This window comes from Arachis hypogaea, chromosome 16 (assembly GCF_003086295.3).
Source record: "Arachis hypogaea cultivar Tifrunner chromosome 16, arahy.Tifrunner.gnm2.J5K5, whole genome shotgun sequence".
In the NCBI taxonomy this organism is placed as follows: Eukaryota; Viridiplantae; Streptophyta; class Magnoliopsida; order Fabales; family Fabaceae; genus Arachis; species Arachis hypogaea.
The window spans coordinates 135,870,230-135,942,318 of record NC_092051.1 but is presented as its reverse complement, the minus strand read 5'-3'; the positions used below and the strand labels follow the sequence as shown (position 1 = coordinate 135,942,318).

The 72,089-nt window shown below is 33.4% G+C and overlaps 2 protein-coding genes and 1 long non-coding RNA gene across 4 annotated transcripts; 2 read left to right on the top strand and 1 right to left on the bottom strand.

Annotated features, from left to right (window-relative positions):
• The first annotated feature begins 16,490 nt into the window (after positions 1-16,490).
• LOC112755154 (uncharacterized) lies at positions 16,491-23,319 on the top strand. 2 transcript variants are annotated; one of them, XR_011874576.1, is made up of 6 exons: positions 16,491-16,653; positions 16,754-17,040; positions 18,674-18,821; positions 18,991-19,441; positions 19,519-19,686; positions 22,692-23,319. It is a non-coding gene; the product is annotated as an uncharacterized lncRNA (long non-coding RNA). The 2 variants fall into 2 exon arrangements; XR_003178929.3 differs by lacking the exon at positions 18,991-19,441.
• Positions 23,320-29,714: 6,395 nt separating this feature from the next.
• Positions 29,715-31,061, top strand: LOC112755153 (non-specific lipid-transfer protein 1). The gene is made up of 2 exons (XM_025803069.2): positions 29,715-30,147; positions 30,758-31,061. Exons 1-2 carry the CDS (start codon positions 29,774-29,776, stop codon positions 30,765-30,767), a joined length of 384 nt encoding a protein of 127 aa, XP_025658854.1. The 5' UTR covers positions 29,715-29,773; the 3' UTR covers positions 30,768-31,061.
• A 170-nt stretch (positions 31,062-31,231) lies between these two features.
• LOC112755152 (uncharacterized) lies at positions 31,232-34,800 on the bottom strand. The gene is made up of 6 exons (XM_025803068.3): positions 34,558-34,800; positions 33,865-34,473; positions 33,294-33,440; positions 32,794-32,922; positions 31,872-32,471; positions 31,232-31,745 (listed from the first exon to the last, which is right to left on the bottom strand). The coding sequence occupies exons 1-6, from the start codon at positions 34,618-34,620 to the stop codon at positions 31,527-31,529; spliced, it is 1,767 nt and encodes a 588-aa protein (XP_025658853.1). The 5' UTR covers positions 34,621-34,800; the 3' UTR covers positions 31,232-31,526.
• Between the last annotated feature and the right edge of the window lie 37,289 nt (positions 34,801-72,089).

The window sequence follows — 72,089 nt, the reverse complement described above, 5'->3', positions numbered from 1 at the left end:
CCCCAACTGGCTCTCCATGTGCGCGTAGCACAAGGTGGTATGCCACTTCCTGCAGGGTGATAGTGGCCTCACCCTATGGCAGATGGACATATGGGTCTCCAGACGTCATCGCTCCACGAATGCCGTGATCAGGGAGTTGTCGAATATGAAATCTCTGAGAGGTAGCATGTCGCCGAATCCAGCCTCCCTCAGATATGGGACGATGGCGTCGGGTGGTGGAAGCGTGTGACTCACTCGCCAGGGTAGAAGTAAGCGAGGCCTCTGACAAAAAAAATATTTAACAATTATTAAAAAGTAAAAATTTGTATAGGTCCATCAACATATCAAATTGGCTTAACTATTGTATACAGTTGCTTAACAGAATTTTACACGTATGTACTAACTGAGATTATGTCAACACGACATTCTCTGTTAATATATACTTACTTAACTGATACACATTTTTCCAATAAACATACGTGAAATTAAAACATTCAGTAAAGTAATTAATAATCTATTTATCAAATTTTAACTTAATAATCTAATTATCAAACTTGGATAGTTAATAACTAAATTAAAAAAAATTAAGAAACGTGTGACCAATAAACTAACTTCAGTGGTAGGAAAACATCTATCCCAACATTTAAACTCTAAATTAATAATTATGTAATATTTATGTAGTTAACAACTTAATTACCAAAAATTGATAACCACATTCCTAGAATTATTAATTACTATCAGTCACCTGTTCCTAACGATACAATTATGTTCTAGTTCTTGGCAACTACCTTAACTATGGCTATACATATATAGGATTACATAAACGTCAAGATAATAAAACTAACCGCAAAATCAGCTATTCCAGTGTAGTGCCATGTTGCGTTCAGCCTGTTTATGTCCCGATCACGTGTATCTACACGCGCCATATGTGTCTTACCCAATAATAGTTTTAAAAAGAGATAGAAGAGAGGAGAAAGTCGAGGAAAAATTCGAAATGAGACACAGATCAAAGCTGTAAACGACATCTATATATAGACGTAACTCAGTCTTAACTCGCTTACATTGTAAACGAGATAAGTTTGCACATGTCTCGTTTACACTGTAAATGAGATATACACGTATCACGCGCACAAATCTTATCTCGTTTACACTAGAGAACATATTTTTGTAATAATTTTTATAATTATTTATTTTCGTAAATATCACAAATAAATCCAAATATGTATGTTGTCTAATTTTATTTTACCGTAACTAACTATCTTTGTTTAATCAAATTAATTTTAACACACTAATGTATATTATCTCTGTTTAATAAAATTAACTAACTCGCTAATATATATTATCCACATACAATAAATTATTATATCAATACAAACAAATATCTAACAAACTAATAGTCCCTTTTACTGAAAAATAAAATAAAATTAAAACTTAATTACTTATACATAATTAAATTAAATAAAATGATTAATAATGTAAAAAAATAGAAGGATTAACCACCAAAAACGCTCTCGAATTATTCAAACGCTGACAGAAATGCACCCGAATTTTATTATAGACAAAAATACCTTTAAATAATTTAAAAATATAACAACAATACCCAACAGTAAATATATATTTTCAAAAAATGCCTTAGAGATTGAATTTTGATAATTTTGATGTGATTTTTTACAAGAATAATTAAAAAAATGAGATATTATTATTCTTAAAATTTGATAATTTTTTTATGAGGATATATTTTTTTGTGATTTTTTAAAAGTATTATTAGTTGTTAACAAAAAAATTACAAAAAAAATATATACACAACGAAAAATCACCAAATTTTAAGGATACTATAATCTCATTTTCATAATTATGCTTGCAAAAAATTGTATCAAAATTCAATCTCTAATATATTTTTTGAGAAATACATATTTAATGTTAGATAATCTTGCAAAAAAACTAACGTTAAATATGTATTTCTCAAAATATACATTAGAGATTGAATTTTGATGCAATTTTTTTGCAAGAATAATTAAAAAAATAAGATATTATTATTCTTAAAAGTTTGTGATTTTTTGTTAAATATATATTATTTTGTAATTTTTTAAAAGTATTATTGGTTGTTAACAAAAATAATTATAAAAAATATATACTTAACAAAAGATTATCAATTTTTATGTATAATAATATATTATTTTTATAATCATGCTTGCAAAAAATTGCATCAAAATTTAATCTCTAAGATATTTTTTGAAAATATATATTTACTGTTGGGTATTGTTGTTGTGTTTTTTAATTATTTGAAGGCATTTTTATCGATAGTAAAATTTGAGTGTATTTTTATCAGCATTTAAATAATTCGAAGACGTTTTTGGTGGTTAACCCAAAATAGAATGATTAACATCTTTAATTTTAGATCTTCCAGGCAGTTAGATGATAATGATAGAGCCTTACACTTGCTCTTCGTTCTTTTCTTCGGAAGAAAGAGTTGAGATGAGGGATTTGTAAGAGTGATGGGTTGAGTGTGAGAGAAGGGAGAGAGAGAAGACACAACCACAAGCCACAAGGGCGCTAAGTGTGCATGGTATTGAAATCCAACCATTTGATTTTTGTACCTCACACGGACCGTCCGATTTGTTGAGTCCTAAAATATTCAATTAGTTGCAAGTTGTACACCACATCTTAGTACAATAAGTCCTCTAATAAAACTGAAATACACCAACTTTACACCAATATTAAAATTAAAAGTGACATCTATCCATATATTTAATAATTTCAAAACAATTAGACAGTATACAGTTAAACCTAAAACGGTTCAACATCCAAAGTGATTAAAAGTGCTTCTCCATTCTCTTAATGAGTTGTCAAATCCTCTATTTTTATAAACTTTCTATACTTGGTCTACACGCTCTAACTAGGAGGCACCGTGCTTGCCAAGAATTAATTTCCTCCTTATCTCAAGCACCAATTCAACTAACACTTGTGTACTATATAAATATAAGCACAAACTCTTGCTTTTCCTCATCTCTTCTTTTCCTTGTTTTTCTTAGCCCACAACTCCCATTGAACCATGAAGAGAGAGGGTCGTCAGCACGGTATGGTAAGGACTTATATTATCCTACCATCACCACTAAACCCAAGACCCAAGACCCGGCCCGTTACCCAGTTGGATTCCCCGCCCACTGCTGGGCTTTTCACCAAGGTGTCCTCTAAGCCCACCAACCACTCAAAGTTTACCGGCAAGTGCGGGACTCCACGGTGCACCGGCTGCCACCTCCACCCTGCTTGCAAGTCCAAAGACAAGACTAAGGGCACCCACAAGGACAAAAATTGGCGGGTCACGAACGAACCCGACTTGAATTTTCGCGGGTTGTCCGCAACCCGGATGTTGGACCATCTTTCTAGTTACGGGGATGACTACGTGGAAGATGAGATTCACTATGATGTGAATGATCCGTGCACTTCAGAAGTTGATGGTGATCGGGTGAACAAGGATGATGGTATTTGCGTTTCGGAAATTGTGTTTGACTTTAAGGTGGATCATGTTGAAGAAAAATATGAAGATTGGTATTTGGTGGAATCTTGCGCATAATTGATGATGATCATATTCTTCTTGTATTTGATGCTAAAACAATTGCTTGAAAGAAAAATGTCTATTCAACAATTTCGGTGGCTGCAATAATGTGGAAAGATCCAAATTATTGAACCACGGTTTGTACTTTGTATTTGTGTTTATCAACTTAACAATAATGGATAAGAGATATATATATATAACAAAGTTTGGTGGGTTCTCTTTTTAGTTTTTATTTTGGTTTAATGAATAACAATCTGTGAAACACTTCATAAAAGATTTTTCTTCACCTAGATAAAATAAAAAATATATTTTCAGATTTTTTAAATTATATATATGTCTTCTATTATAATTTATAACAGGATAGTAAATTTTATTCTTTGTTCATGAATTATGCTATTTTACTACAATTTACAAAAAAATCGCACAACTTAATTCTCAAATTCATACAATTTGTAAATAAAACAATTTCAACTAACAAAACAAACAAACACGATCTCTTGTAAACGTTTAGAAACTTGTAATTACGTGAACAGAGAAAGAACATACAAAATAGTAATTTGCAAACTCAAAGATTTTACGCGAATACAAAATCATAAATTCATAATATGCAAAATTAGGAATCGAAAAATAGATGTAACATATAATTTATAAAAAATTAAAGTTAAAAAAATAAATGTCTGCTTTTTTTTTTGTCCTATAGTCATAGACATTTAAATTTTTAAAAATTGAAGAATACTTTTAAATTTCTAACATTCTTAAAAGTTCAACATATGAATCTTTCCGTCCATCCGGATATGTCAAAAGTAACGGAGATGTGTGACTCCTATTCTGTTTAGTCTCCCAAACTCAAAATTGGCTTTAATAACCACTTTCAAGTTTGAAGACAGGACCGAATGGTTATAGCAAAGGTTGCTATTCCCACCAACGTTTTGAACACATCTAAATTTTTAATGAAATTTTGATTGAAAGGCAAAACACCACAAAGGTTGTTGTTAGCAAGATTCAAGTGCCTTAAGCTCTTCATCTGGAAAATAAACTTTGGAATAGTACCATTGAATTGGTTAGTTTGAGCTCAGAGTCAAGTGAACCAAAGAAAGAGTTTGAAGTTAGAGTCAATATTTTCGTAGAAGGCAAGTATTTAAGAGGGAATAGTCCATTTGAGCTGGTTTCTAGAAAAATCTATATGGGTAAGGTTGGTATGAAGATGTCAGAAAGAGAACCAATGAGATTTGCGTTTGAAATGATCAAAGTTTTGAGCTTGCCGATGTGGGCAAGAATAACGTAAAGTCCAGAAGCTCTAATTTGGACATTGATTCTGAAGCTGAAAGAACCAAATACCAGACTTTGGGGAGGCTATTGATGCATGTGAAGGTGCAGAGAGAGAAAGCGAGTTCAGGTGGGAAGTAAATGGAGGTTACGGGGCAATTGAGGAGGTTAAGAGTGATTGGAGTGCGGTGAAGGAGAGTGCAATGGAAGGGTAGAGAAGGATTTTGACTTAATTCTAATTTTACTCACCAATTGAGAATATTTTAATTTTTAACATTTCGACTCTACTAGTAAATTACTAAATAGATGTAGCTGGCAAACAAGTCGAAACCTGTCAAGCAGGTTCGCATAATTCGCTAAAAACGACGAATCAGACTAAAAAATATAAAACTATCATAATTAAAAAGCTCACCTAATTTGTGGATTTTGGCAGGGCGGGGCGGGACGGATTTTTCCGGCAGGCTCGTCATTTTTATTTTATAAATGAAGATGATAATTGAAAATGTTCTAACTTTTAAGTTATAATTTAGATTATGTTCTATGTTTCATTGATTAGAGACTTGAAGATGTTTAATTATATGTTTTGAATGATATTTGTTTTATTTTTTACAATGTTAATTTTATTATTTTGTTTAAAAAAATTTGATTGATGATTATTTTGTTTAAAAAAATTTAGAATTATAAAGACTTTAAGATTTGTAAATTTAAAAGTTATAATTTTTTTATGTCTTTAGAAAGAGTTAGTACTCAAAGTGGTCCCTAAACTTAGTTGAGTCTCAATGTCATCCCTAAATTTAAAATTGCTCCAAAATTGTCCCTAAACTTAACAACGGTCATCCCTGAGATATTTTTCAATGACGGAATGATGACGTGATTGGACGGAGACTACACTGAAAGTCACACTGGACTAGTAAAACGTCGTCATTTTATTTTTCATGCCCAAGGGGTTTTAACATGTTTTGAGAGTAGAAACCCCTCAAAATACCCTAAACAGCGTCGTTTCTGTTCTATTTGGGAACAAAAAATGTAACGGCGACGTTTTACCAGTCTAGCGTGGCTTTCAGCATGGTTTCTATTTAGCCACGTCATCATTTCGTTATCAGAAAGTATCTCAAGGACTACTGTTGTTAAGTTCAGAGATAAATTTGAGGCAATTTTAAGTTCAGGAACGACATTGAGACTTGACTACAAGTTCAGGAACCATTTTAAAAATTAACTCCTTTAAAAATTATAAATTTATTAAATTGTTTGTGAAATTATATATATTGTTTAATATTTAATGATTTATTAATAAAAAAATAAAAAATTAATTAAAAAAAGAAAATGGGCAGATGCGGGCTTTTTGCGAGACGAATTAATCCGTTTGCCACCCCTAAATGTAATATTATATATAACATGATAATTTTCACTAAAATAGAAATGATTTTTATGTAAAAAAATTGTGTTAAGTTATTAATTGATAACTTTGACTTTGTGGCTAAAAATTTTTTCACCAAATAAGAGATTTATGATTTAACACTCACTTACAACATATTTTTATAGAGGTAATAACCAAATCAGTACTTGAAAGATTCAAACGCTGACATTTTTATATCTGATTATTGTTATTGACAAAATGGTACTTGAATGTTTTAAAAATTTGTCAAGCATGTCCTCGTGCTTGCCGAACCATGGCTCTGGCGAGTTAGATGCTTACATGTTCACCGGTTTTTGCTGACAAGAAAAGTTTATTTTAAGTTGGAATTTGTAATTAAAAATATTATTCCAAACCCTAATCCCTCTCCCTCCCTCATCGTAGCCCCCTTTCCCTTTTCCTTTCCATTTCCCTCCCATCGCAGCCCCCTTCCCTCTCCCTCTCTCTCATATCATCTCATCTCATTTATGCAATAAAAAAGAACAACAATCTAATATCTCAAAATTCCATCCTTTCAAAGCAAACTACAAACCAAAATTTTTTATTCTCTCTCTCAGATCAGAGAAGAACAGAACGAGAATCTGAGAAGAAGAAGAAGAAGAAGAAGAAGGAATAATGGATCTAGCACTAGAGGAGCTACAATTCCTGAACATCCCATAAATCTGTTACCTTTTCTTCTTCTTCACCTTCTCTCTCCTCTCCACCGCCGTCTTTACCGTCGCGTCCCTCTACACCAACAAAGCTGTCTCCTTTTCCTCCACCATCTCTGCAATCCCCAAAATCTTCAAGCGTTTGTTCATCACTTACCTCTGGGTCACGCTTGTGGGTGTGTTGGTCATTGTGAATTTGGTGGGATTGTTGGTGCAGAACATTTTTTACTGTTTACAAGAGTTACCATCACCAAGGGATTGATAAGAGTGCTGTACATGATCATCTTGGTAAGAAATTTGAGGGGTTTGTAGGTGGATTTTTCTTTTTTTTTCTTTTTTTAATGTAATTGATGGAATAGTGTAATACATTTAGAAAGAAACACAAATAATATCGGTAGATTGTAATTTAAATTGTGATATTGTGTTCTGTTGTACATGCTTCTATCTGTGCCTTTATATGATCTACGATGGGAGGGAGAGGGAAAGGGGCAGCGATGGAAAAAGAAAGGGAAAGGGAAGGGGGCTGCGATGGGGAGAGAAAGGGAAGGGGGGAGTGTGTTGGGGGCTGCCATGGGGATGGAGGGGGAGGGGAGGGGGGCTGCGTTGGGTAGGGGAGGGCTGCGATGGGAAGGGAGATGGAGGGAGAGTCTGTGTTGGGGAAGGAGGGCTTAGGGTTTGGGGGTGATTTGCCATGTCACCAAAATACAGTGGCCATGTCAGCATTGTATTTGCCGGAAATTTGCTCCGGTGAGTTCGAGGATACGCTTGTCAAATTTTTAAAACATTTAGGTACCATTTTGTCAATAACAATAGTCAGATACCAAAATGTCAGCGTTTAAATCTTTCGGGCACTGATTTAGTCATTACCTCTTTATATATATATATAAGGTGTGAATTGGTCGAATAGAATTAGGACTCAACTTGTACTTTACTTGGCCTACACAAACCTTTCTCCGTACTTAATTCTACTTATTGCGAATCGAATTAACAACGTTATCCGAGCGGGTGGAATTGATTTGCCACCCATACTGCATGCTACTCTGCTAATTTAACATCAAACTTGATGTGGTCGTTTGAGTTTGAAACACTAATTTATCCCTTTTTTTATCATTCCGTTCGTGCATGCATTCGTAACCGAGTCATGTTTGCAAAAATAAAAGTCACGTCACACATTTTTATTATATTTGATAGATTCTTATAAACAAAAAAATATTGAACTTTTGAATACGTTAAAAATTTTAAAATATTTTTTAATTTTTAAAAATTTAAGAGTAAATTTAGTTTGTATATTTTTTTTATTTTTATTTTTAGTACTTTTTGTTTTTATTTTTTATTTTTATATAAAATTAAAAGATTAAAAAACATTAAAAAAAATACAAACTAAATGGACTCTAAATATTCAAGAGACAAAAGGTCATAAATTTATTTCTCTTTTTCTCAATTAATAAGGGTGTGTTTGGGGTTTATGTTGGAGAAGGGAGAAGTTTGTTTTGAGTGTCTTGAATGTTTCATTTTTGTTTGGTAACTTTTTTGAACTTTAAACGGAGAAGTGCTTTCTACCGACTCCATCCCCCATTTTCTTCTATAAAAAGGATACAAGAAACTATATAACTTTCACAGTAGTTCTTTGTGTTCTTCATTCCAAATTTTTTTTATCAAAATTTTTCAGATTTGTTTCAATTACTGCCAAGGTAAATGTTTTAATTTTTTTATTATTTTTAATACTCTCTTTCATATTTTAATTTTTATGTTTTTTATTGTATTTTTTTTATTTATATGATAAATATTTTTTATATTATCTTTTTAGTGTTTTGATATTATATTTTTAGAGTTTATTCTACTTCCTAGTTCATATGAATTTTTTTTATCATTTACTATACTATTTTTTTATATATATATTTTTTATGAAGTCTTTTTTATTTTTATTTGATTTTGTTCATATAATTTTTTATTTATTTTTATTGTATTTTTTATTCATATGATAAATGTTATTGATATAAATTCTTATTTTGATTAATTTTATGATATTTTTATTATTTTTTGTTTATATAAATTTTGTTCTATCTTTTATTATACTATATTTATGTTATGTATAAAAATTTTTATTGTTTTATTTAGTTTTTTTATTCATATGAATTTTATTTACTTTCTATTGTAATTTTTTGTTCATATGATATATGTGGTTGATTTTATAAAATTTGTATTGTTTCTTATTTGTATGCTTATTTTTTTTCTATTCTTTACTGTACTTTATTTTTATTTTGCATAAAATTTTTTATTTTTTATTTAGCTTTGTAAAATTTATAGTTGTAATTATTATATACTATGTTTGTTATCAAAATTTTGTATAATATGAATTATGATCCCATAAAAAAAGTCAAAATAAATAAAAAAAATCATTATAAGTAACAAAAGAATTATAAATAATGAAAATTTATAGTCCAAAATGATACTAAATTAAAGAATATTAATAATACTAAAAAAATTATAGAACATTTTTTTTGTTTGACATTATCATATTTAAAAAATTATAATGTATTTTTAATTTAATATTTATTAGTATTTTTATGTGTTAAAATATATTTTGTCCATTTTTATATGTTATTTTAATTTAGTAAATAAATATTAATTTTATTATAAAATTAATTAATAAAATCTATTTAAATATCTAAAGTAAAATAATAGGATAATATAAAAAATTATTTAAATTGATGTCTCTTTTAGTAATTTTTTATCTAAAAATAATTTTGAGTAGTATAATTCAAACAACATATATTTTACTATAATTTATTTTGATATAAAGATTGCCAAACATAAATCACGTTAACACAAACTTACTATTCATCAAAATCAAATTTACAAAATCAATTTTGTGCAAACTGTAATCCAAACACACACTAAATCACAAAATCATAATTAACATATGGAGTAAATAGTCAAATTGATCTCTAAATGATTACCTGATCTCCAAATTGATCCCCGAAAGATTAAATTAATCATAATTATCCTCAAAAGATTTAAAAATGGTCATGTTAGTCCTTCCGTCTTTCCTCCATTCATTCCGTCAGTAACGTTAAATCTTGCTTATGTGGCCGTTAGTGTGGCATATCAGCATGATAGGTTGGTGCAAAATGGCTGATGACAAGATATATTTAGAGATTTATGTCAAATTAGTCCTAGAGAAAATAAACCCTAATCCCTTCTTCTTGTCGTTAAATACCATTGTTGTTGCAGCAACAAATTGATTCTGCAGAGGCCAAAATTGTTGTTGTACTGCATCATGGGTAGCGTAAGTGGGGGTCACAGTCGGCCACTATCGCAATCACATGGAAGCAATGGTTCGAGCTCTTCACTGCGATTACGGAGGAAGAACATGGACCAAGTGTGCTTTTGTGGGTTGAAGACAATGATCAAGAAATTTGGGACAATAGAGAATCCAGATAGATTGTTCAATACTTGTCCAAGATATCGGGTGAGTTATGAATATAGTCTTCTTCAACCTCTTAGTTATGTATTTGGGATTTCGAGATTTTTGTAACCTAATATTTTGCAGAAGGGTAGCCACTGCAATTACTTTAGGTGGGTTAAGGATGATGAGTATGAAGAATTAGATGGTGCAAAGGGAGATGTTAAAACTGATGCAGAAATAGAGAGTGATGTTGTTGTCTTGAAGCATAACCTATCATGGAAAATGATGAGTTTAGAAGCTAAAGTTAGAGCACTTAGGATGCAACTGTATTTTAGATTAATAGTTGTGATTGTGGTGGTTATGATTATGTTTATGTTCTTTAGTGTCAAGTGAAGCAAGTATTGTCAAATTGTGGATGTTGTGAACCTCCTTAGTTTTCTCTTATTGTAAACTCACAAACTTCTGGGTAAACCTTTTGATATGCCATGTTCATCCTAATTTAGTAACACAAAAGCTTCTACATGCACTATTTTTCTTGATCATAACATAATTTCAGCAAATCACAAGAAACAGAATTAAAATGTAGTGAAATAGGATTAGCATAACATAACCAATGGTCTACCAATTATCATTGTTTCAAATTCAAATAACAACAGTGTTTTAAGATGATAATAACATAAACGTAGTGTAGATAGTCAAAAGGGTAAGATCAAAAAGCCTAACATCAGTTTGCACTAAGGCTATTCTTACCTAAAGGGCTATACAAAAAACAGGGCTATCTAATATACCACAACTATCACATTGTTTACAAATGGCAAGTTTTGGCCCTGACAAAATAGCAAATACTAACTGTCCTATATATCATGTCTTCAAGTCTTCAAGTCATTCTTTGTCTTTTTTTCTAGGAAGTTTGAACCCCGGAGTTGGAACAAATATCATGAAGCTAGCAAGCTTCTTAGCTGTTGCAGAACTACTACCCTTGATGGTTTCAACAGATACAGCAACTGGTCCCGGAGCAACAGGCTTTGGAGAGGTATTTTTCTTTGCCCTGGCCTTGATGACATGGATTTTTGGAGGCTTTTCTCTAACTTTAGCCTGCAGCAAACAATATTCATCATTGAATTAAACAAAACATATTCATAATCAACTACAAAGAGTGATATTCAACAGCTGCAAGTGACTAATATTTAATTTGAAACTTAATACAAGATAACCTAAGAATCATGGGTTGAGGTATGTGATTGTTGTGTCAGTCAGTAGAAGCTGAGCATCTTGATTAACAGGAATTTCAGTCTGTTCATTTGGAGCAGCTGGTGGGACTGCAGAGAGTGTCTGAATAGGCTGAGTGTCAGCTACATCGTCTGCTTCCGGATCAGGAGCACCTTCTGGTAGTGGTGGCACAACTGCAAGCTACAATTGCATTAGCCTTGCCTTCTCTTGAGCATCGTCTTGCTTTTTCTTACTGCAAGTTCTCTTATTGTGGCCCACCTCTTCACAATACATACACCTAATTGGATTATACTTTCTTTTCATCTTTGTCCTTGTGCCAGTGGGTCCTTTAGCCTTATTTTTTCTTCTTTTAGTTATTGGTCTTCCTGGTTTAGGTTTTATTAGTGGTGGAACAAGTGCAGGAGAACCAGTTTTCTCCCATAGTTATTGTCCCTTGACGAAATTCACATTTTATTGATAGGTTCTTCTGTACGTCTCCATTGTCAACCATTCATGGCAATATTCCTCAGGCCTCTTATCATTTTTTTTCTTGAATGGCCGAGATTGCATGCATACAAGGCATTCCTATCAAAATACAAGAAGCTAAGTATCAAATAAGGCATCTATCTACAAATTGTAATGAGTTAGGAGTTGAACCTGTCAATTGCCAAAATCTGCAGGAGCAAGTACAGTCACCCAAGTCTACCACCATATTATTTGGCCATCCTTGAACTTCATACAAGACCTCTTTGTCATCACCGGACCAGTGAGGAGCTCAGTTTCTGGATAACTTGATCAGAGACTCAAGCCTACTTTGTTGAACCGGAGTAAGAAATCCTTGATAATTCATGAGTTTTAGTCTGTTGTCAGTCATGCTTTTCATAACTATTCTTCGCACCTCCTCTTCCAGGCTCAGAATAGGATTTTCTCTATCATGCTTGGTCTTTGCATTGAAGGATTCACAAGCGTTGTGGCATATATTGTCTACCTTTGGCCCTTCACTAAAATGGGCTTTCGTCCAGGCTTTCTTCGGCCACTTAACTAGATAATCCCAAGCTTGTTGATTAATCCTCTTGACTTTATTCATATTCCTTTTGAACTCAACTGGAGTTCTTGATCTTGCACACTCCCAGACAAAGTCTTTCAGCTCGATGTTGTCTGTAAAATCTGATTAATTAATGAATAATTAACTCATAAATTAAAATTTATTATAGAAAATTAGAATATAAAATTTTAAGGTTTAATGTAATAAAGAAAATTAAAATGAAAATTTTGACACTAATTTTAAAGAATTTGGCCCAAAATTAGACCAAACAGGCCGAACCGGACGAATCGGGCCTGTAATGGGCCCAAGACCCAACCCACTCACCAACAATTAAGTAAGCTTCAGCCATTCCTTCCCCAAGAACATAAGAACACGCTGAAATTGCATGAAGAGAAGGTAAGAACGTTCAAACCCTCACTCATAATTCAATCCTCCATAACTTTTGATTCGAAGCTCCGATCGCTGCACTGTTTGCGGCTACGCGACCAGCGCGTCGAGCTCTACAAATCCCAGTCATTAATTAGGTATGGAATCCACTTCTCATTTTCAGTTTCCTTCTTCCCAATTTCGAAACTCAATGGAAAAGCATGTTGAATTCTGTATGATTTTGGTGTTTAGGTTCAAATTAGCTTGTGTTTTGTTGGGTTTGACTCACTTGAGCTGTGGGTAAGGTAAGCACCCTAACCCTCTTGTGAAATTGTTGAGATTTTGAGTTTAGAGATTAATTATAGTGATATATATAGATTGAATGTGGTGGGTAAGAAAATCAATTGGAGGTCAAAACTTGTGATATTGAAGCTTAATTGAGGAACCTGAAGCTTGGGGTCAATTTTGAGGGCTATGGTTGATAGCTTGTGTTGCAGGGAACACTTGAGGTGTTCCGTGTTTATCGGAGAATTGGCCAAGGTATGGTTTCGATTTCTCGTATCTAAAATATAATATGTTGTGAAAACTTAGGCTAGTGACCCTAAGATAGGGAATGCATTGTGATGTTGTGTTGGTTGAGAATGATTATTATGTATGTGGTTAGTGATTTATGGAGGTTGAAATGGAAGCTCGTATGTGTAATGTGTGTAATTTGATATAAGTATGATAGTTTGATGATGATTGATAAGTTGGTAATAGGAATATGTGTATATGATGATATGTTGATGGTTGTTGCTATGATTGTGAAGTTTATTCATGGAGTTATTGTGAAAGTAAGGTGAGGTGGGTAATGAAAGAGTGTGGTTTTGTGTTAATGTTTTATGGTATGTTGTAGTGCTGATTGTATATGTAGAATGTTGAGATTTGAGTTATTTTTAATGAAAATGGAGGTTGATGGTTTTTGTGTAAAATTAATTTTTGGCTGAACTTCGTCGAGCCATAACTGGGCCTCCGGATCCCCCAAATTATTTCGAACTTGTTTCAAATGAAAATTGGGTCCGTGAAATTTACGCCATTTGAAGAACGGATGAAAAATGTTTTAAAATGAAAAAGTTATATGCGTCGAAAGTTTGGAGTGCAAAGCTGAAATTTCTGCAGCATTCAACATTTTTGCTGTTATGCATAACTTGCGTACGCGACCACTGCACGAGGCGCGACCAACCTATTCGGGTTGGGCATCTCGCGTACGCGAGCAGGGTGCTTACGTACGCGAGCATGAAAAATTTCACGCCCACGCGTACACGTGATCCCTGTTTTCAATAAATGGGATTTTTGTATTTTAAACATGATTTTAAACCTCTAAAACCTTATTTTCACTCTATTAACCCTAGATCTTAATAGTAGGCCTAGTAATGAGATGAAACTAGGGAAGAGGAGGTATCTTGGGAGTGAAGTAAGGTTGGAAAGTGATGATTTATATATATAAAATGTGAATTAATGAAGTATATGTGATGCCATAGCAATGATGAATGGTTGTGAAATGATTATGCATGACTGTAAATGAATGTGATAATTGAGACTTCGTTTATGATGAGAATATATCAATTTCTCTCTGTTGTAAGGTGTGTCGGGCACTATATCCCATGAGTGTGACGGGCACTATATCCTAAAAGCGTGGCATGTCGGGCGCTATATCCCAAGAGTGTGGGAGCACCTTATCCTGGGAAGTGTGTCGGGCACTATATCCCGTGAGTGTGACGGGCATTATATCCCGAGAGCGTGGCGGGCGCTATATCCCAAGAGTGTGGGAGCACTTTGTCCTAGGAAATGCGACGGGTACTATATCCCATGAGTGTGACGGGCACTATATCCCGAGAGTGTGACGGGCACTATATCCCAAGTGTGTAGAGGCATAGAGAGATGATATCTGGGTTAGCTATCGGGTGTGTCGGGTTCTGACAAAGTAACCGACACGTGAGCTCATGACCAGTAGAAAAGGCATGCATCATACGCATCTGTTTGTCTTGTTTGAGTTTGCATTATTTGGGATTGCCTTTGTGAAATTACTATACTTACTTGCTATATGATCTTCTTGATGTACCTGCCTTCTGCTTGTGTTTGCTTTGTCTGTTTTGTTTGTCTATGAGGTTCCATCGGAATTTCGGAGGATTGGAAGAATGTTGATGATTTTAAGGGTTAAGTTAGAATTGAAATAAGTTAGAACTCTTTAGATACCTTGCCTTATTTTTATGACCTTAAATGTTGGTTTTAAATTTAAATCTATTGTCAGAAGTTCTAGGATTGCCTTCGGCTTTCCTAGGACATTTATGTATTTGATGTATTAGCTTCCTCTTAGAGGTTATTTTGGAGAAACAGGCTCTATAACTTTGTATTTTTGGTTCTTTTGGGTTTTCTATATATGTATATGTATAGATATACTTATGTGCTCGGGCCGGTTTATCTTCACGAGCCGAGTCCTGAGTTTTGTTATTTGTATTTTGAAACTCTTAAGATATAATCTTGTTAACTTGCTCTATCTTATTTCGTTACTTTATCGCTTCGTGGATATTGCGCTTTTCGTTTTACCAAATTTTGTCTTACCATTTTTCTTCGAAGGCTCCTAGAATAAAATATCCTTGCTATGTTATATAAATATATTTTCTTTTAGAGGTCGTAGTACCTCGCCACCTCTGTTTTACATCCTAGGTGTAAAGTTCTGTGTGGTAGGGTGTTATACTGTCCCACTGTTTGGAGAAATTCCTCCATAGATGCCAGACACAAAATCTATGTGGAATCGATGGTAGTAGTTCTTTCACAGCAGGGATTAACCCCTACACCAACAATGAATCCCGAAAAGATATTTGGTCATTTAAGTCATTGAAAGAATCATCATTAAATCAATTTAGTCCTAACAAGATACATCATTAAATCAAAATGGTACTAAAATTAAATTGTGACTCAAATTAGTCCTCACCTTCTGCATGTCTGAGATAAAACACAAGTTCTTTGCTTCATAGTCTCCCAAATTTGAGAGGAGCAGCTCCAGAAATCATTTCCAATTGTCTTTATTCTCCACATCCACTATAGCATAAAACAAATATCCTAATTCATCTGTTTTGAACTTTCCACCATGGTGAAATACAAAGGTCATAGGGGGACCTTTCATCTACAACCAAAACATCAACACACTGAACTATTGGAAATTTTTTTCAAAATCAAGCAAAGCAGAGTCTTCATCAACTACAAAAATGAAAATAAAACACACACATATAGCTATATAGAGCACAAACATTGTTCTCAAATATTGAAAAACAGAGTCATTCATGGGTCACCGTGCAAGCCCTAAGCCTAAACATATTTTTCAAACCCTAACATTACAAATAGTAACAATAGATTTCCAACAATCATAGAAACACATTAATGAAGAGATAAGACCACAATTATTCTCAGAAAATAACGAAAAAAAGGTGACCTACCTCTTACGCAAGTCGATGGTGTGCCCTCTTCGCTTGACCAATGTTATCGGAAAACTGTCACTTTCAACTCCAATACAATGTCGTCCTCGATCTACGCTGGCCGTTCAATGCTTCGTCTTTGTGGAGGTAAGAACCAAAGACGAGAATGTGATTAGAGAGATATTTTGTTTTCAAAAGAATGATGGAATAGAGTACAATGAAATAAGGTTGGAAAATAAAGTATTGTAAGGAGTGACCCAAAAAATAACCCATTGAAGCTTTTGCTGAAATCTCACACTAACAGGTAAGCAAATTGTAACATCGTTAGTCAAATATTAGATGGAAGGATTGACTTTTTTTAAATCTTTTGGGAACAATTACGATTAATTTAATCCTCCCTCCAGACCATCTCTGCATATATCCTTCGTCAGTCCACCGGCAACGAACTCTTCAGCCCTCCTCAATCAAGGTTTGGATCTTGTCATTTTGTTTATGTGAGAGAATAAAAGGTAATTTTTTACTATTAATTTTATAAATAAAACTAAAAAATATATATGAGAAAAAACGTTAAAAAATAAAGATTACACCTTACTCTTTTAATTGAAAAAAAAAAAAATGAGAGATCCATTTTCCTCAACACCGTTCGTCAGCTTGGAATTGGTGCTGCCGTCGCCGTTGCGTCACTTCAAAGGTAATTCGGCGTCTCTTCCGCTCTTGTATTTCTGATTGTCTATGTCCAAGTAATCTTACTATTGCTGTTATTGTCTGTCATAATTGTTTTGTTGCTCATATAACAGTTCTCAATTGTCAATTGTGAATTTGTGATAGACGTTGGTGGTGGAGGTTTGGGTTGAGATGGTGGTAGTAATATGGGGGTAAAATTGGCATTGTGTAGTGTCATGTTTTGTGCTACACCACCAAACAAGATAAAAATTATGTGTATGCTTATGGCTATGTCTCTAGTCTGAAGGACAGTGAGTACTGATGTTCATAAACAATTTCAGCTGTTTATTTTTGCAAGTTTCCTTCTACTACTTTTGTGCAAATACCTTGGAGAAATTCCCTAGCTTGTTGTGACTCAGCTTCTTGCTGGTAAAAAAAAGATGAATTTAATAACACAATTAAAATGATTATAACAAAGTGATTGAGAACAATGAGAGGGGTAATATAGGGTGTGTTTATATATAATAGAAGGATGGGATGGTACCTAATTCTGTGATGCAAAGCAAATCCAAAACCTAGGAATCAAATCCCTTTAAACTGAAATGCAATTGTTTAGAGTGAAAACCCCGTACACAGTGATTTTTTATATTTGATTTGTTCTGGGGGATTGATGGATCTAATACCTTTTCAGCCCTATGCTATCTCTCTATTTAAGATTTAACCTCTTCAGTTGCACTTGTCTTGTGCTGTGTTCTTATATAGTTTGAATCCAATGTTTATTATGCCAAAAAGCAAGTTACAGTCTATAAAGAAAAGGAATTTAGGTCTTCAGTTTTGCAAAATTATTGTCACTATCATTATTTGGTATTAGTGTTGTCCTCTTTTTCGGGTTTCAACAAAAGCACATGTTAAGACTAGTGTGACACTGGGTTGGCAACATACGAGGACACTTTTCAAAGGGAATTATAATTTGGATATGTGGCCATGTTTGTAACAGAATGATGATCTTGCACTGGACTTGTGATCACTATTGGTTTAGGGGCTCTTGAAGGAGTAGTTTACATGGTGCTGTTAATGAAGTCCATAGATATATTTGGACAACCATGAATGAAATTTAGCCTTGGATGGAGAAGGAGTTATTTTGATTGGATATGATGTTATTTTGTTTAAACTTGAAGTATTTCAATATTTATATTAATATTTGTGGAGATAACCAGATACCTCCTAGAAAGAGTGCAACTAAAATTCAACTTATGGCTCCTATTCTGTTGTGTTTGCTTGTCATCAATTAGTTTGATATGCTTTGCATAATTTTGAAAATTATTGACATACTCTAGCAGTCTAGCTTTAGGAATCTTTTTTTCCCTTGAGAGAAAGTGATTCTAGTGCTGCATTGAGAAGTCTTGAATTATGGTTTAATTTGGTTTTGATTTGGTTCTTTCGAAAAATCTAAACTATGCACGGCATAGCCATTTAGAATTTATCTACTGGTACTCTAGTTGTTTACTTCCCCTAAGTCAGGCTCTGAAGTCTCAGCTGCTATAAATAGGTCGTTTTCTTTTCGATTCATGCTTATGATACCTTTTTGTTATCTTTAACTTATTTTATGTCCTGGTCTGAACTATTAACTGGTCTTTACTTTAACCATCATATGATTGCAGGGATTGGTCTCTACAAGAAAGAACTATGCCTCACAAAACTCAACCTATGACAGCACTTTTGGTGTTCACGGGACTGAATGCAGTTTTGTGTTCAACCATTACTCCAGTTTAAGATTTTGTTTGCTTTCTACCCTATTGGGAAAGAAGGGTAAGGATTTTCTTTGTTTTTCTCAATCTTGAAAACCGGTTCTCTGATCTATGTTCTTTCACAGGAGTTTGCTAATTTCGTCAAAGCATTTTGTTATTTTCCTTATGTTTTTTTGAGTAGATCTCAAATTTATTGGTTGACTAAACTTGCTTATCTACTACTTGATCAGGGGGAAAAAATGAAACTTAGTTATCTAGAGAGTGAGACAATCAAATTTTAGTATGTGTTATAGACTAGCTGAATGCCCTCTCAAATGATGCATAGAAGAAATAATATTAGAGTAATCAATTTGAGATATGCACGTATCATGTGTCATTGTCCATTGCATCCGTGAAGCTCCTCTCAATAATAGGGCAAGAAGTGCATTATGTTGTCAAACTCGGGAGTGACATGGCTTGACGTACCAGAATCTGGATACCAGGCTGAATCTACCACAGTTTCAAGAGCTGGTACCTCGGCAAAAGGATGTGCTATTGATTAGTCTGTATCCCTTTGCTCCTTAGCAGCTCTAAGATAATTGGGATAATGTTTTGTTGTTGTATCGAAGTTATGTAACCTATGTTTGATAAGCATTCTTGGACTGGCTTTTTGGTAACTGTCAAAACCTCAAGCAATTCAATGTGGGATATTAGTTTTTGCTGCAATAGTTTTGTTGATTGAGAATTTTTTTTTTTAACTAAATACTTTGTGTTTGCAGAGGGAAAGGCGTCACCAAGAGCATGAAGCTGCTATGCTTATGGCTAACAATTCAAAATAACCATTGCATTGTAGGGTCTTCTTGGACTACCTTTTTGGAGTAAGATTACCTCTACCTGGAAGCCTCATTTGGGAGTCTCGACACCATCATGTTCAAGGTTTTATTGAGGTCGGTCAGTGCTTTTATCTTTAGATCATTTTTAATTTCTTTTGTTTGCCATCTTTGAATAATGAAAAGGGAGATAGTTTTCATCTCCTTATGTTAACATGAATACTGAAATAAAATAGAAATAAAAATCTTGAAGTTATTTGTGAAATATTACTTAAGCAGTTCGAAAAAGAAACAAAAAAAAAAGTAGGATTAAATTGATTATAATTGTGAAATATGGAGTTTTTTTTTTATATATAATTTTTTTCACATAAATAGTGAATTAGGTATTGCTGCATTGGTGAAGGGTATTTACATTTGAAACTCTTTACTAAAAAAGTTATGTATTTTTTTCGGATGATAGGCATTCCAAAATAAATGAATTTGATTAATGTCGATGGATGAAAACCAAGCTCTTCAATCATATTTAATATTTCAATAAGTATTCCTGACATTCACAGAGAGATTTGTCTAAAGCTACATTTAGAATGGTGGAGTCTATAATGCCTACAGCTACGATAGCTGTAGTGATGATTATACAATTTTAGCAACACTTAAAAAGTGTTTCTAAGGTTAACGTCACACATTTTTATTTTGGTAATATTTTTTGTTTTTATTTTTTAAATTAAAAAGCATTGTTAAATAGTAGAAGAGTGTGCTTTAAGCATTACTTTAAATAGTAAATTAAACACTTTGTCAAACATGATCACCAATTATTTTTCCTCTCATCCCTTTACCAACCGTTTGTACTATTTTTTAATTGCAAGCTATGGTGATTTGAATTAAACGGAGGTCAATTAATGTCCTGTTGTAAATTAAAAGTTATGAGCAACTATAAAAGCTAGAGAAAGTACATTTAAGTTGTTTGAAATAAAGGCACGCAGTTAAGGCAAGACACATAACAATGAACTACAGTGGTCGTATTAAAAAAAAAGAGTATATACCCATTTTGGTCCTCAAAGAATTTTAAATTGGACACTTTAGTCCCCAACTAAAATTAATTAGTCAATTGGTCCCTAACAATTAACTCCGTCAGTCATTTAGGTCCTTAGCTCCGTCAACTCTAACGGAAGGCAAAATGGTCCCTAAAAACTCTAACATGGGACAAAATGATCCCTGACAACTCTAACAAGGGACAAAATAATCACTGACCCCTTTATTCGAAAACGACACTGTTCTTTCCCAATTTTCATCATATCTCGCATAATCCTAACATTCATACTCTCATTCTTCACCTTCACAGTCTTCTTTTCCATCTTTTTCTTCCTCCTCTTTAGCTCAAAGATTAAGCCATGGTGTAATTGTCACACATGTCGCACCTACCTCAATATGTCATGGATCACAAACTTCCTAAATCTTTGTGACTAGTACATCCACCTCCTCTGTACTTCATCCACCAAAAGCATCCACTTCCATGTCTTTGATAACATCACCTCCAACACCGACAACGTCCACAACATCTTCAAGACCAAGTTCCACAACTATTCCAAGGGCACACCTTTCTCCACTCTCCGGCAAGCAACATAGATTGTTGGACATTAGGATATCATGAGAAGATTCTCCTTCGACATCATATGCAAATTCTCATTTGAAATAGACACCGAGTGCTTCATTCCTTCTCTTTCGGAGTCTTAACAAATGACTTGCTGTCTGGATTCATGGGATCCATCGAAGACGACATCTAGTTGAGAGACATAGGCATTAGTTTCCTAGGTATAAATTGGTTGAGAACAAGTTGAGGATTTTTTTTCTTTTTTTTAGATAATTACATCTCCACCCAATTCCAAACAAAGTGGGCGTAGTTTCAAAAAAATAGCAACAAAAACAGAGCAATAACTACAAAGAAAACATAAAAACTAGCATAAAAAGCAAACAGTGAGCAAAAGAATATAATGATTTTAGCTCCTCCAAAGACACTTCAAGATGAACCCGATCTTATACAACATCAAATCATGATCATTCTCCTTTCAATTTTTACTCTGCAGAATTATTGGCCTTTTTCATAGATCAGTAAATCATGCATCAAAAATCAACTTCATATGTCTTCTTATTTTTCTTAGACTTGATATTTACACTCATAAGTACATCAATTACTCCTATATTGTCGATCTTGACACCATCGATTTGTGCATTCTACAACTTCCTCCTTTAACTTCTCTAATACCAACACTCCATTATTAAAGACAATGTTATTTCTATATCTCCATGTGCACCATATTACAGAAAAAAATAACACCATCCACATTTTCTTCATATCTTTTTTTATCTTTCTATCCATTCACACCTCAAAGTATTCTTTGGTGGTTCCTGGCCAAACCCAAATCACACTCCAATCCACCAAGATTGATCCCCACAACTTCCATATACGATCACATGAAAAAGCAAGTGATGTACCGTCTCCAATCTATCCTTATATAAGACACAAAAGGATTCCGCTTCTGGTACAATCTTAAACTTACATAATCTATCTCTACTATTCAATCTTTCTAAAATTACAAATCACATCAGCAACTCAACCCGTGGAGGATTTTTTTTTCTTGTGAACATTAAATTTATAGAGTGTGCATTATATAGTTTGATGTTACAGTGTTAGACTGTTAGTGTTATGCGAGATATGATGGAAATTGGGAGAGAACAGTGTCGTTTCCGAACCGAGGAGATCAGGGACCATTTTGTCCCCTGTTAGAGTTGTTAGGGACTATTTTGTCCTCCGTTAGAATTAACGGAATAAAGGACCTAAATGACTGACGGAGTTAATTGTTAGGGACCAATCGACTAATTAATTTTAGTTGGGGACTAAAGTGTCCAGTTTAAAATTCTTTGAGGACCAAAATGGGTATATACTCAAAAAAAAATCTTACTCATTGGAAAGGAAAACTCAAGCTATATAATTTTCATGTTGTGCATATTGTCCACCTCTCAAGGATTCTCTGAGAAATGTTATGGCAAAATTGGTGCTAAGAATGTTTCTGATATTATCAAATCCTGACCTTTTCGCACTAATTGAATCGTAACTCGAACTACAGAGTTCTTATTCAAGTGGTTCCACTGTCATCTGAAAGTTGAGACACATAGGTACAAAACCAAGAAAAATGGTGCAAAATAGAATGCAGCTTGCATATGCAAAAGGTTGTCCATGTGACAAACCTTCTCCCGTACAAAACAAGCTGCACATGGAGATTTAATGAAGCACTTGAGCTCGGGTTATGGTCCCTCTTTTGGCCTCCTTGGTCGGAAACAAGCAGTAAAAGTTGGGAAACGAGGGGACGATAGGCACACTTACATAGTTCATATTTTAGGTTTTAGCTTTGAGTTTTAGAGAGAAAATCTCTCATTTCACTCTAGGTTTTCTCTCTTAGGGTTTAGTCTTTTCCTTATTTCATCTTTAGTTTCCTTTTTTTTTTGTCATTCTTTAGTTTCCTTATATTACCCACTCACAACACTTGGATTTCTTGTTTTTCATAGCTATTATTCTAATTTTCTAGTTTTGATTTCCACATTTCAAAGCTCTTTATTTAGAATCTGTATTTTATGGAGTTTTGTACCTTGATGGATATGTAAGGCTAAACATATTGTGCTATCTCAATGTTTCCAAGGAGTTCATGAAGATGCCTTGAAACCCATTTCATTTTAATGCATGGTTGTATTTTTCTACTTCCTTCAATATTTTATATTTAAATGTTTATGTTTGACTGATATGAATATGTGATTAGAATAGATTTATCATGTGTTATTATTCATGATTATAGAAAATTCTTGATGAATGGTGAAGGGTGGTAATTCTTGATTGAGAATTATTAATACAATTATCTTATATGTTGGATTAGTTGTCAGTTCCTAGAGATTAAGATTTTGATTTTAGGTTGGCAATTACTAATTCTAGACTTGACTAAAAATCAAGAGTTTATAATTTGAGAGAGTTGATTTATGCTTGTCATGTGTTTAATGAACTGCAAAGTTAAGGATAGGCTATCCAACCCTTAGGATCCCTTGTGTTAGTAGTTCTAGATCTTGAATTTCTTTTGTTTTGACTTTCATTGTTTCTCAATCTTGTTTAAAATTGTCTCTTACTTTCTTGCACAAAACCAAAACCCCCTCCAAACCTAATCAACTACAATATATGTGAATAATGTGAGAGACTATCCAAGTTGCACCCTACAACTACTTCAACTATGGAATGGTTCAATTTGGTTTATAAATTACAATTTGGTGGTTAGTGTGACCTAACTCTCACCCACTCCCTATGACAACCACCATAAAGCAAGCAAAGAATATGAAAATTCCAATTATTGATGAACCTTTTGGTTCATTAAAGATTCGTGAACATGAGTTTGAGATAATTCTAGACGAGATTACCAAGAAAACTAAGGGTGCGTTTTGTTTGCTTTTTATTTTCTGTTTTTATTTTTAGTATTTTTTGTTTTCTAGATTTTATAAAGAAAAAAGTAAAAACATGAGGTGAAAATAAAAAATAAGATTTTATTATTTTTATTGTTTTTATTTTTTTCTTCACAAAATCTAAAAAATAAAAAATACTGAAAATAAAAACAGAAAATAAAAACGCACCTTAAGTTTTTGAGTTTTGACCATTGAATATCAAATTGGAAAAAGGGGGTTAACACTCAATGACGAGTCAAAGACTAAAGATTTCAGCATCAATAATGACTGGGAAGTGAAGGATGACATAGCCTGCTTTATAAAAAAGCTACAAAATATTGGTATAAGTAAAAAGAAAGATGTAACTTCAGAAGAGACAGAAAGTCAAAGCCAAAATATGAAGCTGTTACATACTTAAACTGTAGGGATACTTATTAACCTGTTACGTACTCAAGCTGTTAGATATCTCCAATTTCATCAAACTCGTTTAAAAAAGGATACTCATCTATAATGAAGAAACAACTTAGAACTTGGATATAGCCTGACCACGTTTGGAAACTTTCTTTCTTTTGAGATACTTTAGCTATGGTGATAATTTCTCATTGTTAAGACATATCCAACCATTCTTTTGCTACGGATGAAGATTTTTTTAAGTGAGGAAGTTGATAAAATAGTAAGTGAAAAGTTAATCATTTTTAAATTAAGACTAGTGAGAGTATAAGATACACATTTTATGAAAATTATAAAATTAATAATAATTAATTATTTACTTTATTACTTTATCTATTTTTACACTTTAGAAGATCTAAATTCTTTTGCTACAATTCTAGCCCTTAAAAAATCTCGAAGAAAGGGTCATGTACGTAAATGTTGGTTATCCGGGTAAAATGACTCACTCATATAAATGTGGTTCTTGTTCAGTAAAACATTAATGTTACTTGAATGAATTGTCACTCTATTTTCCTACTGCACAGAATTAGAGGGTAGTTCCTGCAAGATTTTAGCCATTACATAAGTGGGCATTTAACATGCCCAACCACAACCCATTATGGCACTGAATTCACCTCAACAACCTCGTCAGTATCCAGTACATGTAGTCAGAAGTTTTAAAAATTTTCTATGCCTCAAATTTTCTATGTTGAAAGTTGAAACAATTAGTTACTAGTTTTAAAATCTTTATATGCCTAAAAGTAACATTTGAATATGCAGCACTTGGTTAAAGGAGGATAAGGTTTTTTTTGCTCAACCACACTCCAAATTGGATGCAAGATAATTATTAGGAACAGATAGATTCCAAATGCAAAAGTGTAAAATAATAAATAAAAGAGTAAAGCTAGGGAATCAATACTATATATAGCAACCAATTTCAGTTAATATTATAGCAGGTTGTCAAACAAGTCTAATATAAAATCTACTAAATATGAGTTTTTTGTTGAGTTTGGATTTCGAATGTTTCTTTTACGGCAATTTACGTTATTAAATTGTTTCATCCTCAATATTACGCAAATGTATTGTTTCCAAATCCAATACGCAGATACATTGATTCACAATTCTATATAAATCGCTACTGGCAGTAGCGGTTTACAAGTGTGCATAAACCGTTACAACCAGCCGCGGTTTACGTGTGTGCGTGTGTGAGGATAAACCGCTGCTGGCAGCAGCGGTTTACGTGTGTGCGTGTGTGAGTGTAAACCGCTATAGGCTATAGCGGTTTACATGTAGTGTGTCTATTTCAAATAAAAAATGGACAATTAGATGATAAAATCCAAAGTGAATGGAGGTCATATATATAGTTCAGTTAGAGAATAAATTACACCAAAAATAAGAACAAAAAATACTGTTTTAATATATTATGTGTATAATACACCTGTACATCTCCCTATTTTTATGTACTCACGTATCTTTTTATTTTGTATATGTTTGATTAAAAATATTATCTATATACTAAAATAAATTACTAAAATTAATTATTATATATTTATATATATATATAAATATATATTATTTAATTTATTTTTAATATATATTTTATATTTATATTTTAACTTATTTTTATAATCGTGGATTTTAATATAGGCTTATGTATTATGGTCAATTTTATGTACTCGCTGCAATATCTTTTTAATTAGACTTTTCTTGTTAAATATCATAATTTTTTGTTTGTCTGTTTTTTTTTTTTCTTTAAAGACAAACATGACTTCTATGTTTTAACTCTTGTTCACTGGAAATAACTAAGTGTAGTTTTTACGTTCTGTTCAATTATTAAATTGAAAAATAATTTAAAAAAATATTATTTTTTTGCTAATTTTGTCATTCGATTTTATTTGTAATAAAAAAATCAAGAATAATTATCAGTTTTTATAAGTTTTGATTTTTTTAATCAATTTTTTATTTATTTTGTTTGTTCATAGTAATATGTTTTTTTAGAATTTTTTTTTATATTCTCTAATGCATGTTGTTATATTTTTGTAACGGAATTTTTAGTACTCATTATTCATATAAAATTTTTAATTATTTCTATTAATACATGTTCTTTTGTATGGAACTTAGTTTTGTATGGAACTTAGTTAATTTTTATTTAATTTTGTATAATTTGACTATATAGGCAGCACACTACACGTAAACCGCTATAGCCTACAGCGGTTTATCCTCACACACGCATACATATAAACCACGACTGGTTGTAGCGGTTTATACACACCTGTAAACCGCTACTGTCAGTAGCGATTTATATAGAATTGTGAATCAATGTATTTACGTAATATTAAGGATGAAACAATTTAATAACGTAAATTGCCCTTTCTTTTACTTGAATTTTGAATATACTTATTTTAAAGAGTTTCAGTTTTTTTCTTTTATGTTAGTGTTAGCTACAATGTTAATTGTGCCAAATTGGTTTCTAAAACTTTCTCTAAATAAAAACATAGTTACAAGTGGTAATTTGATTTATTACACATATCTTTAAAAAAAAAAGAGACGCCAACAAGAACAACAACAAAATCTTATTTTATTAGGTGGAAAAAAGAAAAAAGAAAAACAACTACATAATTTAAAATAGGGGTGCCCATGGGGCCGGGTGAAGCCGGGTTCGCCGTGACCCGAACCCGACCCTAAATAATGACCGGGTCTATTTATGAGACTCTTACCCGACCCTAGACCCGATGAAATCGTGTTATTTTTGGGCCACACTTAAGCCGGGTCTAGACCGGGTGAATCCCGGGTCTTGATCAACTTTATCACGACATCACCAAAAATTAGATTCTACATCTTTTGAACCTCTAAATTTTGAAAAATAATTATTCCATAACAATGCAACATTCGGATAATAATAATTTAGAATCTAATAATAATAATTTAAAGTTTCATAATAATAATTATATCAATTACACATTAAACATTCAAAGTTCAAAAGACAATTAAAACAAAGTTAACAACCAACACAAGATTAACATAATAATAATAATAATAATAATTTATAGTGTCATACCAACCGATAACAATAAAATAATAAGTAGCAAACAACTACACGGGTCCAACGGGCCGGGGTCGGGTGACCCGAGGCTTGGCCCGAACCCGATTTAATAAATAACCGGGGCCATCTATTGAAACTTCGGGTCTAACCGAACCATAACGAAGCCGGGCCAAATTAGTCCCGAAGTCATCGGGTCCGGTCCGGGTCTTCGGGCCGGAGCGGGTCTTGTGCACCCCTAATTTAAAAAAGGTAAATGTTACCTTACTCTCTCTATAATAACATGTAAGCTAAGTTATCTTTTCTGATATGTCATATTCTAATGGGTGTTTATTTATTTTAAATTTTTAGTAAAATTTGTTGGATGACTAATTTATCTAATAAAATAAAAAATAAGAAATTGATTTCGGATCATTAAAACTTGTTGGAAATTCAAAAAAATATTTGAAAAATAATGTTATATATTACTCTTTATTTTTCACACAAAATCTTTGATTTCTAACAAAAATTAAATAAAAATTCAGACTTTCATAAAAAATAATTACAAACTAGCTACATTAATTTTTAAAAAACAAGATATAAAGTGTTTCAATTTTCTCTTTTTTTTTATATAATTCGAAACCAAATTGTATAGAATAAAATTTCAAATTTAAAGATCTACTTGACATGATAAACTTTTCAAATTAAAAATTTTCATGGTATTACTAATTTGTGTTTCTGTTTTTAATTTGTTACATCAATATTTTAGTTTAGAATTTAGTTAATATAAGAAAATTTTTAAATTAATATTTTAATAAATATATAGCAAATGTATTAAAATAAATATCAAATTAGTATGTAACACATCAAAAAACGTAACTTAGATGTTACTTTAAAGAGGGTATGGTAGCATTCACTTTTTAAAAAATATAATGAAAAAACCAAGTGAATAATATTTATTCCACCCAAATCAAATTTCTAATAAAAATACATCAAAATAATTACTTTCTCCTCAAAATTCAAATCCTAAATATATATACCTAATATATCTAAAAAATTATAATATTTTTTTATCAGTGTATATATGCGGTCCTCAAAAAGATTTGACCAATTTACCAGCATACTGTTCAATTCATAGATATACTGAGGAGAGAACCATTATACACATTGAAGGATATTATTTTCTTGAGAAACACTTACATACACACATACATAATGTTTTGTTTTTTTTTTTTTATCAAAGATAGAAGACTCAAACCTGCAACCTCTTAATTGAGTATGAGGAGACTATGTCATTTGAGCTATTACTCATTGGCAAAATTTGGAAAGATAGGAGACTCGAACCCGCAACCTCTTAATTGAGTATGGGGAGTTTATGGCATTTGAGCTATTACTCATTGGCCACACATACATAATGTTAAATCTACATAGAATACAGAGAGACATTGATTGTTATAAAAAAAATGAAAAAAAGAAATGAAAAACAAGAGAAAGAATTCATCTGATTTCTTCTCTTTCAATCTGTATCCCAAAATGTTACCTTCCAACAGTGAGCATAACTTTTTTTTTTTTTTTACCAAAGATAGGAGACTCGAACCTGCAACTTTTCAATTGAGTATGAGAAGACTATGCCATTTGAACTATAACTCATTGGCAACAATGAGCACAACTTAAATAAGTTTAACTATTCAAGAAAATATGATACTTCAAATCATTTTTTATATATATAAGTACTTATCGTCTACAAAGTACCAATACATAACAAAACAAATTAGGGAAAATACAGATATCTTAATTTTAAATTATTGTCGCACATAAAGACACGATATATATATTAGAGAAAAATACACAAAGTTACCATTACAGTATATTACACAGTATTTACACAATATGTTTTCATTTCTAAGAAAACCGGCCTCCATTTTCTCTCCAATTTCTAACGTAGAATGCGAAACTACGATACAATATTACACAAAATGATAATTATTCTTCTCATTTTTAATCAAAATGATAAATAATAAATTTTTTATTTAAATAAAAAAGTCTTATTTTACCATGTGTAAAATTATGTCTTAAAAATACTTGAAATTTAATGATGATGAAAGAAAAAAAATACTTGAAAGTCACTTGTAGCTTTCAAGCAACTGTAGGTCTTACATACCAGTTGGTCCATATAGTACCCTTTCTCCCGTTATAAATATGATCACAATGCAATGGAATGCCAACCCATACACAAAACTATAGTACACATCATTAGATATTTCACTAGAGAGAATATCAACCATGGCTAGCAACAATCTTGTGGTGAGATTGGTATGCTGTGCGGTCGTCTGCGCCGCGGCACTGAGTGTAACAACCACCGTTCCAAAGGCGGAAGCAGCCGTGTCATGCGGCCAACTCACAAACGAGCTCATGCCATGCTTGTCATACATATTGTATGGGGGGAACACGGTGCCTCAAGGGTGCTGCAATGGGGTTAGGACCGTCTTTAACACCGCTCGGACCACCCCGGACCGGCAAGCCGTATGCAACTGCATTAAAAGCTCCATTGTTGGAGTCCCTTACACTAACTTTAACATTGTCAATGCTGCTGCCGTTCCAAAGAAATGTGGTGTCAACATTTCTTACCAGATCAGTCCCAATATTGATTGCAGCAGGTTCACATACATATGTCTATAAACTTTTTTTCCCCTAAGAAAAGTGCTATGTGACATATGTAGAAAATCCAAGAAAAAAAAAAATCAGTCACTCGTATAAAATACATATTAAAAATAAGTTAAACAATATATGTTTTTATACACAAATACAAATACATTATGGTAGCTGATTTTTTGGTGTGGACATGACATTTTTAATACATAATATATTCTTTATGCTTGCCTTACATCACCATTAGGTGTAGATATTGTGTTCCCATTATTTGCTTTTATGCTCTATATATGTACAAATGCATATATCTCAAACAAGTTCCTAAATTTAGAAAGCTTATATATACTGGAATTCCCATTAGGTGGTATAGCAGCAGATGGTGATAGATCCACACCTGCTTTATTCTTTGTTTGTCTCTTCGTACTACTTAAGTTTGTTTTTCACTTTGTTGATTGTTTGGAGCAAGCTTATAAAAAACACAATATATTGAAAACAATAGTTTATTATTATTATTATTTATGCCGTGAACTGTCTGTTCCTAATTAATTAGGTACTCTCTGTTAACACCTATTTGGCTATTTTTGTATTATAATATATTTCTCTCTTTTGGTTTCGCAGAGTGCAGTAAGTTTGAAGATAAGTGGAGCAGTAGCTGAAGAGGGATGTTATTACTTAGTAGTAATGTGTCCAAATAATGTCACATGACTTATTATCAATTTAATGACTAGAAAAGTTGCTTCCTTCAAAGCTTTCTACAACTAATGTTCTTGTATGTGTGTCTGCTAGCTTATATCATCGTCTTCTTGTTGTAGCGCAATAATGCGTAGTTCTATTACTTACTAGGAAGGTACTATGAAACAAGAAATGTGTATTAAGCAGCTGTGGTTTGTATGATAAGTTGATAACGATATGTTTCTTTTCATCTTGGTAGTAGTATAGTACATTTCATTTTTTTTCTTTTCCTAAAACACAAGGCACCCAGTTATATGAAAAATTACTAATTTTGAATATGAATAAATAATGGTCAGCAGCAATATACATTTTAAATAATATAATTTAACTAAAATACATTGTCGGGTCATTCTTAAAGAATAGGGGAAAATAATATATGATTTGAATTTCAATGGCTATTTTGAAAAGTACATGAGCAATCTGCTACGTAGTATACAAAAAACAAGAACATAAATAGTCCTAGTTACAATTCATGGTTGCATCTAAAAAGAAACCTACTAACACTACATGTAAATTAGATACCGTTTATTTACATTGCTAACTAATAATATATACACCGAGCTTCTCAATATTCTACGCTATGCAAAATTACTGTTATATACCTTCAAACCTTAATGGAACAAGATTTAGTTGTAGTGGTCACGATAGCTCAGATTCAATTTGTTTCATAATCCAAAAGATGCCTTTCGACTTCATCAGCAAAGGTACTATAGAGCCTTAACCCTCTGTTCTCTTCTCTCAATCTATCCAGCTCTTTCTTCAACTCAGCGATCTCTTCTTCAAATTGTTTATTTTTCTCCATTACTTGGCCTACTTTCATCTTCAATTCAACATTTTTCTCTTCTAGCATGACATTTCTCTTTCTTAATTCATCCTGGTATTCAAATAATTATATGATATCTGAGTGTGGATACATACGTATAAGAAAAATTTTATAAAAATGTATGGGACAACAAATTTTTGACGGAATCTGAAAACAAAAAGAAGAATTAAAACTCACCTCAGAAAGGCTCAACTTCTGTTCTCTGGTTACTTCATCAACAATGCCTGTACTTGTAGGGGTGTCATCAACTATGAGGTTTTCAGGATTCATCTCTTTCTGTCCATGAACTTTACCAGAACAGCTCAAATTTGGAGGTGTGTCCTCTACTATCAGATTTTCCATTTCTTCATATTTTCCATTGTAAGTGTTCGACTTTGGTGTGTCATCAACTATGAGGTTTTCAGGATTCATCTCTTTCTGTCCATGAACTTTACCAGAACAGCTCAAATTTGGAGGTGTGTCCAGTACTATCAGATTTTCCATTTCTTCATATCTTCCATTGTAAGTGTTCAACTTTGGTGGGGTATCCTCCACTACCTGGTTTTCAAGATTGATCTCCTGCTCTTGATAATCTGTGTTACAAGTTCCCAAGTTTGGAGGGGTGTCTAGCACTATAAGTTTTTCAAGATTGATCTTCTGCTCTGTGTATTCTCTGTTACTTGTGCTTGACTTTTTGGGATTGTCCTTCACTTCCAGGTTTTCAGGATAATACTCATCCTCCTCTCTATGTACCTTGCTAGAGATACTAAGCTGTGACTCTGAATCTACTTCATGAACCTACCATTGTCAAATTTGCAGTCAATAATAAGAACGAAAAATGATAATCCCACAAAGTATTTAAATATAAGAACTAAGCTCTAGAACATTGATCTATTCAAATTTCAAACAAAATGCAGTCATCAGAAAGTTTGAACAAGACTTGACTACCAACACCAAATGCTTTCACTCAAATGCCAGCAATGTCTCAATAAAACCAATCATTTTTAAGCCTTCTAACAAATAGAAAGATCAACCTGTGTTTTGTGGCATACACATTGGAATGAAGCAACCTCATATTTGCAAACTTTATGCACAATAAAAACAACAAAGTATAACTCACATTGCTTGACGTGCTTGCCAAAGAGTTTTCTGCACTTTCAAGCTCTGTGCTGTCACTCAGCACCCCAAGTGCTTCTTTGATAATCTCTAATTGCAATTCACTAGAAGTAGGTTGAAGTGTCCAAATTACCTGCAGATACATAGATAATAAACTACAAAGGAATTAAAAGCATTTTACATTCCTTTTCTGTTTTCACCAAAGTTTTTGAGACTTCAGTCGGACAAACAAATTCAAGGCAATTGTCATAATTCAAAGTTCAAACACCAAATATATTTTCTGCAGATTCCAGTTACACTATACAGTAAACTCAAAGGACACACTTTTGCCATTTCAATCAATAAATCTTCAAATAACGACCGAATATGGTATAGCATAAGATAAAAGTCGCAGTAGCTTTGACAGAAATATGCTTTCTCCATCTTCCATGTTATAGTAGAATACAGAAACCATAGTGAATAAGCTCCACAACCATCAAAGTTGTAAGCAAGCTTTTAGTTTACCTGGTCATCATTTAGGTCCTTAAGCCTTAAAGTAAGCTTTTGCCTTTGAATAGGTTTGCTATTGTCCCATCGACATACACGAGGAAAGGTCAAATCATGACCTTGCAACTGTGGCCGTGCTATATCAAAATGCTCAAAAGACCATATCTGTTCACCAAAATAGAAACAAAACTTAAAACAACAATCTCTGATGAACAATGAAATTTACAGCATAGACGCCTTATTCATATATTTCACTTCATACAATGTATACTAGAACCTTTGTTAAATTCAATTTAAGTATGAAAAGACAAGCTCAAAAGAGCCACATCATGACCAAAAAAAAAAAGCACAAAATGTCTGAAAAATGCTAATTCTAAATACGGAGATTATTTTAATTCAAATTAGCAATACCAAAACGAGATCCCAATCATAAAAAGATTCAATTCAGTGCAATTCATTGCTGGAATACATTGACATTAATTAATCACATCAATATTCAAATTTAATGCTACAAAGAACAAATCAGCATAAACACAATCTTTAGGCACTCATAAATCTCAGAAAAATTTTGATGATATATCGAACATACTTGGAGAAATATAAGGCAGCCACCCACATACTGCACATTGTTTTCTTTCCTCTTGTCAAGCCACTGAGCCAAATCCTCAACAACAGCAGCACCCCAAGCAAACTCACAAACCTCATCCAAATCCTCAAGAAACAACAAGTACCGGGAATCCACTTTCCCATTGGAGGAAAGAAAGGTCCCAATTGTGTAAAGCAAGAAGGTCCTCACAAACTCATCACTCATAACTCCCCCAATCGAATCAAGCCTCTCTTCAAGGGACTTCATTTCCACCTTCCTCTTCCCCTTTGTTGCACCATACAACTCTTCCAATTCGGAGAATGGCTCCCCCTCTCTCAACACTACCGGTTTTCCAAACACTCGAAGCCCCAATATCAGAGCAGCATCTAACAATGTCATACGAATTTCACCTGAATCGAGCACAAAAGCTTGCTTCTCGCAGTTCCAAGTTTCCATTAATTCTGTTAGCAGCACTTTGCTAAGTGAATGATTGGGGACCGATAACAAGTTCCCGAAACCAGTCTTCAGTATTGCTGATACTTGCTCCTCCGTGAGTTGTTGAACACGCTTGGCGAAAGATGTTAGGGAAAATCGAGTCCTGAAATTCCTAACCTGAAAAAAGGTAAAACATCTAAGGACATGAATTTAGGGTGTAATTGAAGAGGGAATTGAAATTGAAGCTGGAATTGAGATTACCGGCGGTTCCCGAACGTCGTTGACAGCGAGGCCAATGGAAGATAACCTCAGTGATTTCCTCATCGGGGAAGTGGGCTTTTCGGTGATGGTGAGGGTGAAACGGCGCGGAAGAAGTGGGAAATAGAAAGAAGGAACAAAAACGTTAGACTCGGGAGTGTATAGTGTATAGTGTATTGTGTATAGACTGGGTTACTGCAGAGCCGAGAAGCTTATCGGAGAAGACTCTCAAAAAATTGATGACGTGTCTCTCATATCAAAATAAAGGCGCCAAAATATTCTTTTTATTTTTATTTTTTATTTTAAAAGTCTTACACTCTTATTCTTACTAATTCTTTAGAAAGAATTTCACCGATAGCAGTATATCTAAATGTACTTTAAATTTGAACCCTATAAATTTGTTGACGGTTGACATTGTGGATGCAACTTTTTTTGATGTATTTACTTAAAATGAGGAGTATTATAAATAGGAGTGTTCATGGGTCAGATCGTATCCGCAGATCCGCAGTAAATATCCGCATCCGATCCGAAAATTGTGAATACGATCCGATCCACAAATTGATCGGATCGGATCCGATCCGCACCCTGCGGATATCTGCTCTATATTCGCATATCCGATCTGCGGATCCGCAGATCCGCACTATAATAATTAAAAAATAAATAAATAAATATGTTTGGTATTATATTTACTTGTTTGTATGTTTTAGTTAGTAATTATTATTCATATATTGTATTATTTTATTTTTGTTATTTAGAGAAAGTTTGATTAAAAATATTTTAGGAATAAATAAGTTTAAAAGTATGAAAGAAATATTTTTATCGAAATATTTTTACATAGAAATATGATTAAAAAGAGAAGGTTTAATTATGCGGATATATCCGATATCCGATTCGATCCGATCTGCAAATGTGCGGACACTAAAAAGTGTGGATATCATATCCGATCCGATCCGTGGACACCCCTAATTATAAAGTGTACAAATTTTCTTGTGAATTGTGGTGCGATTGCATGAAGAGTATTTTCTGCGGTCCCTGGTGCAGGCTTCTCTTATTAGTGGCTTGGCAGCTGATTTCTTGGGTAGTTTAATTTTGCATAGTTGGACTCCCTGAAAATGGGACCTTTAAGACTTCTAATGTTGTGATTATAGTGTTGTAGGGCTGATGGTCTTTTGGAGAATGTGGGTTAGTAGTTTAGGTGTAAGTGTGTAACTATAGTAGTTTTTTTTTTTTTTTTGTTATATTATGGACGGGGCAAAATGATTCCACACATAATAAATAGAAGTGTTAAATATTAGGGGACCAAATTTTTAACTTGTAATTACTCTTAATTTTTTATAAATTACAATATATATTTTTAACTTTAAAATTTTTGTATGGTTTGATTATTCTGTTTGTTGTTATAGTTTTATTAAATTTTTAATTAAATTTTTACAATTTAAAAATTTATAATTGAATTTTTATATTAGATAAAAAAATTAAAAATTAGGTTTCTTCCAACTATTTTTTGTAAATTGTATTTATTGTATTTGATATAAAATGCATTATGAAATATTCTAAAAGTAAATATTATAGTATTTTGTATTTTTTTGCTAAAAAATAACTAGTAAAAATCTAATTGCAAATTTTCATTTAACATAAAAATCCAATCATAAATTTATAAACAATATGAATTTTATTAAAACTTTAATAAATTTACAAGAACTAATAAAATAATTAATTTTATTATAATTAATTTATTAGTATCTATAAAATTATATTTGAAATAATAAAATTAGATAAATTTATACATGTACAAGACCCCATTGAGTTGAGGGAAGAATTGGAAACTTGTTGGTCTTGGTGATGACGTGATTGGATCTCTGGAGCAATAGAGGATAGTAACTTTAAAGACACTTCAACGCTCAAGACAGAGTGAATCTGAAAAGTATGAATAAGGGTTAGAAGTGCATACTGTACCTGAGGGAGTTTTAGCTCTCTAAATATAGTTTGTCTTATTATCTTGTCTTATCTATTTAACTAAGATAGATAAGTTTTTTTTTTTTTTGGACCAGCGCCAGGGCCACAAGAGGCCCAAAGCACAGCAAGCCAAAGGATCACCCAAGCCCCACCCAATCCGATGATTGCTCCCCAGCAGCTCCCTTCTGCGCCATTGTTCCACAAACGGCAAATGGAGCTCGACCCTTCTGTGCTGTCACTTACTACCTGCAAATGAAGCTCCCTTCTGCACGATTGCGAAGTTCTCTGTCGCCACTCCCACACTCTGACTGCAACGGTGATGCTTCGATAACCTTCCCAACGAAATTGCCACCCCATAGTCGATGTTCCTCCGCATAGGGTAGAGAGCGGGGAAGCCCCTTTCACCAACACGCTTCCGAATAGCACATGCAGAGCAAGCCACTGTCTGAGCAACAGGTTAGAGTTTTAATTGAGACAGCTAAGAAGATTATAATGTGTGAAAGTAGTGTGCAGCCTGTGATGGTCCCCTGACTATTTGTGACGATTTTCAGGGACAGGAACATGATCAGTTTGAGGACTCCTCCAGCAATGCAACAACCGCCATGCCCTTCATTGCTTGAACCACAACCTCTATTGTCCGCACAGACCCTTGAAGTGCCGAGTTGTCCGCTGGATCAACCTCATTAGACCTCGTGTGCACCCAAGGACTCCTGCCTACAAACCTATTCTGTTTCCGAAGGTTGAAACAGCCACATTATCCTTGCGTAGGATGTTTCTGATCAAGATTGGCTTATCCCTGATCCAGTTTTGGTGGAGAGTTCCCTGCCGAGTGAGTTTCGCCACTTCATGCGCTAATGAGTTTGCTTCTCTTGGCACCCAGGTAAAACCACAACTTGAAATGATTCTTGCTAAATGAAGGATGTCATCTAGTACAACTTGAATTTCTGCAATTGATGCATGTGACTTTAGTGCCTGAATAAGTATTTGATTGTCTGATTCTATGATAATCTTCTGCATCAGGAAATTTTGTGACATAATTAAAGCTGCCCTAATTGCTAATGCTTCCGCAGCCAATGGCGAACCTGCAACTATGGTGGAATTAATTCCCGAGAGGAGGGATCCATTATGGTCTCTAAATACTGCAGCCACAGCCCCCACAGATTGAGCGTCGATGAAAGCGACATCAACGTTGCATTTGATCCAACCTTGCAGTGGCGGTCTCCAGGTAACCCTGCTGGCTAATCTCGATACAGTAGTTGTATGCTTTGCTGGTTGCTCTGATAATTCCCGAAATTCTAGTTCCATCAGATTAGCTTTGCGAATCACTAGTAAAGGATTAGGAATAGTCTGCTGATATATAGCTAGATTCCTCGCTTTCCACACCTCCCAGACTAGAAAAGCAACCTTACTGCTCCATAGATCATAACTAGCCCCTGCACTCAACTTCATTTTTCGTAAAAGTTCCATCATCCACTTCCCAAAAGAGGAAACTGTTAGGGTCGTAGGACAACATTGAATTTGTGCTCCAAACCAAGCCGGTCTTGTCCAGGGACACAGTAGCAATGCATATTCAGTGGTCTCTGGTTCCTGCAAACAGATAGGGCACATAGGTGTATTAGTGATTCTTTTATGAAAAAGATTACCAAAAATGGGAAGAATATTATGCGAGGCCCGCCATAAAAAGGTTTTGATTTTTTGAGGAGCTTTCAAGTTCCAGACTTCCTGCCATAAGGATTTTAAGTCTTCGCTGGTGGATGGATTATTGTTCTGTATGCGCCTTTCGTTCCTAGCAACATGGTATCCCGTCTTGATCGTGTAAATGCCATCCGATCTGAAAGGCCAGCAAAAACTATCCTCCCTACCAAAAAGACTTACTGGGGTTCTAAGGATTTTATCAACAGAAGCTCCATCAAAATACAACTTTAACTTATCCATATTCCACCCCTCTCCCTGAATAATCAGACCCTTCACAAACTCAATATCGAGGTTTCTAACAACAAGATCCTTATCCAAGTTCATGATCCACTTATCCTCCAGAATTCTTCCTCGCTCTCCGTTTCCTATCAACCATCTTCCATTTCTCAAAAGAAAATTCCTGCCTTGAATTTTCCACATCCATGATGCTGCCCTTCCCACCTTAGCATCCTTAAAACCGACTTTTGGGAAGTAAATAGCCTTTAGCACTTGAACCCAAATCGCATTAGGATTTTCCAAAATTCTCCACGCTTGTTTAGCTAAGTGTGCTATATTCTGACAATATAAATCCTTAAACCCAAGACCTCCATCCTTTTTACTAGCACACAACTTATCCCAACTCTTCCAATGAATACCTCTTTCATTACCTGAGGAAGCCCACCAAAACTTGGCAATTTTCTTACTAAGCCGTTCACAAAAGCCTTTAGGAAAAAGAACCACATTCATAGTATAAGCAGGTAATGCTTGAACAATTGATTTGATGAGCACCTCCTTCCCAGCTTGATTAAGAAGTTTTTGTTTCCACCCTCCTAGCTTATCCACCACTCTGTCCTCAATCCAACTGAGAGCACTATTCTTAGATCTTCTCCAGTAGGCAGGGATCCCAAGATACTTACCTGGATTATCCCAAGCTGACAAGCCTAAAATCTCTTCTATTTCTACTCTAGTCCTGATAGGAATTAGGTTCCCAAACGTAATCCCAGATTTGTCCAAGTTGATTCTCTGCCCTGAAGCTTCAGTGTACACATTCAAAATGGTAATGAGCTGATAAATTTCCTCCTCGCTGTTTTTTGAGAAGATTATACAGTCATCCGCAAAGAGAAGGTGTGAGATGGCTGGTGCCGTAGGGGCGATTTTAACTCCCGAGATTCTACCCTCTTCTTTAGCCTTATCCATAAGAATAGTAAAAACCTCAGCTGCTATTATAAAAAGGTACGGCGATAGGGGATCCCCCTGCCTAAGACCCCTCCGCGGCTCAAAGGCCTCCGATAAAAAACCATTAATCTTAATCTTATAACTTACTTGGCTGACACACTTCATTAACAACATTATCCAATGCGGGTTAAACCCAAAAGCCCTCAAAGTAGCTTCTAAGAAAGACCACTCCACCATATCATAGGCTTTGTTCATATCAATCTTAATAGCTAAATTCCTGGAAGCATTCGTTCCTTTTCTATTCAGATCATGAAACATTTCCTGAACTATAACCAAATTATCTTGAATCAGGCGGCCACCCACAAAAGCACTCTGGATGGGGGATATGATCTTAAGATAGATAAGTATTTGAATTTAAATGTTAGTTATTGATTTTCTGTTTTTTGACCTTTTTGGGCTGTTAGGATGACTTATAGACTTGGCGACCGGATCGTTATTGGGCTGTTTGGGACCCAAATACCAGATCTGGAACAATACCAAAATTATGTTTAGTAATTAATAAACATAAAAAACCAAACCTAAAAATAAATAACAATTTAATAATCATATATGCATAAAGATTTTGAGGATTTTGGGGGACCATTGCCCATGCTAGCCCCATGGTTCCGCGACTACGGACTCTAAACTCATCTACTAACATAAAGAAGCTTAGCACACTCTCTCTCGGATATGTAGGCAAAGAAATCAATGACATGCAAAGTGGAAAGTTGGGTAATGGACACTGGCTTTGTGTGGATATGGCTCATATTTTGTGTTCGATGCTTCTTCATGGTCCGGGTGAACAGTCTTTCATGACCTGTATAAAAGAAGAAACTAGGCGCAGATCTTTATTAGTGTGAACTGTTCAAGGTTGTTGTGTAGTAGGGGGTTGTTCTTGCACCCGAAATTTCGCTAGAGGTGAATCATTTAAAAATTGGACAAATATGTTGTGACAAAAAATTATTCCAACAAAACAAAAATACAAATTTTTTGTCAACTAAGTTAGAGGATCTAACGATGAACCGGGTTGCATCTTGAAAGGCGCATCAAGTCGACCGTTGAGTCCAACAATCAGTAATCAACCACTTACCTGGCTGGCTCAGCTCTACACCTATCTTATATTCTTATAGGCACACATGGCTGCCAAAAGAACTACCCTCAGCCGTCTTTTCCATGTTCTTCCTTTTACTTTTTCGAGATTGAACGTAACACAACAGAACAAAATTCATTCTGGTTACTGATTCGTACTTAGTTCACTAAGATACCAATAAAATGGCGGGTACACTTGGAAGTTTTTCTATTCACTTTAAACATGATAATTTCGTGGGTCTTGCATAATCTTCCTCATTTGCCAAACCTCTTGGAACATACGTTGTGGCATGTAAAAGCAGTTCAATGATCAAGAAATGCTAAAGTAAAAAATAAAAAATTGAGAAATAACAATTAAGTTGATATTGAGTTTTGAATTTGATCAATTTAATTTGAGAATTAATATAATAAAAATGTTAGACTAATCATTCAATGATTTCATTCTCTCTGACTTAATTATCTTGTGGTTAGGAAGTAAATGAACGAAATTGACGATCACTCTTTAATTCTAAAGAACCTTAAACAATAAACACGATTGAGATTAATTAATAATATATTAAGGATAACATTAAAATAAATTTATATATATATATATATATATATATATATATATATATTTATCCTTAATAAATATTAATTAGGTATAAGTTTTTAATTTATTTACCTTAACTAGATAAATCATTTTGCTAATTTGATAAGTTAATTAACGAAGAAATTCTACGTAACTATTAACTACATGATGTGGCAATAAAGATAAAACATATCATATCATGAAAAAATTATTAGTCTTCTATATACGTCATTTTCATGCAGGTTCAAATGGCATTATTTTGATAAAAAAGATTCATCCAAAAAAAAAAAACCAAAAATTTAAAATAACATCGTTTCTCTTAAGGGCCATTACAAAAATGATCGTTCTAGTATTCAAGTCAAAGTTGATAAAAATGTATAGAAATTCTCTCTCCATAAATGGCAAAGTGACACGTGCACTACTCCTCTTGTAGAATAGAACAGGCTATTTACAAGAGATTTTGTTGAGCCATGGTAGGAGGCTCCGTTGAGTCGAGCCATGTTGTGACATAAAATGCTAAAACATGATTTTTCTGTGTTGAAAGTCTGTTAGGACAATCTTCGAGTGCTGGGTCAAATTAGGGGTGTTTGTATCTGCGAAGGTTTTTTTGATTCGTTATTGGGCCCGCAGACACTCAAAAAAAAAACTTATTTGGTTAGAGAGGAGCATAAATGTATAATTCATTAAGGTTGGGGTGAGAAGGTTAGACATGTTAAGGGTAACATGAAAGTTTTGAGGTGTTTTTTACGGTGAAAAAAATAACGAAGAGATGCTACGTAACTATTAACTGCATGATGTGGTAGTAATTAACTGCATGATGTGGCGGTAAAGACGAAACATTTCGTATTATAAATGAATTAGTTCCCTGTACAACGTGATAAAAATGAAGTCGTTTTTGTAACACCCTAATATTCAAATCTTTATGCTAGAGTCATAAGTCAATGATAATAAGGTGGTACGACTCTCAAGGGGATTTTTAATATATAATTACAAATAAAATTGAAAGAAGTATTAATCGAAAAGTCTGAAAAGAGTAAAAATAAAATCGTAAAATCGTATCATTCACGCATCGACAACTAGAAGATAAAGCGTGAAGTCGAAAGCGATATATAGAAAAAGGCCTTAAGCAGAATAAGAAAAGGACATTATATAGATATATAATATAAGGAAATAGCCACTAGTCGCGATCTGGGAAGTTTAGGCCGGCTAGGGTACAGTATAAAAGCAATTTGACAACCATATCTCCTAATCTCTCCCAAATGATACACAAGGGCCTCTATAGGCAAGTTTTCAAAAGGATTAAATACATAGCATGAGTTCTTTAAAAACAAAAGCGGAGAGAATCTAAGCAAAAGTAAATAAGAAATCTCAGAGGTCTTCGCTGTCTTTCAGACAAATCACAGCTCACTGCTGAGCATCTGGACCTGCATATGAAAAACAAGAGATATATACAGAATAAGAATCCCCGACCCATGGGTTCCCAGTACGGTAAAAGTGTCAAATAAATACAATGCATTATAATAAAAACTCACTAAACATCCTAAACTTCCATCCACCAAATATTCACCATATGTTCTCGCTAATTCATAAACAAGCAACTGTCATAAGCGAATGCTAAATCTAATTCATGTTCCTCATGCTTCCAAACTTCCTAACTCTTCGACAATTCACAACCAGTTATAAACGAAACCATCCCCAGCTATTCTGTCTCAGCAATTCTATATCATTACCTCATATCCTCACCTGGAGCAAGTGAAATCACTTCACCGCGTCTACCCAGGGAGCTCAAATTATCTCATTTTCTACCTAGAGTAGTGAAATCACTTCACTGCGTTTACCCAGGGAACTCAAATTATCTCATTCAATAATCATCATTTTAAATTAATCATATCATTACTCCATCTCAATAAGAACAACCCTCAGCGTCGACCGACACCCGCATGAGGGACCTCTCAGTTGTGCAAACACAAGCAATACAGACAAGTAATACACAATTAAGGTACAAGTAGGGCAAGTAGCATTTAATCAAGTAACATAGCATATATGTACAATTTAGCAATCCAAAACAAATAGGCAAATCCAAACAAGTCAAACATATGCAAATGATGTATGCCTCCCCTATGGCTGATGATATCATATGTCGGTTACATAGCCAACCCGACATGTCCTGCTAGCTAACCACTGGACAGTCCCTGCGAGTGCGCATCCCCAAGCTCGAAAATCAAAATAAAATATCCATGGGGGAGAGCTTATCCGGAAAGGTCTAAGTGTCCGGCCACATCTTACGATGCAGGGTCAACAGAATCTCGGATCTCAACCTGGAGCAAGTGGAGCCGACCCACTGCATCTACCCAAGGAAATCCAAAACTCAGATAATTTCACAAATCTCAAATAAACCTCGACTGGGAGCAAGTGGGGGCTAACCACTGCATCTACCTAGGCAGGTATATCTCACAACATTCCGGAGTAAGTGGATCATTGGATCAGTGCCACTACATCTAGCCAGGCGGGTATATCTCACTGGTGCGGAATTTACAACCACAAACTAACCGGCAAGTGCACTGGGTCGTACCAAGTAATACCTCAGGTAAGTGAGGGTCAATCCCACGAAAATTGATGGATCAAGCAACAATAATTGAGTGATAGACTTAGTCAGGCAAATAGAAAGTAATGTTTGGGCAATATAAAAGACATTAAATAATATAAAGAATATTGAAGATAGGCAGATAAATAAGTTGGGAATAAACTATTGAGAAAGCAGTTAAGGTTTCAGAGTTATCTATTTTTCCGGATTAACTTTTCTTACTAATTATTTTAATCATGCAGGGTTTAATTTATGGCAAATTATATGTGACTAGACCCTAATTCCTTAGACCTTTCTAGTCTCCCCTAATTTTCATCAACAACCAATTCCTTGGTCAATTAATTCCAAGTAGAGGGTGATGATCAAATTCCAGTTTATATGCCACAAAAACTCTAATTACCCAAAAATAAAAGGATTATATGTCACGTATCCCGTTAAATCCAGATAATTAAAATTTAGGAGAATATGTTTTCAAGCTGTCAAGTAAAGAGCTTTTCCAAGTTATACAAGAACTCAAATAGAAAGAGGGTCATACTTCCGTTCCACCCAAATTCATAAGATAAAGAGCGAAAACAATTCTTAAATTATAAATTCATACATGAATTAAAATAGAAAAAGCAATAAAATCAATCCATACAGATAGACAGAGCTCCTAACCTTAACAATGGAGGATTAATTGCTCATGGTTCAGAGAGAAAACTAGGATTGTAAATTGTGAATAGAATAATGTTGTCTGAGGTGGAATAGAATGGGATGGATCCTCCGGAACCTCCCAAAAGAGAGGTTTCTTCTCCCTTTTGTATCTAATCCTAATAAATTTAAAATCTAATATTTAAAATTAAAATAATATCTTTTCCAAAAAAAATAAGATTTGAATTTAAATTCGAATTAATCAAATAATCAGCAATTCTTCAATGGATGGATGGGGACCACTTGTTTTGTCCATTCTTCAGCTTCTAATATGTGTTTTCTGGGCTGGAAACTGGGTCAAAACAGCCTAGAAATCGCTCCCAGCGTTTTTCTGCGTTTTCTGCACGTGGCGCATGTCACGCGTACGCGTCGATGGTCTTTTTTGCGAGTCACGCGGACGCGTCGGTCACGCACACGCGTCGCTGTGCAAATCTTCAAATCACGCGTACGCGTCAGTCACGCGCACGCGTCACCATGGAAAGCTCCAAATCACGCGTACACGTCAGTCACGCGTACGCGTTGCTCCTCGTTGCCATCTCCTTTGATTCTTGTGCTGCAGAAACTCCATCAAATTCCGCCGAATGCTACCTAAAATAAACAAAATTGCAAAAGACTCAAAGTAGCATCCATATTGGCTAAAAGATAATTAATTCTTTATTAAACTCAACAAATTAGATGCAAATTGACTAGGAAAAGATAGGAAAGATGCTCACGCATCACTCACCACGTCCCAAAGCAAGTGGATCAATGCCACTGCATCTACCCAGGCAGGTATATCTCACCACATCCCGGAGCAAGTAGATCAATGCCACTGCATCTACCTAAACAGGTATATCTCACCACATCTCAGAGCAAGCAGAATCACTCTACTGCATCTATCCAGACAGGTGTTTAAAAGCTCAACCTGGACCGAGTGGGATTACCACTATTGCCGCTACTACCCAGGCATCACAATTTCTGACCTAGAGCAAGTGGGACAAACCACAACCCTTGCTACTACCCAGGCATCTCAAACATACATTCATTCAAAACTCCATAGTTAAACTCATTTATCATAATCCTCTTTCCCCATCTCATACCTGGAGCAAGTGGACAACGCCACTGTCTACTACCCGGGGTCACACATCACATTCAATATTTTCCATCATTATTCATTCACCACATTTAATCATTAATCATATACATATACATACTAAGCCATAATTCAATTCTTATCACAGCCATCCGGCTCATACTATGCACAGCACTTCCACCATCATCCTCAGCAACTCATGCAATCATCATTACTCATCATTCATCATTGATTATCACTTTACTTCCTCCACAAGTTACCACATGTCATAGCTTCTCTTCATTACTAGGCATACTATAAAAATTTAGGACTTAAAGGATGAAAATTGAGGCTTAGAAGTCTGAAATTTGACTTAAAAACTCAAAAATCAATTTTTGCTGAAAACGCGATCAGACGTGCGCGTCGCCCACGTGCACGGGTGGGAAGCGGAGAAAAGCGGGTGACGCACTGACGCGTAAGCGTTGCCCATGCGCACGCGTGGGAAGTAGAGAGTTAGGGTGACGCGTGCGCGTCAGCCACGCATACGTGTGGATGTGTCTTGTGCTCGTCGCACAAAACTGGCACACTACCATCACAACTCTCTGAAATTTATACCACGCACCTGCATCGATACAACGACTAGGGCTGGCAATGGGTAGGGTAGGGTAGGGTTCAAACCCTACCCTAACCCTACCCGCGGGTTGAAAATTCTATTAAAACTCTACCTACCCTACCTGCGGGTTGAGAATCTTTCAACCCTAACCCTACCCGCACCCTAAAGTTCTAAACCTTACCCTACCCTACGCTACCCGCAGAAATATCAAAATTTTCAAAGTAAATATAAAATTCAATCATTTCAAATTTTATACATATTAATAACATAAAATATAATAAAGTAATGCTCTAAATTACTAAATTAACTAACTAGTTTAGTGGTTGTTCACTTATTGTAAGTCATTACATTAGAGAGGTTGTGGGTTCAACTCTCACTTCCTCCACAAGAGTTCTACAAGCCAATTCAGGTTTCCAAGAGCACCAAAATTTCACCCAACAACTCTAACACAACCAATATCATACATACATCAACCTAGGGTTTATTAAATCTAATAAATCACAAGGGTTAGTGATTACTTACCTTAACCCACTGAATTTTGTGATGAATATCACCAATGGCTTATATTAGAATACCCCTAAATAACCAAAATCACAAGATTTCCTCAAAACCCAAACCAAATTTGAATTTAAAAGAAAAATGAAAACTGGGCAGAGAAAAGTAGAATACTCATCACAAAACCTAGATAGAATTGTAGAGAATGAGAAGAGCGACGCGTGGCCGTAAACGGCTCATCAATCGAAGTTCCGTAGCAAAAGTTATGGACATTTGAAGGTAGAGTTAGGATTAGGTTTTCTCTTCTCTTCTCTCTTCTCTCAATATCGGCCCTCACTCACAAATGGGGGAGTATGGTGGCTGAAAGTGTGCTTAATGATGTTATATATATGTGGGCTTGGGTCCACTTGGGCCTGATTTACTTATTTTAGCCCGTTGGCCCAATTTTGGGCCAAAACCTTTAAGATTAGAGTTTTAAATCATATTTTAAATATTTTTATCTTTCCAAATTATAAATTCTTATTTCTTAAAATTATTCACTTCTAATTAATTTTTTCAACCACAGTACCAAACAGATCGTAGCCGGTACTACTGGTCAAATTTCTAGTGCGCATTTTTATTCAGAAAATTATGTTTTTCGACTAAAAAAAAATCCACTGAGTCCAAATATCCTACTTAAATCTTCAAATTTCGATTGCTAAATTTTCTAACCATATTCGCTCCTATTTAATTTATTATTTAATTCATTACGATTTGACCGGATTTTACAGTTTTCACACAGGTTCAAATGGCGTTATTTTGATGAGAAAGATTCATCCCAAAAAAAAAAATCAGAAGGTTAAAATAACATCATTTTTCTTAAGGACCATTACAAAAATGATCGCCCTAGTGTTCATATCAAAATTGATAAAGATGTGTAGAGATTCTCTCTTCGTCTATGATGCATGGACATTAACACAAACACACGAATTTTGAAATCTTATAAGATACAGCGACATGGTATATATATAAAATATAAAGTATTTTTTTAGATAAATTACAATGATATTTTAATATTTTATTGATATTAAATTATAAAATAATTTTTTAACTGTTTCTAATATCTTTTTTTAATTATATAAAATATTTAAAATATTTTTTGTTTTAATAAATAATAATATATATTATTTTTAAACTCATTTAAAAAATATATGTTGAGAATAAGGCTGGACATGCTAACATATGATGGTATTTAAGTATGTCCAAATATGTTTGAAGAATTTTTTTATTTTGTTTAAGACACGGTTTGACACAGCAAAAGTGTTGTGTCCGAAATGTGTCCCATACATGAACACGACAACTCAACAAAGTGTTTGTGCTTCATAACTCTCTGTAGATGGCAGAGTGACATGTGTACTACTCCTCTTGCAGAATGGAGCAAGCTATTTGCAAGAGATGTCGCTGAGCCGTGGCAGGAGGCTCTACCGAGCCGAGCCATATTTTGACGTAAAATGTTAAAACGTGATTTTTCTGTGTTGGGAGTCTGTTAAGGCCATCTTCGAATGCTGGGCCAAATTGAAAGTGTTTGTATCTGTGAAGATTTTTTGATTTGTTATTGGCCTGCAAATACTTGAAAAAAACTTTATTTGATTAGAGAGAAGTAGAATTCATTGAGTTTGGGGTGAGAAGGTTAGACATGTTAAGAGTTACATGAAAGTTTTGAGGTGTTTTTTGTAGTGGAGAAAATGATAGAAAAAAAAAAGTTTAATTACTTTACAAGTCCTTATAGTTTCACAGAGTTTTTAATTAGGTCCCTATATTTTTTTTTTCTTTTCAATTGGGTTTCTAGACGTTAATTTTTTTTTTCAATTTAGTCCATGTTAACGTTAAACATAAAAAAATATTAGTAAATTATAAAATTACTTATATATCTCTTTCTTCCATCTATAAATGTCAAAAAAACATTAGTGTTGCCGATAATAATGACACTGCTCTAAAGCCACAATGTTCCTCAACAAAACTTCAGTGAAATCATCCACTACAATGTATGGGATTTTAAGGATACCATGTTCAAATGCCAAGTCAAGTATGCAGCCATGACTTGATTTATTTACTTGGAACTTCAATCCTGCTTCAACTAACTCAGATGCACTGTGACCAAGGACTAAAGGTCTACAATTCCTTGAAGGTCTTTTATGAGATGGTGGCAAGATGAAGTAACTAATCAGATCAGTGAAGTGTGCTATACTGTTACTAGCCGGTGCTAATACTCCTTGTTTGTTGTGATATGAAAAATAATTAAGAGCAACTCTCATAAATGAAGGGAATAATAGACTAACATCTAAGCGAGAAGTAAAAACTAACTTGTATATTTTTTCAAGAACAAACAAAGGAACCTGATTCTCAAGTAATATCAAATCATTTTTTACCCAATTTCAAAGCCAATTGTTGCACGTAACTCACCAAATCGATCAAACTTGCCTCCGATATTTAACTCGTCACCTGTTTTTGTAGAGCTAGTTCTAGCGGCAAGACGAGGTGAGGCGAGGGAAGCGATGGATGAACAGAGCAGAGCAAGGGGAAGTGACAGACGGATTAACACCAAGCGACGGATGCTGATGTTGCCACGGAAGATGACGTAGATGGACAACGACTCCAAGCGACGGAGAAGAAATGCCGCTGCACAGGAACTTCAGAGAATAAGTTAGGACTAGCTAGGGTTCTCTAATTTGGGGACAAAATGCTAAGGGTTCTTTTAGTATTTTGAAAAAATAGAGGTGTCCTCAGTTAGCTATTCTAACTCAATTATGAGAATATTCATTTTTAAACAGAATATTATGTTATCTTAAATGTTATTTTCACGACAGGGACTAAATTGAAAAAAAATTAATGTTTAGGGACCTAATTAAAAAGATAAAAAAATATATGAATTTAATTAAAAATTTGATAAAACTATAGGAAACTACAAAATAATAAACAAAAAAAATGAATTATGTCTCATAACGATGACTTGACTGACTTCTTTCATCATTGGAAAAAAATAAAATTGGTTCTTCTATATAACTTGTGTAAATTTTATAAAAATGAGAAAAATAATTATGATTAATTATTCTTGATTTAAAGAGTGTGTTTTGTTTGGCTATTTTTTTTTTCCAAAAAGCAGATGTGATTCTCATTCTGAATCTACCTGAGAAGCTAAAAATTTTAGCTTATGCATTGCCTTCGATCACTTCATAAGTTTTCCTATTTTATTAATTCTATTCTTTATTCTTTTCTTTTCAAATAGGCACAAATAACAACTCATCTTAAAAATGATTAATCTCATTAAAAAAATAAATTAAACAAAAAATTAATCATAAAATAATAATAAAATTATAAATAATGAAAAATTATAGTCCAAAATAGTATTAAATAAAAGAGTAACGAAAATACTATAAAAAATATAAATTTTATTTTTTTAATTTTGTAAAATTTGTAATTAAAATTTTTGTGTACTGTTTATTATTGTAATTTTTTAAAATATGAATTATTAATTTTATTAGAAAAGACAAATTAAATAAAAATTTAATTATAAGTAATAATAGAATTATAATTAGTAGAAATTATAATTTAAAACAGTATTAAAAACAATATCGAGAATACTAGAATACGATACAAAAGAGAATATTAAAAAAAAAAAAACTAACATTCTTATGTATATACCTAACAAATTGATAGAATAATAAAAAATTATTTTTTTAATCATCATATTATAAAATTATTGATATTATTAAACAGAACAAATTAATAATAATAATAATAATAATAATAATAATAATAATAATAATAATAATAATATACTAAAAAAGAATACTAAAAATATTAAAAAATAATATATAATATAAAAATATATTAAAAAATATAAAAAATTAAACATACTTAAAAGAATAATATTATACTTTAATATCATATTTATTTTAGTAATTATATATTTAAATATGATCTTAATTAATGCCAGTCCAAACACACATTTAATATCTTCTGCGTAAAGAATTTTTCATGTCAAAGGGTTTTATATTATTTACATTCCTATTTAATTAATTTCTTATTTAAAAAAATTAGTTCATATTCCAATCATTCTGTATTATTTACTTTCTGCTTCTTAATTTAGTATATAGATTTTAGAAACTATACATAAAAAAATGTTATGGATCAGAATTCTAACTAACTTTTGTAAATATTTGGTAAAAAAAAAAATATTCCTAATTAATTACTTTTTAATATCTAAAAAAAATCATAAAACCATTCATCTATAATTTATTAATTATTCACAATAAAATAATTATAAACAATATTTTTAAAATAATATCATCATATCAGAGAATAAATTATTATTTCTCAAAAATAAACATTTTTGGTAAGATTTAAATACATACAAAACTTTTCACTCACTAATTAATCACTGAAAATTAACGGTGTCGATGCATTATTTATTACTAAAAAACTGAATACATGAGAACTTCGTTTAACAAACAAATTGAGTTTGCCATCCTTTTTATTTTCTTTTTTTTTATTAATCAAATAATTAAATAAATGCAGACAAGACTTTTTTTTTAAAGATGTTCATGTTATTTTAAAAAATCTTATTATAAATTGATTTCAATGTATTTATTAGTAAAGATTTTATTTTTAAAAATTATTTTATTAAAAATAATTAAATCAAATTTTGATAATTAAAATAAAAATCTTACCGAATTTTATAATTATTGAATAATTTTTTATATTTAAATTATAAATCTTAATAGTTTAAAAAGAATAAAAATTTTATATGATTTATTTTAAATAATTGAGATTTTAAAATTTAATACTTTAATTTTATAAACAAAAAATAAATAAATTATATCATCTCTAATTTTAAATTAGAATATTGATTAAAAGCCAATTAAAAAATTGATAATTTATATTTTAAATAATTTTAAAAAATTAAATTATATTTTAAATTTATACATTATACCCTAATTTTATTAAAATTACCCTATTCTATCAACCCTAAATCCCCAAATTGAAACCCACTAACCTTAACCTAACCTAGCCGCCGCCTCACCGCCACTCACCCACCGCCATCCCCTTCCCATATACACATACACGCGCAGGAAATAAAGAAAGAAAGAGAGAGGGGAGGTTGCAAATAGAAGAGAAGAGGAGAAGGGGAGAGGGAAGACGGCGCCGGCAGGCGCCACTGTTGCCGTGCCGTCGTGTCACCATCAAGGATCAGGTCACGGAGGAGAGAGAGGGAGCTCGCGATGGAGAGGGGGGAGATGCCGCCACTACACCAGTTGCCGTCGAGCCGCCAAGAGCGAGGAAGTCGTCGCCGCCGTTCGCGCCTCTGTTGCCATTAGAATTGCATGCTGCCACTGGAAGGATCTTCATCATTGCCGTCGTTGACGTGCGAGGAGGTGGAGCTCATCTTTGCCGCTTTTGCCGTCATTGAAGCCAGGCTCATTGCCGTCACCATCCGCGAAGCTAAGGGGAAGCCGCTGTTGTTGAAGGAGAAACCAGCCGCGCCACCATGTCTCTGTTACCGGAAAACGGCACTGCCGTTGCTGAGATCCACTGCCGGTAAGAGTTTTACTTTTAGGTTCCATTCTTTTGAATTCCGAAAATATTATTGTCGCTGTACGATTGTTACAGTTGCTATCACCATGCTTCTGGTCGCTGCTGTCGCTTGAGATAGTTGTCGAAACTACTGTCGGATCGGTTTAGAGATCGTTGTTGCTTTGTTCTTTTGTTGCAGATTGAGTTATCGAGGCTGCATGTGAAATAGAAGTTATTTCTGTTATTACAGAAGTAAGCGGAGCTGTGGATACAGCCACGGCCGAGAGAAAAAGGTTTCTTTGACGCGTTTGGTTTATGGGTTTCGATTATTCGAGGTAAGGACGCTTTTCTTAAACTTATTTTACTTTCAAGAATTGTTACAAGTCGATATTAATGCGAAAAGTATATTTTTGTGATTTCATAAGTCTTATGGACTGAATTGAATTGCTCTGGATGATTATAATTGTTTGTTTGGTGGAATTATTGATTGTTTGAGAAAGTTGAATATTTTGAATAGTTGATCTTGTTAAATTGGTGGTTGCCGAATTAGTTTTCTTGAGATTTATAAATGTTTTGTTATTGAAATTGAGTTGATTTTAGAAAAGATTTAATATTGGAATTGGTTTGAAACGGAAGAGAGTTAATATTGAAATTTGGTTTGATATTGAACCTGATTTGATATCGGAGTTTAGTTTAAAAAAAATTTGAAAAGGATTTTATATTTGGAAACGGTTTGATTATTGAAAATGATTTGCTATTTGGAAATGATTGAGAAAGGTTTGAGGAATGTTTGGATGGTACCCGAGAAGGGTGGCAGAGTTCGAATTTTAGAGGAGATACTGTCGAAATTTTTATAAAAATTGGGAGCTTTGTTTGAAGTGATTTATTTAGAAAAGAATGGATTGATGATGATAATGACATTGATAAATAATGAATTAAAAGTATATGAGACTTGCAAAATTGAGATAAATTATTGACCTTCTATACGTAAAATGTGACCGGAAACTTTAACTCTCCAGGTTTTCCCATGGGCATGCATGTATATATGAATTTGAGGTTGGGATTTATCTCTCTCATGGATGAGTTTGGGAATGCGCGTACAGAGGAACTGTCCACGGTTCGCTATCAGGACATGTCAGGCTGACTATGTAACATCATCAGCCATAAAGCAAGCATATATCATATGCATTTGTATGTTTTGCTAGTGTGTGCATTATTTGGTTTGCTTATTTGTTTAACTATGCTTTATCTGCTATTTGCCCTACTTGTTGTATTTGTATCCTATCTGTGTTTTCCTTATTTGTGTTGTATGTTGTGTGCAACTGAGAGATCCTTCGTATTGATATTGGTAAAGTTGAGGATTGTTTTCCTGAAGTGATGATTTGATTGTTGACTTGATTGAGTTGCTTGGGTTGGGGGTCGTGATTGGTTTCTGATCGATTGAGGTTTTAGTAAAGTATGAAAAATTAAGCTGGTTCGGCATAGAATTAATGAATCTATGCTTTGGAACATTTTGGTAATTCATACAGTTTAGAAAACTAATTAAGATTTTCTTATAAGAAAAAAAAGGTTTTGGATTTTTGGATAATTAAATATTGATTTTTGAAAAGGTTTTGAATGATTAGCCGTTGGTTTTTAAAATATTCATAGGACAAACGATAATCACTGCCTTGAAATCAATGCTTCTCTTTATATGTATCTTCTTATGACAATTCTTAAACCCTTTACTAAGAACCCTTTCGATGACGATGTTCTCATTCCCCTACAGTTTTATCTTTTCAGGGACGGACGAGGAAGCTTGTGGAGTTTTTGTTAAATTCTTAGTTATGATGTTTTTGTTTGTTTTTTACATATGTTATAGATTTTTTCTCGCCTTTATTAATATGTTATTGTAAGAGGGATAAGAGTTGTGACTGTAATAACATGTATGTATATGATATTTAAAAGTTGCTTGAGTAAAAAGTTATATATATATATATATATATATATATATATATATATATATATATATATATATATATATATATATATATATATATACTTACTTGTTTTTAATTAAAAAGTATTCTCCATTTTTCTTTTAAATGAAAATAGCGATATGGTTTAGAGTTTAAAGGTTCTTATTTTATTATTAAATATATAGAGTCGTCGTAATACTTCTCGCTATCAGAGTAGCGCAGCTAGAAGCATGACGTTTTAATAGTAAAGGTGTTATATTTTCATTTGATATATGATAAAACTGAAGAAACCGAAGTGATTCATATGATTACCTTACCTAACTATATCTGTCATATGTCCCTCCTTTGCGTCAATTTTAAAGACGGATTAGTTTGGCTATTTTTATTTTTAATGAGAACAAAAATAAAATATAAAAATATATTTGATTGAATATTTTAACTTTGTTTTTAGTAAAAATATTTTAAAAAATGAGTATAATTTGTTTTCAACTTTTTCAGTTATAGATGATAAAAATATTTTTATACTGATTTTTTTACTAGTTCTTCCAATTCTATTAGTCTTCTTTTATTTTTTGTTATATTCAGCTATTTTTGTTTTTAAATTTCAAACTCATTTTTGTGTTTTTTTTTGTTTTCTTCTCTTCAACATCTTTTTCAATGTTTTTCTAATATTTTTTCTATTATAATTTTTAATTTGATGAAAATATAATAATTTTTCTACTAATGTATTTTTTATTTTTTCCGTAGTTTTTGGTATTTCTTCTTTAATTCAAATCTTCTATAAATGATAAAAGGAGAGAATTTAAAAAAAGAGTGAATTTAACAATAATTAACAAAAGATATAAAATTAATTATTATTTGTATCCAATATAAAGACTCATTTGTATTGTTATTCAATATAATATTTTATTTTTAACCATACTCACATTTTATATGTTATATTTGTTTTGTACATGTACTTACATTTTCATTTGCATGTTATTTTTTTTTTTACTAAAGATAGGAGATTCGAACCCACAATCTGTTAATTGAATATGGGGAGACTATGCCATTTGAGCTATAACTCATTGGCTACACATTGTTGTTGTTATTATTATTATTATTTTAAATATGTTTAATTTTTTTATATTTTTTTAATATATTTTTATATTATATATTATTTTTTGTATTTTTTAGTACATTATTATTATTATTATTATTATTATTATTATTATTATTATTATTAGGAAGCTATGAAAATTTATATTATTTCTAATATATTTCATTATATAGTGTTTTATTTTAGAGTAAATGATACAATCTTTAATTCTAACTATTATATTCTTGAACCAAAGATAATAATACTACTCTCATTTTTTTCGAAAAACACATCAAATGTACTCCTGATAATACATAATGCTTTAAGTGTCTATTTGTAATTTTGTTTCTGATACTTCTTTTAAGCATTATAGTTTCTGAGCTATCCTCCAAGCGTCATTCATCCTTAAGAGAATTTGGATTTTCTTAAGTGGGATGTAGCATCTCATTCTCTATTCTTGTGTAATGTCATCATTCAATTTTTTTTTTCTTTTTTGTGTCTATTATTTTATCATTGTCCTTCCTTTGAGAATTAATTTTGTCTCCAAATTTAAGGTTAGGATTGTTTTTATGAACTTCACTAGTATCCTCTCAAGTTGCAAGATCAGCAGAATTCTCATACCATTATAATACAACTTGAGAAATTTTCGCTTACTGATTCATCACCGAAAATTGACAATATTGTCGTTACGATGAAACTTGAATAACTGAAGTGATTCATATGATTATCTTACCTAATTATATATGTGATATGTTTCTCTTTTGCGTCAATCTTAGGGATAGACTAATTTGGATATTTTTATTTTTAATGAGAATGAAAATAAAATATAAAAATATATTTAATTGAATATTTTAACTTTGTTTTCAGTAAAAATATTTTACAAAATAAGTATAAAATTAAAGAAAAAATATTTTACTGTTTTCAACTTTTTTTTATATAAAGATGATAAAAAATATTTTTAATCCAAAACACAGCATTTTTATATTGGTTCTTTTATTGATTCTTTCTATTAAACTACTCTTCTACCTTAACTCATGACAACAATAAAAAAGTCTCATAATCCACAAATTCAGCCCAACAAAATACATAAATTCAGTTACAATTTTAGTTTTTATTATTTTATCTTATCTTTATCTTATATTTATTTGTTCTTATCTTATCTTTATTTGCTTTTATCTTTCATAGACCAATGCTCTATATATATTTAGTTTTAACTTTATCATTTATAATTCAATTCAATTCAATTCAATCAAAAAATACAAAGTATAATATTTTTCATCTTTCCTTTTTTTTTTTATTCTTTCATAGTTTTATCATGGTATCAGAGCCTTGGTATCCTCTTTGAAGAGGATACATAAACTATCATCTTTCCGATGAGAAATCATCCTGTTTCTTTTTCAACCTCCTTTGACAATGAATAATCAATCTTCCAATGTAACTCAAAATCCAACCAATTTCTATTACATATATCCAAGTAAAAATCTAATATCAGTCTTCGTTACCCATATTATAACATAAAACAACTATCATTTATAGAATAGTCACTATGGTATGTAGTTCTGTCTACATTCTGTTCATCAGTTCAATCTGCACTCTATTTTAGCAGTTCCATCTGTATTCTTATTGCGCTTTACGCTGCTTTTTTATTGCGTTTTACGCGCTCTTTCTAACAGTGCTCTAAGCGGCCTGTCTTATTGCACTCTACGCTCCCTCTCTTATTGTGCCATACGCGCCCTCTGAAGATCGATCTTATCGCGTTCTATGCGCTTTTTTTAAGATCGCTGCTTGCTCTTTCTCCCTCAAGTACAGCATCTCCTTTTATATTTTTGCCCTCGACAGCTCTAATTCTAGCTCTAGCTCAGATTCGTCTTCCTCAACAATTTCATTGGAACTTATGTTGATTATTGACATCTTTCATCCACCAGTTTGTGGGGCGTATTAAACTACTCTTCTACCTTAGCCCATGACAACAATAAAGAAGTCCCGTGTCCCACAAATTCAACCCAACATAATACATAAATTCAGTTACAATTTTAATTTTTATTATTTTATCTTATATTTATTATCTTTATTTATTTTTATCTTTCATAAGCCAATGCTCGATATATATTTAGTTTTATCTTCATAATTTATAATTCAATTCAATTCAATTAACAATCAATAAAAATTTCTTTATATTTTCTTTTCTTTTTCTATTCTTTCACAATTTTATCGTGGTATCAGTATCAAGAAATATAAAATTCAATATTTTTCATCTTTCCTTTTCTTATTCTTTCATACTTTTATCACTTTCAACTCTATTAATCTTCTTTTATTTTTTTGTTATATTCAATTATTTTTGTTTTTAAATTTCAAACTCCTTTCTTTTTTTTTTGTTTTTTGTCTTCAATATTTTTTTTATTGTTTTTCTAACATTTTTGTTACTATAATTTTCAATTTGATGAAAATATGATAATTTTTTGTTCTAATGTATTTTTTATTTTTTTTTACAATATTTTTTTTAATTCAAATCTTTTATAAATGATAAAAAAAGAGAATATTAAAATTAATTAACAAGAGATATAAAAATTAATTATTATTTATATTCAATATAAAGACTCATTTGTATTCTTATTCAATATAATCTTTTTTTAACCATACTCATATTTTCAAAACAAAATCTAATCGTACTCTTATTTTACATGTTATATTTGTTTTGTACTTATACTCACATTTTCATTTGCACGCTGTTGTTGTTATTATTATCATTTTAAGTATGTTTAATTTTTTATAATATATTTTTATATTATATATTATTTTTAAGTATTTTTAGTATTTTTTTATTTTTAGTATTTTTTGTACATTATTATTATTATTATTATTATTATTATTATTATTATTATTATTATTATTATTATTATTAAGTTATGAAAATTTATATTATTTCTAATATGTATTTCTCATTGTATAGTATTTTGTTTTAGAGTAAATAATATAATTTTTAATTTTAATTATTATATTCTTGAACTAAAGATCGTAACACTACCTTCATTTTTTGCAAAAACACGTTAAATATACTCCTGATAATACATAATGTTTGAGGTGCTTATTTGTAATTTTGTTTCTGATACCTCTTCTAAGCACCACAATTTCTTCCTGAACTATACTCTAAGTGTTCTTCATCTTTAATAGAATTTGGATTTACTTCAGTGAAATGTAGCATCTCACTCATACGCTGCTCTTAGACAATGTCATCACTCAATTCTTCATCTTTTTCTGGGTCTATCATCAAGATCAGCAGAATTCCCACCATTGTAATAAGACTTGAGAAATTTTTACTCACTAATTAATCATTGAAAATTGACGGTACTGTCGGTACATTTATCATTAAAAAACTCATCTACTTTATCATTTATGAAAATCTCGGTGCACTGAATTATGAACACATGAGAACTTCATTTAACAAATAAATTGAGTTTGTCGTCCTTTTTTTCTATTAATCAAATAATTAAATAAATACAGACAAGATTTTTTTAAAGACATTCATGTTTATTTTTATTCGGTGTACCATGAGACTTGAATAGTTTAGTGATTCATACGATAATTTTACCTAACTATATATGTGATATGTCCCTCTTTTTCGTTAATTTTAGGAACGGATTAGTTTGACTATTTTTATTTTTAATGAGAATGAAAATAAAATATAAAAATATATTTAATTGAATATTTTAACTTTGTTTTCGGTAAAAATATTTTAAAAAATGAGTATAAAATTAAAAATGATATATTTTTTTTCAACTTTTCTGTTAACGATGATAAAAATATTTTTAATTCAAAACACAGTATTTTTATACTAGTTTTTTATTGGTTCTTCCAACTCTATTAGTCTTTTATTTTTTTGTTATATTCAGCTGTTTTAGTTTTTAAATTTTAAACTCTTTTTTTTTTTATTTTTTGTTTTCTTGTCTTCAAAATGTTTCATTCTTTTTTCGGAAAATACATTAAAGAAAAAAATTCTAAACGGTCCTTGACAATTACTTTAAAAGACAACGGGATCCTTAACAAAAAAATACCCAGTCCGGCTCCTGAATTTTATTTGTATGGGACTGATTAACTGCTGTATCAGTGTTTTTTTGTTTTTTTTGTATGGAAGCTAATCAGTCCCATAAAAATAAAGATCAGGGACCGAGTTTGATATTTTTTTTGTTTAGGGGCCTTATAGTCATTTCGAAGTAATTGTTAGGATCAGGTTGGGTATTCACTCTACATTAAATGCACTCCTAATAATACATAGGCCTTATTTATAATTTTGTCTCTGATACTTCTTTTAAGCAGCATAGTTTTTGAGCTATCCTCCAAGTGTCCTTCATCTTTAACAGAATTCTAGTTTTTTTCAGTAGAATGTAGCATCTCATCTATATATTGCTCTTGTGCAATGTTAACACTCAATTCTTTATCCTTTTCTGGGCCCATCATCCTATTATTATGAATTTTACTAACATCCTCCCAAGTTGCAAGATCAGCAGAATTCTCATACTGTAATAAGACGTAAGAAATTTTTACTCACTAATTAATCACCGAAAATTGATGGTACTGTCGGTACGCATTTATCATTGAAAGATTCATCTGCTTTATAGTTTATGAACACCTCGGTGAACTGAACTATAAACACATGGGAGCTTCATTTAACAAACAAATTGAGTTTGTCGTCCTTTTCTTTTCTATTAATCAAATAATTAAACAAATGCAAACAAGATTTTTTTGAATAATTCATATAATTATCTTACCTAATTATATATGTGATATGTGATATGTCCCTCTTTTTAAAGATTTTTATTTTTATTTTTACAGTGGTTCTTTCACTGATTCTTCTAATTCTAGTAGTCTTTTTCTATTTTTTTTGTTATATTCAACTATTTTTGTTTTTAAATTTCGATTTTTGTCTTCCTGTCTTCAATATCTTTTTTATTTTTTTTTTAATTTTTGCTACTATAATTTTCAATTTGATAAAAATATGATAATATTTTTTTGCTAATGTATTTTTTTCCTGTAATTTTTGGTATTTCTTCTTTAATTCAAATCTTCTATAAATGATAAAAAAGAAAAAAAAATATTTAAAAAAAAAGTAAAATTGACAATAATTAACAAGAGATATAAAAATTAATGATTATTTATATTCAATGTAAAGATTCAGTTGCAATCTTATTCAATATAATCCTCTCTTCTTTTAACTATACTCATATTTTCAAGGCCAAATCCAACTGTGCTCTCATTTTATACTTTTTATTTGTTTTGTACTTATATTCACATTTTTATTTGCACATTGTTGTGGTTGGTAGGAAGTTATGAAAATTTGTTATTTTTTGTTATTACTTAGTTATTAATTTAATTTTTTAGTCTAATAATACAATAATATATTTTATTTGATACTTTTAAATATTGATAACTAATTAATAATAAAAAATAATAAATACTAATAACTTTCTAACAATTTATTATTATTATTATTATTATTATTATTATTATTATTATTAGGCAAATGACAACAATAATGATTGGCGGAAGATTTTGCACTGTAGTGCAAAATTAATTATTCAATTCTAGAAAATCCTAAACATCAAGGCCTTCAGAATGTACTATAACGCAAATATATATTTCTCGTTATATAGTGTTTCGTTGTAAAATAGATAATACAATCTTTAAAAAGAGTGCTAGAAGATTATTAGTATTTTGTGATTTGTAACTATTAATTAGTTATTATTAGTATTTTTAATAGTGTGAGATTATTTAATGGTATGACATCTTAGATTAATGTGATATTAGTTAGCGCTTAGTTTGAGAAAAGTTTATCTATAGGTTTACATCTGAAGATCAGAGTTCTTTAGGTTGAGTAGGTTAAGTCAATGATCATGAACTTGTATATTGAAGAATGAAGATCTAGTGGAAATCTAATAGTTGTTAAGGACTGAACGAAGATAAATTTTGACAAAACAAATATACATCATTCTGTGATATTTTTCAACTCTTTTCTTATATTTATAAAGTCTTTTGCCTCTTTCATTTCCATTATTTTTAGAAAAATATAAGAAATTAATTTTTAGTTATTTAGAGTTTAGTATTTATAATTTTGGGTATAGGATTAAAAAAAATTTATGATTTAAGATTTAGATTTAAAATAAGTAAAATAATTTAAAAAATAACCATAGAAGATCATAACTTTTCAGATGCCCACGATTGATTAGTTCTGTTTGTCAAATGTGACCAAACGTTAGAAGAATATTATTAAGTTATGCAATGTGTTCACATCCATAACAACGTGGTAAAATGATTTCTTACATGGATTAATTTTTTTTGTTTAAATTGCATTTATTTAGTTAATTAAAAAAAAATTACGTACTCCTTCAAATTGAAATTAGACGAACAATAGAAAGTGTCACCCCTCCATTTTGAGTGCGAAATCAGCCATGCCCTAACAGAGTAATTTTTCATCATTTTTTTCTTTAGCGTAATCCATTGTTCTCTGATTCTATTCCTGCGACGATATTAGAGAGGGAAGTTGCTGCTTTTCCAAGGGACCGTGTTTAGAGGCAAGTTCTATCACACTCGAAGGCTTTAAGAGGTAATACTTTCATAAACTAAGTAATTCGATGACTGTAACCTCTAAGTTATAAGAGTTGTTTGTTCAATGTGAAAAAATTAGTTCTGTTGTTGTATTTATTTATGAGGGGTTTGGTTTTGTGGTAACTTCATTATATTTTTGTTCCTTTATTTAAGCTGTATAATTTTTTATAGTTAGAATTTGTTGTAATTGTTGTTCCTGAAACCAAATTGATGGTGAAGTTAGGTACATGATGGTTAGGGTTTGAATAACTTGGAGTTTGTGAGATTGTCACTAATGGTGAATTTTCTATTCTTTTACATAGATGGCTATAATACATATCTCTTTGCAGATATATCATAGAGAAAAATTTGAGAGAACAAAATATGGAAGAACTGTGTATGTAGGTGGAGAGAAATCTGAAATTTGAAGGGTCATTGTTGATACTCTTAATGAATTTTTTATCAATGACCTCCTTAGAGATATAGGATACACCATGATCAATGAATGCTATTGATTAGTGCTTGGAATGGAGCTTAATGATGGTTTGAAGTTATTGAGGAGTGATAAGGACATAATAGAGATGTATGAAGTTGCATTAAGGAATGATAGTAGGATTTGTGTATACACTGAGCACCCGATAAGCTTGCCAGAAGTTGTTGAAGAGGATGGTGGTAATGTTGCATCTCCTTCAAAGGTGAGAGTAAAGAGTTGTGCAAAGAAGACTGCAATTCCTAAAAAAAAAAGAAGGTTACCAAGATGGTCAAAACAACTGATCATCCCAAAACCCAACCCACCATACAGTCAGGTACCAAGTCCAGTAACCAACTCAATCAACAACCCAATATACAACCTAACACTCAGCCTAATACAAAAACAAGGATATCATTATCACAAGGCATAAATTTTCTTAGCTAACCCACCACAACCATGAGACAGTTTAATAATCCCATACAGCAACAACAAGTCACAAATACCTTAAATTCACAACACAGTTTTAGTTTTCAACCTTTTCATGCTGTCCCAACAACAACACCAAAGATACTGACACAATATATACCCCAAACTTGTAATGAATCCCAATTTGACCCTGATGAGTCCATATTTGACGATATATTTTAGCTTGAATTGGATGGATTTCATCATATAAACACACACTTATTCACTAAACTAGCATACTTTTGTGTTTGATCCCTAAATTGAACCTAAATGTGAAAACATGCATTTTTGTACTTAAATTGAGCAATTTAATCTCACTTTTATTCCATTCGATGCCGTGATATGTTTGTTGAGTGATTTCAGGTCCTAGAGGCAAGAATGGGTTGGTAGAAGTGGAAGAAAGCATGCAAAAGGGAGAAAACATGAAGAAAACAAAGGAGAAAAACATTTCAGCCTGTGCCCACGCATAGGCTATGCCCATGCTCAGGGCAGAATGGAAATCAGGACCTATGCATCCGCACAGGTCTGTGCCCACGCACAGGAGGAAAATCAGCAAGTGTGCCCATGCACAGACCTGTGCTTCCGCACAAGTACCAGCGCGTGTGATAAACTCCTATTTTATAATTCATCTTCTGCTCAAATTGAATGTTTTTATCAATTCTTCACCCACTTATTCATATGAATTGCATGGTTTTACTTTTCCATCCTTATTATGTGATAAGTGTGAAACATGTTTCCTATGCTTTAAAAGTATTAATTTTAATTATCCTTTATTACCATTCGATGCCGTGATTTGTGTGTTAAGTATTTTCAGACTTCATAGGGCAGGAATGGCTTAGAAGACAGAAAGGAAACATACAAAAATAGAGTTTTGAAGAAAAGGCAGTGACGCGTACGCATGGATGACGCGGACGCGTGCCTAGCGCAAAACACAAGCGATGCGCACGCGTGGACGACGCGAACGCATGCCTTGAGCAGAATGCAATTTACGCAGACGCGTGACTGACGCGTTCACGTGACAAGAAAAACTCCCAAATGACACGAACGCGTGACCCACGCGCACGCGTGACGGACGCCACGTGCAGGAATCTGTAGAAAACGCCCTCAGCAATTTCTGGGCCCCTTTTTGGCCTAGATCCAAGCCAGAAACATAGAATATAAGCCAGAGAATGGATGAATCAAAAGGGAGAGACGACGAGAACAATCATCATACAACATTCATTATTCAATTTTAGATTTTAGATGTAGCTTTTAGAGAGAGAGGCTCTCTCCTCTCTCTTAGGTTTTAGGATTAGGATTCCTTTTATTTTATGGTTATTACTTCAATACCATGTTTAATATTTCTTTTACTTTATATTTTTCTTCTACTTTTAATTACTCTAGTGCTTTTTGTCAATTATTTATGTCCCCAAATTGGCTTATGAAATTTTTCATGTTAAGATTTGAATATTCTATTTAATATAATTCGAGGTATTTCAGATTAATGATTTTTCTATTCTATTCATGATGCTTTCAATTTAATTTAGATTTATTTTCCCTTTTGGTTTTGGTTAAGTAATTGGTAACGCTTGAGTTATCAAACTCAGTAGTTAATTGGAAATTAGGATTGCGGATTGATTTACATCTCTCCAAAGTTAGTCTTTCCATAGGAGTTGACTAGGACTGAGGAATCAAATTAATTAGTCCACTTGACTTTCCTTTATTTAGTAAGGGTTAACTAAGTGGGAGCAAAATCCAATTCTCATCACACCTGATAAGGATAACTAGGATATGATTTTCAGTTCTCATACCTTGCTAAGAGATTTTCTAATTATTAATTTATTCTTCTTGCTATTTAAATTACTTGTTCCCTATTTCAAAAACCAAAAAATATACAAATTTTCATAACCAATAATAAATCATAATGCCCTGCAATTCCTTGAGAGATGACCCGAGGTTTGAATATTTCGGTTATTTAGTTTTATTCGGTTTGCTTATGTGACAAACAAGTTTTTGTACGAAAGGATTATTGCTTGGTTTAGAAACTATACTTACAACGAGAATTTATTGTGAATTCTAAACCATCAATCATTCAAGTTCGTCAAGATGGCGCTGTTGCCGGGGAATTGTAACTGTGTGCCTTATTATTGGTTATTGTAAATATTTTCTTTTACCTGTTTATTTGCTTTTATTTTCATTTTTAATTTTTATTAGTTACTATGAGTTCTCACCCCCGTCGCTTTGAGTTTGGTTCTAATATTGTTGAAAGGAATGGAAGCTATAACAGGAACATGCATCAAGGTCAAAAAAATCAGAGATGGACGGAGCCACGAGGACCTGATCAACCATTTAGGCAACAACACCTTCCAAGATACCATGGACAACGACCATCTTACAATGCATGCCAAGACAATAGTTATGGTGGACCTCTTCGTGACAACCAACCTCCACAAGTGTACTACGGTCAAGAACCATTCCGAGGTGCGTACCAAGATGATAGATATGGTGGACCCCCTTGTAGTTACTAACAAGCACCACCATATACCTATGAACCACCTCCTCAACATAGCTTTGAACCACCATACTCACAAGCCCCCTACCACCATTCACGTCTATATGACCCTAACCCATATCCACCCCAATTCCAACCCAATTACTCCCAAGAACCACCACTTCCCTATGCACCATGTCCATATCCATCAACCTAAGAATCAAGGGAGCAACTCAAGGAAACAGTGGAAAAATTTCATGCAACCCTTCACCAACTGGAGCAAGCGATCAGTCGATTACCTTCCCGACGTACGGACACTCAAGGAACCCCCATGGCTTCATGTGGGCAATCTAATGAAGAACGCAGCATGAAGGAGATACTAGAAACTCCAATGGACAGTAAGGAGCATGATTTTGTACTGGAACAAGTGGAGGAAGCTGAAATTATCGAAGAAGAAGAATTGGTTGAAGACTTAGGAGATGCTGAACCTCCATGGGAATCCAGAATTATGGAGAATTCCGTCAAGGAATTTGCAACTGATGCTAAGGAGGATAGTGCACAGCCCCCAAAGCAGGTATCTTATGAAGAACTGGACGGAACAACTCAAGAAGCGAGTTTTCTTGATAATGATAATCACGAGTCAAGTTCTCCTAGTAATGAACTTGCATTCGCAAGTGAATTCTTTGAGATTGAAGAATCTTCTCCAAGTGAATACAAAGATGATGTGGAGGTAGACTTATTTCAACCTCCAATTTATGACTTGAGTGATGAGGAAGATGTCGAAGACTTGGATCAAGACGTGGTTGCAATTGAAGAAGTTTGCAAGGAAGTGGAAGAATTCACAGAAGAATACAAGGGAGTAGAGCTTGCAAAACCACTGGAAACACCTTTTCCAAGGCCATTACCATCCAATACAAATTTCAAGTGGGTAAAATCCTTAGCCTTTATCTTTACTTTTCCACTTGAATATGGTTTGCTTGAAACAGATGGCCAGCTTAAAGCTTTTTGCGGCTTTAAGAGTAAAAGAGAAATGGTTCGCACTCAGAGCTGGTATGAAAGATTCAACAAAGTTCCACTTTTCAATTTGAGGTACAAGGATTGGTTTCGAGTTCGATTGCATGGGTCTCGGAAGATGTTTGGTCATCTTGGTGAGAATACAACTTCCAAACCGCCCGGCTGGAAAAATGTAGATCGAGACAAAGGCGGATACAAAAGCAAGGTTTGGGATCCTGGAATCTATTCTGATATTCAGCATCCCGGGATCCTGAAAACCTGTTTGAATTTGCTCAAGGGCTTTACATGCCTAGTTTGGGACCCCGGAGGCTGTGGGCATTCCAAATAGTGGTGGATATTTTTGGATGAATTCAAGCACAAGCCACCATAACAGGAAGCTCATCAAATGTCCAACTTAAGGACTTTAACTAAAAATGCTAGGTGGGAGACAACCCACCATGGTATGATCGTTCCTTTTCTTCAATTTTGATTTTATTTTGTTTTGTTTGTTTTTGAGTTTTATTTTATTCTATTTTCATTGAACCTGGAATTATTCATAGTATCCACATTAGCATCGCTTTCTACATCCTGCATATATATATAAACCCCATGCGTGCGCATGGGCCACGCGTGGACGTCGATTGCAAATCGGCATCACAAATCCAACGCCCAGAAAGTTGGGCTGGAATCGTGCGGCTGTGGTGCATTAGGCACAAATTGGGCCACGCGTTTGCGTCAGTAATGCGAACGCATCACTTTCACCTCACACACACCACGCGAAAGCGTGGGCGACACGTACGCGTCGCATTGAAACTTTAGCCCCCTAATTGGAAACAGAGAGTTGCGCCAAAACGACGCTGGAATTGTGCGTTTAGCACAATTCTGAGCGACGCGTACGCATGCCCCACGCGTACGCGTCACTTTCATTATCCCACAATCACGTGATCGCGTCAATGACGCGTTTGCGTCATTCCCTTTTCGCCCTAAACACGCGATCGCGTGCCCCATGCGTTCGTGTGGATTCAAATACCCTAATCCCAACCCACGCGAAACCCTACCCCTTTCGCGTCCCCAAAACCGCTCCCTCCCCCTCTGCACTCTCTCTCTTCCTTACCCCTCAACCACCACATCACCACCGCCCCTCCCTCACCGAGCCGCCCCACCATCGCCGACTAGAACCGTGGCGCCACCCTCGCCGGAACCACCCTCCTTCCCTTCTTCCCCCTTCTTCCTCCACTCCACTACCCTTCTCCCCCACTGCCACGCCGCCCCGTCCCCAAGCCGCCCAGCCCCGCCGTCACCTCCCATGACCTCCGCGCGCCACCACGCCCCAACCCCCCTCCTCCCTCCCCTTCTTCTTCCCTTTTTCTTCCCCTTTCACCCCGAACCACCACACCTCCACCCTGCCTCCACCGAACCGCTGTCGTGCCGCCTCTCACCGCCACCAGGCCACCACCAACACCATCTCTCTAAGCCCCAATTCTGTTCCTCTGCCCACCAGGTTCCGCCTAACGACAATTCCGTTCCCAGTTTTTAGTTAATTTCGCAAATTTATTTTTTTTCGAATTATGTTCAAATTAGGATAGTTAGAGATGCATGATCATAGTGGATTTTAGGTGGTTAGGTAGCTAGGATGTGGTCAGTGAATTTAGGCCTGATAATTACGCCGTTCTTGTTACCTGTTTTAATTTGTTTCGCACTTTGAATTTGCTGTGATGTTAATGCTGTTCATATGCTGCTCTTTACTATTCTTTGATGCAGATTGAGTTTGTTTAATTTGAATTAATGTGAATTACTAATTGTTACTCTTTTCTGTATTTCCTTATTATCATATGAACTATTTTTGCTGCTGATTATTACCCGGGAATGTCCAATTTTAGACGAAATGCTGCCCAATTTTTTTAAGCAAATTGTTTTACACAACTACCATTCATGAATTAGTTTTGGAAATTTCAACTTTTGCACTAAATGGTTTTAACTAAGGCAATTCATGAATGCACGGGCCAGCTTTCTTATTTTTCTGATTCCCTTATTCATTATATTGCATTATTGAGGATTTCACTTTAATTCTGCAATTCTTTTCTATAACTAATCATCAATAATATGCAATTCTTACTTGAATGTGAGTTACTTGATATTCAAATTTGTGCAATTTTAGTGAATTGGGAACCACAACACCATGCCACTAACTTTAACTTCATTTTTAACTCTTAACCACTTTTAACTTTCTAACTTTTTAGTTTTCAACTAACCACTTTAAAACCACTTCAAGGCATGTTCAGTGTTGTTCCTAATTAACAAACAATTCCGCACATCAAGGATTTTGGATTATGATTTTTCTTCTTCAACTTTCAACTTGCCTACAATCCAAAATTTTACATCAATTTAACTCAATTCATGCTTATATTGCCACTTTATTCCTCTTTTGCCCCTCTATGCTTCTATTGATATATTCCTATTTGCTTACCTGTTTTCCTACTTTAGTTCTTAAACTGTATTCTGGAATTTCTGCTTTTTAGGATGTCTGACCCTAAAAGTAAAGGAAAGGGTAAAGCAACCACTGGCAAAAGGAAAAGAGGAGAATCCTCTACCTCTATATTGGATATCCTACTTGACGATTCCTGGCGGGAAAAGAATTTCACCCCGCAGGAAAAGGCCGATCAGTTGGTGACTGCCATAGATCCTATCAAGTTTGCCAATAGATACTGTGAGCTAACGTATCCAGTTTTTGCCACTTTCAGAAACCTATACCTGGAAAGGACCCTCAAAATTCCAGAAGAACTTAAACAATACACTTCAGAACAAATTAAACAGATAGGCTGGTTCTTCTTGGAAAGGAACTTGACTGAAGTCAACTCATCCTGTGTCAGAGAATTCTATTGCAACTACTTCAAAACGACCCTGGATGCAGTCCAACTCAGAGGGAAGCAAATTCTGATTACTGAGGAAGCCATTGAAGAAATCCTCCAACTTCAGCCTAAGTCAGATCAGCCAGATGGTTACCAAAAGGCTGAGGAGGATATGAGATTCATGAGATTTGACTGGGATGCAGTCAAGAGGACTATAGCTATTGATCCCACTGTCCCATGGGTCATGGGCAAGTCCACAGTGGCCCCAAAAGGAATAAAGATTATCTACATGAACGATGAGGCTCGGCTTTGGTAGCAGATTCTGAGTAACTACGTGATGCCGAGCACTCATGAGACGGAGGTGCCAACTGCTATAATTACCCTCATCTGGTGTGTGATGGAGGAAAAGGACTTATATCTCCCCCGATTCATCCGGTACTACATGGGCAGAGTCCATGTCAGAGGCACCCTCCCATTCCCATACCTGATCACTCAGCTAGGCCACCGAGTTGAGGTGCCCTGGGAGCTCGCAGATGAGAAGCCAACCGCAGCAGACTGCAAGAAGATCATCCCTCACAGTAGGAAGTTTCAGGCTTTAGGCTACAGACTTCTATTTCTCACTGCCTCTGCTGAGGCAGCCACATCTTCCGCTGCCCCTTCTGCATCCACTGCCCCAGCTGCCACTACAGCATCTCCACCTGCCTCAGAGCCCATTTATCACCTCGTGCACCGACTCTTCGCACGATTGGATCGTATGGAGCATCGCAACAAGCGACGCTATGAGCACTTAAAGTTGATGATTCGATCCGGTAGCGACATCTCCTCCGAGCCTGATACATAGGGGTGGCAAACGGGTCTAAATCTGCTAGGCTGGCCCGCGTAACTCGCCAAAAATGGTGGGTCGGGCTAGAAAATTGGGACCGCCAAATAGCAAAAGCCCGCTTAACCCGCACCGCTTAAACCACTGGTTTTGGCGGGCTTTGGCGGGGCGGGGCGGGCTTCCCCGCCGGGCTTAGTATTTTTTTAGTAAGGGGTATTTTTACAATTTTTTTACCAAAACCCAACTTCCCCCAACCCAACTTACAAGAGAATGAAGATGAAAATTGAGTGTTTTAGATTATGTTTGTTTTGTTTTACAGACAATATTGTTAATTATGTTTTGGATTATGTTTATTTTGCTTTGGAAACAATATTTATAATTATGTTTTGGATGAAAACTTGGTTTATAATCATGTTTATTAGATATTTATAATTACAAAGACTTTAATGTTTGTGAATACAAAAATTATAATTTGTTTATACTTTTGAAAATTATAATAGTTAAAAGTAAAAAACAAAAGAGATTTTTTTATATCTTTATATATATTATTTTAATAGTTAAAAAAAAGATATTTGGCGGGCTTAGCCCACCGGCCCGCCAGCCCGCCATTAGGCGGGGCGGGCTTCCCCGCTTGCCACCCCTACTGATACACCATCGGAGCCATCTGATGTGGAGGCGGACGATAATGAGGAGGAGGCACGTGCAGAGGCTGAGCAGGGAGGACCTGAGCAGGCTGCACCACACCATGAGGAGCCCCATCAGATACAGCCGGCTGATCTGGAGATCCCTCTACAGACAGAGCCTCCACTTCAGCAGGCAAACCTTCCGACACTCATCCAGACTGCAGAGCCTTAGACCACCACAGAGACAGCTACTGCACATCCTTCCGGAGATGACACTTCTTCACACCCAACTTGAGTGAGCATCGAGTACGGTGCTATTATTTAAGTGTGGGGATGTCGCCATCTCTAGCAAACTTTATTTTGGTGAACCACTTTTCAGACTCTCTTTTTATCCTATTTTGCTTATTTTTCTGTATTTTTATTTTTATTTTATCTTATCTTATTTATCTTCCAGTACTTGAATATTTTTCTTTTACTGTATTTCTACATTTTTCACTTTGGTTTATATATATATCTTAGATATTTAGTTTAGTTGCACTTTTAGCTTATTAAGTTGTGATATAGAACATATGGATTAATTAGTTTAGCTTACCCTTTTAGCATACGATAATTTGGATTAATTGAAAATAAAAAGAGTAAACCAGAGACTTTAGTATAACAGAATCACAACAATCCACACATTGTATATATATATAGCAACAAATGTGAGTTAGTTAACAACATTTCTTCAAGGAAGAACACTAAATTTTTTAAGAGCCATCCTAAGATTCACATTGAGAATAATGGGAACTCTTGATTTCTACTTGCATGACATACATAACTGATATATGATTTTTGAGCCAAAGAACACACAACCCGTGAGTTTTTGAGCTTAACTGTATGGTTATATTCAACCATAAATTTTATTCCTGTGTGTTTTACACTTCTTTTCTATGCTTGTAATCTTTACTTTGTTTTAATCTATATGTCCAATATAGAATGTAGATACATACATGCATATGATTGAGGCCATCATTTGAATTTTTCCTCACTTATCCCAAATAAGCCTACCTCCTACATCACCTTTGTTAGCCCCCTTGAGCCTTTTAATCCCCTATTGTTCTATAACCACATCACTAGCCTTAAGCAGAAAAACAATTTAAAAATCCCAAGTTGAATCCTTGGTTAGCTTAAGATAGATATTGTGTAATCAACTAAGTGTGGGGAAACATGGGAACATGGGTTGATAGGAAAGGATTAAATTAGTAAAGTAATCAGAAATTTGGGAGCATGCTCATGTAAAACCCAAAATAAGTAAAATACCATGTGCATTGAAAATATTGTGTTTCAAAAAAAAATCCTTTTTAATTAATTAAATAAATAAGGGGACAAACTTACCCCAATAATGAGCTTAGTAGAGAAATCAATGCATATGAAAGTAAAATAAAAAAAAAATTTGGTACATGACTATGTGACACAAAGTGGGAAAAATTGGGCAGACCAGGATAATTTTAAATTTTTATAGAGTATGTATATGTTAGGTGAGATCTTAGACTAATTAAGGATTCAACTTATAGCTCACTTAGCCTTATATATATACCCTTACCTTTACCTTGGCCCCATTACAACCTTTAAAAGACCTCATGATGTTTGTATGTATACATTATATATTTGTTGATTGGTTAGATGAAGAACACAGTTTTAGAAAGCATGAATAGAAAAGAATAGAGTGATTAACCCCAAACACTGAGTGACTAG

Excerpts from the sequence above, each read along its gene's own strand:
- LOC112755153 (XM_025803069.2), top strand. The coding sequence starts at position 29,774 with ATGGCTAGCAACAATCTTGTGGTGAGATTGGTATGCTGTGCGGTCGTC.
- LOC112755152 (XM_025803068.3), bottom strand. The coding sequence starts at position 34,620 with ATGAGGAAATCACTGAGGTTATCTTCCATTGGCCTCGCTGTCAACGAC. Across the intron at positions 34,474-34,557 it reads ACGACGTTCGGGAACCGCCG|GTTAGGAATTTCAGGACTCG; the intron begins GTAATCTCAATT and ends ACCTTTTTTCAG. Across the intron at positions 32,923-33,293 it reads AGGACCTAAATGATGACCAG|GTAATTTGGACACTTCAACC; the intron begins GTAAACTAAAAG and ends ATGTATCTGCAG.